Here is a 72,089-nt window from a genome sequence, read left to right as displayed (position 1 = left end):
AATAGCATGTTTTTAACTATTTTTTTAAAAATTTTTCGGTTTTAGATTTTATCGTCTTCTCAGTAGGGAAGAGTGGATTTATCCTTTTCTTTTACATGTGCTTTCCCTGTAACTGATCCCACCACACACAATATACTTCCCCTTTTTCCATCCCCCTATTTTCCATCTGCCTGCCTGCCTATTATCCATCTACTGCCCCTTTATCTATCTCCTTCCCTTCCTCCCCCGATCTGTATTTTGGTTCTCTTTGTCTTTCTATGTCTCCCCTCTCTGTGTCTCTGTCTCTCTCTCTTTCTCTCTGTATGTATGTGTGTACTTTTGAGTAACATTTGTATTTTCTCAATGATTACTGCTTATATTATTATAATTATGTACACTCTATTCAGAGCCAAGATATATAATATTCCATGATTACATTTCTTTCCTTACATAACTTGTATCCGTGGAATTAATAATTACCTTATTTAATTTATTTGTTTCACGTTAGATGTACTCACCACTAATTCAGACCCCTGTCTCTCCTGTCTGAACAAGAGACTAGCACCTTTCTGTAGAATGTGTGATTTCTCAGGCTTGGAACTTCCAGCAAAATACCTAGATAGTAAGAAAGTCTCATCTAACATATTGTTAACATTTACTGAGTAGTTTATTTTCTGTCTCTTGCACTAGGCTGTAAGATCCATGAGGGCAAGAACCGTATCTTGGTTGTTCAGCTCTGTATGCCTAGCGTGTGGTATGGCCCCTGGCCCAGAGGACTCACTCAACACATATTTATGGCATGGAATGTAATGGTTACATAATACTGTAGCCCCTTGAAGCTAAATTACCTTAAAAACCTCTATTTCAGAGAAAAATCTTTCATGTTTTATTTACATAGCTAAAAAGCCATTGGAGTGGCAGTCTTCATAATAACATCAATTTGTCCTAAAAATACATTTCAATTTCACCTTTTAAAAATACTTCCAACCTTCAAAGGGGAATTTTGCACTCTCCAAAAATCTCAGTTTGTGTAGACGGAAGACTTTGATCATATTGGTTTCAGGGCAAAAGATCCAACCAGTATCTAGATACCTCTGCTTTCCGTTATTCTAAATAGTTAAAAATGCATTTACTAGCTGGGTGGCCTTGGACAAATTACTTATTCATTTTGTGCCTTAGTTTATTCACATATAAAATGGGGATAATAATGGTACTTATCTCAAAAGATTGTTGTGAAGATTAAAAGAGCTAAAAGTGCTTAGAAATGTACTTGAAAAAAAATACTGCCAGATAACTACTTACCACAGAGATACACTGAGGTATGTGAAGTTTGGAGAACATTCATGTAACTATAGTAAACAAAATAACAAATTAAATTACATCATGTGGGGAAAGCGATCCTATGTATCTCAGATAATGAAATGTAGCGATACTCCTTAAGAAGAAAGTTTTCTACTATTGTGGGTATGCCAGGACTTTTTGTTGCCTACTGGGCAACCATTTTCTTTTCAATTTCCTCCTTCCTGGCAGAACCCAGTTTCATTCAGGTATCTGCTCTCCACTGCACCATGTGCATCACGAGAAGGTGATCCTATCCCCAGCTCTAGGGAATGGACTCTGATTTGACAAAGCCAATCGTGATAACCCCACTTCTTTTCTCTTGCCAGCTACTGGTTTAGAAATGGACATGTGAACCAAGTCTGGCCAATAGCACGTAAGAGGGAGGTCTTCTGGGGACCTTTAGGGAAGGTTTCTCACTCGTAAGAAAGAGCCAGAAAAACAGATGGTTTTTCCTTTTCCTCTTGATGATATTGTATCTCAATGTAATGCGTAGAACTGCTGAAGCCATCAGAGGCCATGAGGATTGACACCACAGCCAGCTTTTAGGATGGCAGTGTCGAAGGGTGGGAGGAAGTTGGGTCCCCAACAGCCTGCCTGCACAGTGAAGAACATTTTGCTTAGAGCCTGCCCAACCTGTGGACTTCTTGTTTTGTGAAATAATACGTTTATTTCTTAACTCAGTTTGAGTCTGCTATAGGCTAAATGTTTGTGCCCGCCCCTTTCAAATGCATATGTGGAAATTCTAATGCCCAATGTGATAATATTAGGAGATGGGACCTATGGGAGGTGATTAGGTCATGAAGGAGGAACCTTCATAAATGGGATTTGTGCTCTTCCAAAAGAAGCTCTAGAGAGATTCCCTCACCCCTCCCACCATGTGAGGTCACATCCAGAAGTCATCAGTCTGCAACCTGGAAGAGGATCTTCACCAGAACCTGACCTTGCTGGCATATTGATCTTGAACTTCAGTCTCCAGAACTGTGAGAAATAAATTCCTGTTGTTTATAAGCCACCCAGTCTGTGGTATTTTGTTATTACAGTCCTAATGGACTAAGACAGAGTCTGTGTTTTCTATTACATGCTGTTCCAAAGCATCCAAACTGATAAAATGTACTTTTAAAATAGACATTAAGGAGTTAGTTATTATTTAGTTAAACATATACTGTTCTCCTTTAAGAAAACCATATCACGGAGAAAGAGTGATACAATAACATTTTCCCTTTTCTTCTATAAGGTGACAAAATCCAAAGATTATTTTTTAATGTCATTCTTCAACCAATTATTTTTATTGCCAAGTCCTATACAATCTAAAAACATTCCTGTGGCACTTTTCCAAAGCCATGTTGTACAGCAAAAGTTTCCATTTAGAATATAAGTTTCTTCTCAAATGGAACACACTAAATTTAAGGAAGAGTGGCTGTTCAAAGTGCAGGCTACAAAAGTCTCAACACTATAATCGACCAAAATGAACCAAAAAATGCAAAAATAGCATTGCAAATGTTAGTCCTTAAAAGTAGGAAAAAGCCCAAGTTCATTTCACAAGCTAAGAAATATTAGCCAGGAAAAATATAATTTAGGTCAGAATCAAAACACACCAGAATCAACACCCAGCTCCTGTTTTTGACAGAGTAAAGCAGAGTGGCAGGAAGTAAGTTAAGGTAATTTTGGAAAGTCTTCTAACCTCTTCTGATTCAGATTTAGATTTCCTCTAAGGGAGAACAGATGTGCTACTAGAATGTAAGCTCCTTCAGGGCAGGAATTTCTGTCTGTGTGGTCACCCACCCTATCTTAACACTTAAAATAATATTCAATGAATGCACATTGAATTAATAAATATATATTTTGTAATCTTGGTAGAATTGGGCCCCTGTGAAAGACTATGTTGCTTGAAAAAAGACAAGTGAGGATATTTTCTTATGCCATGACTTCTCTGTGGTGTGAGGATGCACTGTTTGGTGCTCTGGCAGCCATTTTGTGACCACAGAATGACAAGTGTTGGGTAAAAAGGCCAATATGCTGGGGATGGCAGAGTGAACAGACAAAAAAGGCTGGGTCCTTAATGATAGTGTTGGAAGCTATACCAAATCTGAGAACACTTTTCCTCCAACTCTCTTCTGTGAGATTAGAAACTGTTTTTACCATTTAAGTCATAGTTTCTCAGGTTTTCTACAACCATATCACTCTGTCCTGACAACTTTCACTTTGAGTATGTTTCCTACAAGTGAGAAGCTATTTCATTATCATACCACTCTCTCCTTCAAGGTAAGAAATTTATGAAAGGTAAACATTCAATTGAGCAGGAAAGAAAAAAGCAAAAGCCTAAAATAAGGCTGTGCCAATGAATAATGGGGATTATAAAAGAAGGGGTCATAAGAAACAGGTCAGAGATGCACTCAGCAGAACCTGGGGGCTAGATTTAGGAGGATTAAGGGGAAGGGGAAATAAAAAATGATTCTATTATTCCTTGTTTGTGGGACTGGGAGGAAAGCTGCCTTCTTAGCTATAGTAAGATGAACATTAGGAATAGGAGAAGAATTAGGGGAAATGATGATCAAGTTATCTACCCTGGAGTTAGTGCTCATGGGATATCAACAATATCAGTGAGAAGATATCTAGCAAGTCATTGGAAAATTTGGTCCATATTCAAAAATAAGATTGGGTATTTCAGTTGTAAATATGTGAATCAGACACATAGATGGGAGTGTTTGACAATTTCCATGGTGTAAATATTCCCACCATGGCCATTTTCAAGCTACCAGTGGTTTAACAACCAATTTACAAAACTTCTGAAAATGTTACAATTGACAGTCAGTAAAATTGGTTCTAAAACAACTCAGGAGCAAAACAATCACTATTATTAGAATTGGAGGTGCATGTATAAACTCATTATATATATATATATATATATACACACACACATACATATATATGTATGTGTGTATTCTCTCTTTGTATATATATTCCATATATATTCTAAATTTTGTGTATATATGGATTCATACAATATAAATACATGGACATAATATAGGCTATATAGGGATAATATATAACAATATATATACATAATATAGAGTATACATAAATATACATATACATAAATAGAGTTGTAAATGTGTGCGTATGAATATTCACACATTTATCCCCAGTTTTTTCCACTGAGGGCCTGGGAACTGCAATACCCCAAAAGAATAAGTCTACCTAGTGCTTTATTGGAGAAATGATTGATTCAGGGATTGGGCAACAGAAGTACAAGATAAGCCTGATACATTTTTTTGAGATGTAAAATAATGCAATTTTCAAAGAATGAAAGGGACATGTGAAAATGACACCAAAGCCAACTCAAAGAGGTTCCAAATTGCCAATTCTGGGATAATGTCAGTACCAAAAGATATTTTATAACGTATTATTGTGACATATTACAACCCACTGAATAACAAATGAGGCCATGAGTTGATTCTGATATAAGTAAATAAACAAATTAAAACTTTCATGAAGAATTAGAACCATAAGAGACTCTTAATCAGGAAACAAACTGAGGGTTGCTGGAGGGGGTGGGGTGGGGGGTGGGGTAACTGGGGGATGGGCATTAAGGAGGGCATATGATATAATGAGCACTGGGTGTTATATAAGACTGATGAATCACTGACCTCTGCCTCTGAAACCAATAATACATTATATGTTAATTAATCGAATTTAAATTTAAAAAGTTGATGTATATTAACTTTATAAATAATGCTCACATTGTTCTTCAAAAAAATTAATTGATTAAAAAAAAGAATTAGATACTGCCACATTCTCCAAGAACCTCATCACAAAATACTATTAATTAATTGCAAAAAGGAAAAGGATAACTTTATAGTGAATAATCCTTTATAGTGAAGTCACGATATTGATAAAATTATCAAAGTGAATATTTTTAGTAATGAGATAAATTGAAACCATGACTCACTTGATAGGATACAATAAAAACTATATACTATCACTTCTATATTTCTGCATGAGAGGAATTAAATATAATCATAAGGAAATATCAGAAAAATCCAGTTTACAAAAATAACTGGCCTGAAACCTTCGAATGTTAAGGTAATACAAGTTAAAGAAAGACTGAAGAATTGCTCCAGACCAAAGGCAACTAAAGAAACATAACAACTTAATACAGTGTATGATCTGGCATGGACTTTTTTGCTATAAAGGATATAATCGAACATTTGGTGAGTTGAATGGAGGTCTAATCTAATGAGGATTAGATAGCAGTAATGCATTATTTTGAATTTCTTGATTATTGTGGTTGTACCATGGAACTTTAGAATGTTCCTGTTTGTAGGAAATACCAAAGTATCATAGGATGACGAGGCATTTTGTTGGCAATTTTTTTGCAAATAGTTCAGAAAAAAAAGTTCTTTGTACTATACTTAGAACTGTTTTTCATATACATTTGAAACTTTAAAAAATATACACCAGTATATCCTACCTTTCTAGTTCTTATAACTCAACTGTAAGATACTAAATTAGTTTTACAAGTTAACTACTTCATTGTACATAATATTTTAACTCAATGAAACTATTTTTTATTCATGATTTAAAACTTTCTCCTAGTTAATTCACATTCCTCGTTCCATTTATTCTTACGCCAACCATCAAAACTAGCTTGGAAATTACTTGCCTTATTGTTTGGGTAGAGAAAATGAGGCAAAAATAGCTCAGTAATCATCATTCACTAATAGACAATGAATTGCTGAATATTTACGTCATGGAAGACACCACATAAAGTGCCATCACATGTATCTCACAGCTGTCAGCAACAAAGCGGGACCAGAATTTCAGGTCATCTGATATCCACCCTGTGTTTTCTAATGACTTGTTATCCCAATGAGGTTCCGTATCAGCCACCAACTTCATTCAGTTAATTGTGGCTCTTGGAGTACTGTGTTCACAAGGAAGAATCTACCTGGCTTCTCAGGGAAGAATGCCATTGCTTGATGACCCATATCTGCTGGAGGCTGGGTGGTGAGCAGAATGCATACTGGTGGGTTTTGTTGTTTGCTGCTTTTTCACCACATTTTGGCTGCAAGATGTTGTCTTCTTAAACATGAAATCTAACCTCATGGGGAGTTAACATGGAAGACAGGACCACATCCCTGGAGGCTTATAAAATAAATTCTAAAGAATATCCAAAGAAATCTTAGTTAAGAAGTCAGCAGGAAATGATAATTATGTTATCTATTTATTACATGTCTATTTTGTACCAACCATAGTACTAGGTATTGAGGAGGAAAACAAATATATAGCCCTTGCCTTTGAGATCAAAATTTGGAATGGGTAGAGGACCAACATATAAAGAACCCATATAGAAACATGGAAACAGAGCAACTTCTTCTGCCAAAGATAACTGGATGAGGCATTGAGTTGCTCAAAACCTGGGTCTTAAACAGGTTTTAAATTTAGGAGTTTGTCAGTTGAGGGAGGAGAGACTTCCAAATGGAGGGAATGATATACTGAAGGCAAAGTCTTGTCTTCCCTTGGCATGTCAAGGGAATCTGGGTGTGGCAGAAGCCTTGGGAGGTGTGTGTGTGTGTGTGTGTGTGTGTGTGTGTGTGTGTGTGTCTATTCATGTGCACTGTGACATGAGAGAAAAGAGGGGCAAAAGATAAAGCTGAAATAAGAGGTAGGGACCAGACTGTGAAGGGATTTACTGCTTAGTTAGACAATTATAATTATAATTTTATTCTGAAGACACTGGGAAGCCAGCTGGATGCTGTTAGGTAATGGGACAGGCCCAAAACTCTGATGCCATGTTGGAGAATGAATAGATGGAAGAAATCAGAGGCAAGGAGACCCATCCAAAGGCATGATAAGACCAGAACTAAGACAGAGACTTTGAGGATGGTTTAAGGCCCAAATGGAAAGATGCTTCTTTGATCGAACATCAGAGCATTTGTTAATTGACATGATGCAAAGGTGAGAGGTGGGGAAGAGTGTAGTATAACCCAAAGACATTATTATGTAAAGGGAAGTCCTTTAAAAGAGATCACAACAGGAGAAGCAGCTCAGGAATGGACAGCAAAGCAATACTTCTCAACTGCTGTGTTGAGTTCTTCACATTTAATTTTATAACAACCCTGTTTTACAGCTGGGAGAACAAACTTGGAGAGATTAGGTTTCTTTTGTAACCCAAATCACACATTTGATCAATGTGAACATTTTGCATTGTTTTGAACATATTTAAGGTATAGCGGCTGCCTGAAAGCCAGGGGGGAGCTGGAGAGCTCCAGCAGGATGTTCAAAACATTGGTGTGGAGCTAGCAGGAGAACTAAAGGTAGAATGGCATAGGTATGGAGCTGGCAGTCTGAGGCTATAGAAGTAGAAGATCACCCAGAAAGAGAAAAAGGAAAAACAGAACCGAAAGAAGCCTCCACATTAAGGGACTCACAGTAAAGGAGCCATTGAGAGAGACAGAGAAATAGCCCTCAGACACTAGAAAAACCAAACTGGAAGGTTCGCGTTTCCAGAATCAGGGTTAATCAGAGTGTCAAGTCCTATGAAGATATCAAGTAAGATGAAGACTGAATCAGGCTATAGGAGTCAGAAATTAGAACTCTGATAAAAATGGTTACTAACCTGAAAAAAACTCTTAAATCTATAACATGACTTAAAAATTAGGTTGGGCTTGCTATTACATTGAGGCAGAGGGAGAGACCCCTGCATTCTTTCAGCAAAACAGGAGAAATGAAGCCAAAAGCAGCATGTGTATAAAATATCTACAAAGGAAAGGAAATGGGTCTGAATCTAAAACATTTGAAATTTGTGTGAATTTGTAGCTAACACCACCACTAGAGCATTGCAGCACTGTGGAAAGAGCATCAGAAAGACAAATCACGTTCGAGCCCTGCTTATTCAGGACTAGAAGTACGTGGCTTAACTGCTCCAGATCTCAGTTTCCATATATGTAAAATGATAATCTCTGAATTCCCTCCAGCAGTAAAAACTCTTTGATTCTATGGAAGAACTAAGACAATGTTCAGCAGCTGCCCTGACGCCCACTGCACATTTCACAGGATAATTAAGAAACCTAAAAAAAAAAAAAAATGCATTTCAGCTACTATTTGAAATCGATATATTTTTCATTTGCCGTTTTAAAATCAGGTTTTTAGACTTAACTAGAGATTTATTGCTGTTGAAGTGAAAATTTTAAAGGGAACCATTTATTTGCTTCTGCCAGTCGCATGCCATGAACTTTGGTTTTAACACTTCTCTCTTGTTATGTGATAGAGAAACTGGCTTAATACTTAATGCCCAGGGGAAAGACTTCCGTCTCTCATAGACACCCCCACCCAATTTTTCAATTTCAATAATTTCATTGGCAAAAGAAAGCATACCAGAAGTGGCCAAAATTAATATGTCAAGTAACTAATATGTCAAGTGTATCTCTAGTTACAATTGGACAAGCCAACAACTGACTAGAAAAAATTAGGGTGGGAAGAAAGAGGGAAATAGAAAATGAAAACAGAATGATTTTTAACTAATACTATGCCCGTAAGAGCAGGTAGTGAAACACCAAACCAAACCAAACAAAAACCCCAATTATTAATTTGTTACAATATGAAGTAACAAGCTATGTTGAAATCACACCTAAAATGAATTTAAAATGAATTTAAAATAAGATGCAAAGGCATCAAATTTGCTCATCACTTTTTAAGACGAAAGAAAGAAGAAAGAAAGAAAGAAAGAGAAAGAAGAAGGAAGGAAAGAAGGAAGGAAGGAAGGAAGGAAGGAAGGAAGGAAGGAAGGGAGAAAGGAAGGAAGGAAGGAAGGAAGGAAGGAAGGAAGGAAGGATGATCCCAGATGCTGTGAACCAAATTATTGGCAAAAACATAAGTCTCTTATGGACATTTTGCCCGAAATATTTCTTCAAAACAGGATGTGCACCATTTATCATAGAACCATTAATTCTATTCTCAATCTAAAAATTTTTTTTTTTAAAGATTTTATTTATTTACTTGACAGAGAGAGACAGAGTGAGAGAGGGAACACAAGCAGGGGGAGGGGAGAGGGAGAAGCAGGCTTCCCGCAGAGCAGGGAGCCCGATGCGGGGCTCGATCCCAGGACACTGGGATCATGACCTGAGCCGAAGGCGGACGCTTAACGACTGAGCCACCCAGGCGCCCCTCAATCTAAAAATTTTACATGGCTTTCACAACCAATCCAAAACAAAGGCCTATATAAGATCACAAAGGTAATGCACGTAATAACGTTAAGGGCAGCACAAAGAAAATATACTTTAAAATAAGATTTTACATTTTTTTAAAAGTCCACTCAATATTTCAAATGAAATTTCACTCATTTTCTGAAATACTGGAGTACTAAAAAGGAATGAAGGCTTTGCAGGGTGGTTAAACAGAACATGAAGTCAGACCATGGGAAACGGTTGCAAACATATCGACCAAATCCATATGGTCAATTAGGCAATAAATGGTCTTCCATCTTATTTCCTCTTAATGAGGAGAATTTAGGGAAGCCATTATAGGCTGAGGACCCAAATGGTGCCGTTTGTTGCTAATTCTCCTCCAAGTGGGAGGACTGCCTTGCGCCCACCCCTTCAGAATAACGAGTGCTAACAAGTGTGCTGAAGGGGCAGAAGGTTCTGTCCTCTTTCAGAAACAGTTGCAGTGTTGAGTGTGAAAGCAGGGAAATTCACAATCCCTACACGCAGAGACCAGGCAAATCTTTAGAACTCTCGCCGGTTGGCCTGGAAGATGGAGGATGGCGTGCAGGATGGTTGTTAAGGAGGGACAGAACAACTGGGACATCTTATGGCTCAGCCTGTCCTGCAGTCTATCATGCCAACCTAGATCCATTTGCAGATGGCGGTAAAAGGCCTCGGAGCTTTGTTTTCTTTTTCTGCAGTGGGCTCTACCTGCTTTAAGGAAGCTTTGGGCCTCTCAGAACATTTCCCTAAAATAATTTCCCATGGGAAACCACAGAGAGGGCATTGACTGGTATTAAAGCTCTTATTGTCCTAGATTTGGCTTACAATGCTGATGAGGTTGATTCCACGAAGGGTGAGAAACTGAAATCGAAATAAATTTTTGCAAACACCTGCCATGCCTCTCAAAACTGAGACATGATTTGCTTACTGTGTGGTGTCCTCTCCCTCTCTGCACCCCTGCGACCCAGCCCTTCTCCTTTCACTGACCTCAGCTGGTTTAAGGAGAAAGGAGGTTAGGGCCAGGGTGACATCTCCCTGTCCCCAAAAGGGATGAAAGGCCACAATCTATTGTGTGTGTTGGGGAATATTGGGAAGGAAAGGGATTCACACTGTTGTGGCTCTGGCGGATACCAACACCTGAATTACCATTTTACTGGGTCCCATGTGCTGATGGGATGCCCAAATTCAACTGATGGGATCGGGGCAGAGCTCACAGTTGGGGAAGGCAAGTTAGCATGAACTTGGGCATGGAGCCTCTGTGTTAATGCATTGCTGTTCTGGGTTCCAGGGCTGAATGCAGAATTGGTATTGGTGTTTTACATGCTTATATGCAAATACTCCCAAGTACCAAAAGGGCTTCTCCTGATTGGGAAGAGCTGGGTATAGAGAATACTAATACATCTGGGGCCCTCCGTCTTCAGGGATCCCTTTGAGCTACAAGTCTCCATGACTGACTGTTGCCAACTGGAACCTCTGGCAAAGGGAGGTGACCTCCACTCAGTGATGCCCCTTGGGGTTTGGACTCATTGCCTCCTCAACATAGCTACCAGTTTTGCCTCTTTCGAGAAGCAGCTCTTAGTTTCCTGGGGCTCTTATTGAAGCCGAGTGCCTGACTCCCGGGGGGGAACTGTGACTATAACCTGCTATTTCTATTTTGGGGTGGATGGACTCAGACTCAATGACTAACAGAGTGAAAAGGATCCAGTAATGGAAATGGTACATTCAAGAACGCAGCCAGCCTGGCCTCCACGGCATCTTGGCTCCACGTGAAAAAATTATAGCTGTCCCTCTCCACCCCCTGCAGCGAAGTCGCTGGCTCAGTGGGGCCCTCAGTTCCCAGAGTCTCCCTCAGTGCTGGGGCTTGCTTCCCTGATGGTCTGGCTAAGCTGAAATCGGATGGTGTCCACTGGGCAGCTGCAACTGTTCAGCCTCACGGCCAACTGCTCAGACCTGAAAATGGCCATGGTCATTCCACTCAGTGGGCAGAAAAGCCTGTTCTTACAGCTCTGACATGACAAACACTACCCTTGGTAAACTTCATATTTTTTACTGACTCTGGGGTTGTTGCCATGGCCTATTTGGACTGTCACTTGGAAAAGTATAGACTGGAAGATTAATGACACCCCTCTTTGGCACTGCTCACTATGGAAACAAAGAGTGACTGCTGATCGAACCCTCTGGATCACTCATGCAGATGGACCTATTTCCTGTTGAAACTGACTGGAGTCAAGCTGCTGGTTGAGTCTGCACTACCCAGACTGCCACCGTTGCTTACCTGAACCATCATCATACCAGACATGGTAACACATCAACCATTCCACTGGGTACAGAGTAAAAGATCCTGTTTGAAAATCAGAGGCTAGTAACATTTTTTCAGGTTATATGTTGCTCTTCCAGTCTGATAAGCTTATACCGGCCACACTGTTGTGGCTTGTGAAAGTCATCTGTGATATTTTTGGTTTATATTTCTGGACCACTTCCAACCTGACAATGGTGTGCCTTTTATCACAAAACAATTCAAAAATGGGCTGATGGTTAAGTATTTAATGGGCTTTTCACATTCCCTGCAATTCACTGGGATCTGGTATTATGGAGCTTTGGGGCATTCTCCTCCAGAACTGACTCAAAAATGTCTGGCTCTACTTCTGTCACTTTCTTCCAGTCCGTACACCCTAGTAAGGCAGTTTGGTTGATGAATGCAATCGTCTTCAGAAAGGGATCATCTCTTCTCAGCTGTTTTCTGAATTAGAGTCAGAATGAAAGTGTTGGGAGATTGTATAGAACGGTTTTGAAAATTCAGGATTCCTCCTGATCATTCTTTTTTTTTAAAAGATTTTATTTATTTATTTGCTAGAGAGAGAGAGAGCATAGACGAGAGAGAGTGAGAGAGAGTACAAGCAGGGGGAGCTGCAGGCAGAGGGAGAAGCAGGCTCCCCGCTGAGCAAGGAGCCCAATGCGGGACTTGATCCCAGGACCCTGGGATCATGACCTGAGGTGAAGGCAGCCACTTAACCGACTGAGCCACCCAGGTGTCCCCCTCCTGATCATTCCTGAGTATGATTCTTCTTTTTCCTAATGACAATGACAGGCTGGCTTGGTTGGTACACCTTCTGGGAGGCTGCTTAGCCAAAAGGAGGCAAGGGATTCAAATTTATTTTGGTTCACAGATAGGAATTTATTTTTTGCATTGATATGGCCTTAGATCAAAAAGATAATCACTAACTCTTTGAGTACAAGCACTTGCCAAGCCTTGCTACAGCAGTCCATGTGGGCCAAAGTTAAGGGGGGAATGGCACAATGGGTCTCTGTAAATTTTATAAAAATGCCCTTGTCTCTCTTGTACCCAACCCTTCCACATGAAAGGTCTGGGTATGAGTAAGGAACAAATGGCAAGTGGTGGAGTTACAGCCACTGGAAAGGGACATAGTTACATGTAAGTGGAGGGAAAACAGCAATTCTGGAAACTGAGAATACCTGACCCCAGATGCTTCTGAGGAAAAAAGAAATGAGCACTGTCTTTCAGAACCACCCCTGGAGCTTTCCTGAAGATGGAGAACACCTTGGTGTGGCTTTCCCAAACTGTTACGAGCACCTTAAATTTAATTGACTGCTGGGCCTGCCATGCCTCAACAGAGGACTCAAAATCTGATTGCCATTCTTCTTAACATTACTAAGAAGTCTATGGAAACAGGAAAGGATGGCCCCGGTTCCAAATCCTTCCCTTAGAAAAACGAAAAAACACCTATCAACACACCTTTCAGATATATTCCCCACACCCGTTCTCATAGCTGTCACTTATTCATTCTATGGCATGGAGAAATGCCACCAAGCTGATGATGTGCACAAACAGCACAGAGTGACTGCCCCTGGGCATTCTTTGCAAAAGCAAGAACTAGACTCAATTATTGAACAGCACTTGAAACTGTAAGGCTTATCAGCTAGACAGGAATTCACATTGGATACACTGTCACCTGTGCCCTTGACTGATACAGGTCCCATTTTAGGAGGGCTAACAATTGTAAAGTAGGTGCTGACTTATCTCTCTGGAAAACACAGTGACTTTCATCTATCGTAAGACATTTTCAAGTGTTTTTGGAAATAACACAAGTAGCTCATATAGATCTCACATGACTGTAAAGATTGCTCCAAAATGAAGTTACCCTTCTTATTCGTGAAAGCTTTCTAGAGAGGATAACTAATTTGTTATTTATGTATAGCCTAAGGGCTCTGATCTCTACAATGGGAATCATCCAATAAAAAAGGTTGGTAAGAAATTTGTGCCTGTCTTCAGCTAAAATGATCAAAGATCACTCCTCTTGTTTCTGGAAACACTCAGGCCAATTCAAATCATGGCTATGGTGTTGTGGAGGACACACTGTCCTAGATGATATCCTTGTAGACCAAGATGGAGTCTGTGTAATTCCTCATATATCCTGTGATACCTGGATTAATGCTAATGACCAAGTGGGAAGGGCAATATAGAAACTTGAGAAGGACAGCTGACCTCCTAAGGTGAATCTTTAATGGTGCATGGGATTTGTTCAGTTGGATGGGACCAGAACCTTGTGGACACAGCTGAGGTCAGTGCTACACGGTGGCCTCATTCAGGTTTGTAGAGTCCTGTTCATAGCAGTCTTAATTCAACGTTGTATGGGACAAATTTGGTTGCAGCTAAATGGCAGAATTTAACAAATATGATAGAGATATCACACACATCTTACCCTCACTGTAGGAATATGCTAAGGCTACTTCAGAAGAGTTTACATGTGTACACCCACAGAAACATATTTTTAAAGGGCAAACTGGGAAGTAAAATTAAAATACATACAACAGCATATTTCTCTGTAAATACAATTCTAACTTTTCATGTGTTAAAATTACTCCAAGTCAAAGTCTTATGAACCAACTGACTTTATGTATCATATAATCTGAATTTTCTTGAAATATCTGCATGCTTGTGGTATTGAAATGTTGCATGGCTTTGGTAATTCTGTCCTCATAAATCAAGAAATCCCTTTTATATGATAAAGAATTTTTGCTTAAATACATTCTGGCTAAATGATATATGGACATTCTCTTTTACATATCAAAGTACCACACATTATCAATACCCAAATTGTCATTCTGCTTTATATTTTGTTCTCAGCTCATTTTGTTATACATCAATTAAAATACTCAACTTCCTATAAAGAATACATTTAAGCTCCTTACTACTGATGATGATCTTTCTTATTCAGATTTCAGCTGAGAAAAAATACTAGCAATCAACATTTTGCTTCACTTCCAGATCATGAAAGTAATAAAGCACACCATAAAAATTCAAACAAAAGAGTAAAAAGTGCAAGTCTCCCTTCACTCGTATCCTAGATTTATCTCTCCTCCCTTGCAAAATTCCGGTCTCCCTAACATAAACATATAATAATTTATTGTGATACTGATGTGCATTTTCTTCTTCTTGCCACTTTTTTTCTCCCATGTAAGAAAGTACCACAGCTATTTCAATTCCCTTGCCTTCAGAAATGTTTCTGTGGGTAAAGCAACAGAAAGATTTGGGATGGGACATGAAAGGAATGACTGAGTGGTTTCTTTAGGAGGATACCTTAAGCCCTGCTGTTTCCAGCCTTGGCAGATATTTTCCAAAAACCTGGCTTTAAGAGACCACTTGCATATGGACAATAGGTACCTCAAGATTAGTGAGTGAGAACTGGAGCCTGGAGGATCTCCCCTGAACATGCTGCTCACAATAACACAACGGATATCCTACTAGCCCAATGGGGAGGCATGAGAATTGGATTGAACATTATAGCCACGTAAAATTTTAGATATATCCTCCATGCATGGATGTATTTGTGGAGATGGATTTAGAACCATACTAACAAATACTAGTAACACCTTAAATTTGTTTAACATATTTTATTACAGTCTTTTACACGTTATATAGCTTGATCTTCAGACAACAATTTCACAGAAGAGTATACCGTGGCAGGGCTGGGCTTATGCCAGAATACATGATTACTCAGTGACAGGACAAGTATTTAAAAAAAAAAATCTGGATTCCTTTCCTTACACTATATTTGGGATGTATACACTTGAAATGTATAGACCTGATACCCTTCTTTATGTCATATATATGTGGTACTCTTAGGGTAAATTGCAGCCATAAGGGTTTTATACATGAGTGATACTGTGTATATTCAAGCCAAGGCATTTAAAAGTTTAAGGAGTTGAAGGTCAATAAAAGCTTGGGATAATTAAAACCCTGCCCAGTCTTCTGCAAAGGGATTTTGGATTTTATTAAATTTTATCAGTCTTTCTCTCTCCTACCCTTCCTCTTCACATTTAGATCTGATAACTATAAACACAAGACAAATAAAGGGACTTCTGCTTATGACCAAGATGACCGAGATGGAGATACAAGGACCAGACTTACTCTTCAACCTGAAACAGCTCAAGAGCTGAAACATGTGTGCGCTTTCAGATACTTGACACCAGCAGTACAGGGCAGCTCCTTAAGAAGAACAAATGCTCAGCTTCTGTGTGAAAAGTTTCCGGGCTGCAGTGTGAGGAGGGAGACCCAGAGGGAGCCAGGAGAGCCAGGAGCTTAGAGTTCACGGAGCAGAGTATGAGAGAGCCACAGATCTGCAGAAATCCTCCCCCCACCCCAACTCCAGCACTAACCATCAGAGAGAGGTGTCTGAGGGGAGGGTGACACACGAGGAACAGAGGAAACAATCACTGGGGCACACAGAGGGCTGGGACGATTGTGTTACACTAGCCAGACTTTGAACCTCACAGTCCAGCAAGTGTCTGCTGGAGTACCCACAAGGCGCTGCTTGAGGAGTGGGGCAAGATCAGTCCTGGAGAAACAGGGCTCTGGAACCTCCTAAGAAAGCTTAAAAGGAAGGCTGAAAGGCTCAAACTGTTTCTAAGTACCTTCCAGGTAATTTAATTGCGTTCAGTGACAAAGCTCCTATTTATAGAAATGCAAATAGCCCAGTGCTTAATGAGGTAGAACTCACAGTGCTTGGGATCTAACAAAAAATCATGAGGCCTACCAAGGAGGCAAGAAAATATCATCCTTAGTAGAAAGAGAAATTAATCAATAGAAACTAACAAATGACAGAGATGACAGACCGAATAAAGAATATTATAGTTGCTATTTAACTATATCCCATATATTCAAGGAGGAGAATAAGCATATTAAATACAAAATGCAACAAATAAAAATAGAACTTCTAGAGATGTGCAGTATCTGAGATAAAAAATAAAGTGGGTAGGATTAATGACAAACAATGCAGAAGATCAATGAACTTGATAAGCAATAGAAACTATCCAAAATGAAATGCAGAGCGGAAGAATGAAAAAAAAAAAAAGGAAAAAAAAAAAGGAATAAGCACCAGTAAGCCTAAAGTCCCCCAAAAAAGAGAAGAGGAAGAGGCAAACAAATATTTGAAAATGCAGTGGCCAATTTGATGAAAACTATAAACCCACAATCTAAAAAGCAGAAACTCAACAAACACCTGGCACAAGAAAAATGGAGAAAACAACACCAAAGCACATCATAATATCAAACTGCTTAAAACTGAAGATAGAGAAAATTGTAAACGCAGTCAGAGGAAGAAAAAAAAGATTAGAAAAGCAGCAGAAAAAAATGCAAACTAGAATAGTGTAAGATCTTAAAAGTAATGAAAGGAAAAAAAATACCCTGTCAACCTAGAATTCTATGTATCTTTAAAAAATGAAGACAAAATAAGACTTTTTCAGACATACGAAAGTTGAAAGAATTTAATAGCGGCAGACCTGCACTATCATAAATGTTAAAGTATTTCAGGCAGAAGGAAAATGATATCATATGGAAATCTGAAACTACATTAAGGAATGAAGAGCACTGGAAAAACTGGATATAAAAGAATTAAAAGAATTAAACTTCAAAGGATAATTTAGTGTAGCTTCCAGCCATTGAGGTAATATAGGAAATGAATTTATTCTTCCATCTGAAACAACAAAAAAGGCAAAATCCTGGAAACTAAGTTTTTCAAAGTACTGGACATCAGGCAATAAAGGTCAGTGGTCTCTGACAGAAGGGGAAGGAAACAAGGTGAGCCTTATGACTGCCCCAGCTTATTGCCATTTCGAGAACTCCCAGGCCACAGAGCTGAGAGGAGCACTTCATGCAGAGCTTGGAGAACTCCCGTGTTGGGAAGCAGAGCTAAGAATCTGAGTAGATTGGGATGGTGAGAGTTTGTAGGATGGTGTACCAGAGAAGAGCGAGCTGCACAGAAAGAGAACTCCAGACACCTAGACACAGTCTGCCTGGATTATTCAGCAGAGTACTTATGCCACACATGTGCAAGCAGACTATCCGAAAACAGAGAAAGAACCACCCAAAAAGATGAGAAGGAACCACAAAGATAAGAAACATGAACCCCCAGACCAATATGTATCACAATCAAATTACTCAAAATCAGTGATAAACTCTTAAAAACATCAAGAGTAAAAAAAAACAAAACAAAACACAACGAAACATTAGATACAGAAAAACAAAGATAATAACAACAGATATACTGTGTGAAATAAAGTTAGCAAGAAGAGAGTGGAACACCATGTTTAAAATACTGAAGAAAAAAATGTTAATCCAGAATTTCATACTCAGTGAAAAGTACCTTTTCAAAACAAATGTAAAACACAGGCTTCCTCAGACATATAAGCTGAAAGAATTCATTAACAGCACATTTACAGTGGAATTATTTAGTTAAACGATGTCCCTCAGGCAGAATGAAAAGGATACCAGAAACACATATCAGCACAAAAATAACTGAAGAGCACAGGAGGTGGTAACTAGACAGGTAGATATATAAGATGTTTTCCTCATTATTTAAGTTGATTTAAAGGAAAACGGACTTTAAATAAGATAGTCATAATATGTTGTGAGATTTATGGTACATGCTATTTATAGCATATTTACAAGTGGGAAAAAAAGCATTAAGACCAGGAAGAGAAAAATGGAAGGTCCTTATACTAAGTGTGAGGTGGTATAATGAACTTGAAGGTAGAATGTGATGAGCTAAAAGGGTACAGTATACAGAAATCTCCAGGCCCACATGGTTTCACTAGAGAATTCCAACAAACATTTAAAGAAAAAATTAATACCAATTTTATACAATTTCTTCCAGGAAACAGAAGAGGAGAAAACACTTCCCAATTCATTTTATGGGGTCAAAAAAACTACAGACCAATATCCTTCATGAACATAGACAAAATAGTAACACAGAGTATGCTCTCTGACCACAATGGATTTAAATTAGAAATCGGTAACAAACGTATCTAAAATATTCCCAAATATTTGGGAACAAAATAGGACACTTTTAAATAAAATGCCATATTAAGCCTCTTCATGTCTTCTCACTGCCCTTACTTAAACCCACTTTACATTATTTTTTAAATTTAAATATTTACTCAAAAGATCTCCATTTACAAATGTATCTGAAAAACAATCCATAGATGTTTGTCTAAATATTTACCATTAGTAAGACGATGCTACTTCTGTGGTGTTAAGCATCTCAATAACTACTAAATAAATCAGTACACTTCATATTTATTAATATTTTAATTATCATTTATCAAATTGTAATTTGGCAGTAAAAACCACTTTTCGCAGAGGCATGACATGTAGATTAACAAATCAACCTTGATTCATTCACTTTGCCTTTCCATTTCTCCTGGAAGCTTTGTAAGAATCCATGACTTCAGTTTTTCTAGCTCAGCTTTGCTTAGCTCATGGTAAACACCCGGGAAACTATGAAACTTCGTGCTCACTCCCAGGGATTTTAACATTGAGTTTGTCTCTTCACCCCAAGAATGAAGAACTAACTCGTCTGCGGCACCATGGCACTGAAATAATTCAGGGAGCACACCATCACTTTCCCGAAGAGCCTAGAGAACAGGATATAGAAATGGGAATGTTTAAGGAATTCATTTAAGAACGTCATTCTGGGAAATCACACAGGGCAGAAAAATTGCAATTTTACCCAAGCTTCAATATTCCAAGGGAGAAAAGAAGCAGTCGTGGTACAGTCTAAGGTGCACCCTGGTGGTCCTGGCTGGGGGCTCAGCTGGTTGCCGCACCACGTGAGCTACAGTTAGTTGTATGCGACCAGCAGCGACTCCACAGAGGACCGTCTCAAACATGGTGAGAGGGCTTCCTGAGGAGACTGTGAGGCTCGGTCAGACCTCTTCACGCAGGGTGGAGGGACGGAGGAAGGCAGGGACAATCAAGGGAAAAATTACAGTCTAGTTTTCATTTCTGTATCTGCTGCTTCTACTTCAGGCATGAAGTTACAACGCTCTCAGGTACTGTATTCATATATTAGCATGTTGCTATGAGACAGGTATCGGGAATGTGAGTCTTTGTTTTGATTACATTCGGGACATAATAAACAAACCTTGCTATAATCACCCGTATTTTTATTATGTGTAAGGGATACATATGTATCTTACATAGATTCTTTTTATCCTTTCCCCTTTGACACTGTGCTTAACAATACTCTTTCTATGGCATTTCCTGAACATTAATGACCAGCTGGAATATTTAATATTAACTAATTGGGGATGGATTTCCAGCAGTGCTCTGTGCAGCAATTGTTATTGCTTAATTATCAATTTTTAGTTTCAATGTGTGAATATTTCATGCCTGCTTTTGTTTTGTTTTTAAAAACTTACCTGGTAAACAGCAGATGTTTTATTCAGAAAACTAGAAAGAGCAAATACTCCTGCCACATCTTGATGATTTCGATATGCTAAATGCATTGCCATGCACCCTCCCATAGAAAATCCTCCTAAAAGAAGCAAAAATTCACTTATCAGAAAAAGCAGAATATATGGGACAATAATTTAGAACAAGATACATCTTTGTCAGGCTTCCACGCATGTTTTAAAATATCTGGAGACCTTTAGAGAGACACAGTGCTAAAAAGCAACTTAGTCTACTTTCTAGCTCATTAAAAAAATACTTGCAATGAGTAAGTAACACTGGTTCATCTATGTCATCACTGGTAAAGAGACTTGTTATAAAAAGAGCTGGGAATTAAACAAAGAAATCATACTTATTGACTAAAATACTTATCATAATTCCAACATATGAGTCATAGCACAAGTGTTATTCAAACTTCTAATGTCTACTTACATTTTGCTTATACTTGTATTATAGGAGTCCTCACTCTGCCACCAGAATTAATAACATGCATCTTTTTGTCTTACTTGCCAAGCTCTGAGACCCATGAGGAGTTCTATTTCTAGGGCCTGCCATATAATAGATGTTTAGTGATCTTTTAGGGAAGATGATAAAAAATTTGGTGAGCTAGTTAAAATATCTCTGAATTACAATATCGTTTTGGAAACCGACTTACGATGGTGTAATTAAAACATAATTAAAACATATGTACCTATACAAACTTTTTCAGAGGAGCTAAAAACTAATTTACTTACTTAACAAATTTTTATTGTCTTTTATGTGTCTGAGCACCGTGCTAGCCACTGGAGATATGCAGACTAAAATGCACAGTCCCCGTGCTCCCTCCAGCAGGACATGTACTACATACATGGGCCCTTGTCCTCGAGGGGAGCACCAGAGACGTCACAGAATATGGAGATAGGTATAGGACGCGGTGGCCCAACTGCAGGCTAGAGACCTGGAATGCCATGCCCCCGCTGGAGTGAGAGTTAAAAGGTGTCCGATTTACATTTTGTGAGAAATAAGTATAGAAAGTAAATCACACAGCCACACACTTGTGGAAATATAAAAATATACATTGGTGTAGAATCCAGATCTCATTTCCAGATGCCTGCTTTATTTCACTTAACAAAGTGTAAAGCTGAGTCCTTAGAGACTATAAATTTGAATTTACTACAATCTCCTTTTACGGATGAAGTGAACCAGGCCCAAGATTAGGTGCTCTCCTTAAGGATGTGCCCCTAATTGTAGCTGTGAAGCTAGGACTTTTGGAATCCAGATTGCTTGCAACAGACCTTAAGGTACTCTCTACTATCCTCCAGTATTTATTAAAATAGAACTGCTTTTAAATTTTTTTTATTTTTATATTTTATTTATTTATTTAATAATGTCTAATAATATTACTGGGCAGACCGATATCATTTTGGACCCAGGATACAATGTATGAGTGAAGATTACTAGGCTTGCGAAGTTCAGATTTTTAAGAAGTACGTAAGATGTAAATAATGACAGTGCATGATAAATATTACATCTGTGGTTTTCAACATACCAGAAAGAAATAATAGGGTCTCATCAGTAGCAGAAGTTCACCATGGATGAGGACCACTTGAAAGTCTCTTTCAAAATAACCCCCCCCACCAGCCACAGACACAGATACATCTGATGAGAGATCATGAACGGGCTTGGCAGGGGAGGAGGCAGCACACACACCTTAAAATTGAGTGTGAAAGTCGCATATGTGCATCAGATTCCCAAAAAGTTTAAAAACCACTGGACTACATTACCTGTGAATGCGTACACTGATCAAAAGGACATGCCCCATTCGGATACGCAGAGCTTGCTGCAGACAAGATGAGTGTTTCTGGTAAACTCTCATTGTAAGTAAACAGAATGAGAAACTTACTGGGTTTTGTTACAGTTCTAGTTATAGACTGCTCTTTTTCTTCTCAAGTTTTTCTATGTGATACAGTATGTGGGTTATAAAGCAAACACTCTGAAATAGAATTCTTATCAAGTTTTAATTTAGCAACTCTAAGTTAGTTCTCTAGATTTTGAAATCCTTGAGGGTAAGAAACAGTTCTTTCTTCCATCAGCACACTGTGGTTGCAGGCTTATGAGGAGCTCAGCAAAGTGTCCCCACTCTCTGGTGCGCATGTGCCGAGGAGTTGGCTTCCTCATCTTCCGTGCCCAGTGGTGAGTACACGGTGGCAATTCAATAAAAGTCTGTTTAGCTGAATTCTTAGAAACCATATATTATAGGATGAAAGTAATAAAAAGTTTACGAACATCTCTTAAATTTATCATATTTAAAGGCACACGAAACATTTTCTAATTTAAAGTCTGGTGGAAAGAGGACCACAGTGAAATAAAGGGAAACTGAGTTTTAATCCTACCAGTGACACTCTAGCAGTTGCCTTGGGGTAAATTATTTAAAACCCAGGATCTCATTTCCAGTAAGATTAGATAGTTGGACTAGATGATCTTTAGGGTTTCCACCAAGTTGCTGTTGTTGTTTTAAGATTCTGAGAGAGAGAGAGAGGAAGAGGGAGAGGGAGCAGAAGCAGGGGGAGCGGCAGAGGGAGAGGGAGAAGAAGACTCCCCACTGAGCAGGGAGGTGGTGTGGGGCTTGATCCCAGGACCCTGGGATCGTGACCTGAGCCGAAGGCAGACACTTAACCAAATGAGCCACCCAGATGCCCCAGGGTTTCCACCAAGTTTTTAAATCTATTATATACAAATGCTTCAATAATCACTTGTAAAAGTCAAAGAGCAAGGACTTTCAAAGTTGACAGAGTTACTGTGAATACAGAAGCCTACTTTCCGTTTAAGAATAAGAATCCCTATCTCCCAGAATACAACTGCAGCCTTCCTTCAAGTTCAAAGAACCAATCTTAGCAAATGCTTACTTCCTTCATCGCTTTAGATCTCCCCTCTTTTTCCAATTTACTTACAAAATGAATTCTAGGTTGCTTATAACCAAACACACTGTTCACAATAAAACTACATCTCTAAAATGAGGGGAAAATGTGAGGGAGGGAGAGATGGGGTTGCTGGAAGAATGAGAGATCAGGAACGAAAGAGAGAGAGACACAGACCATAATATGGGGAGGCAGCAGAAATTAGGGGTGCGGCTGGTCTTCTAACTGCTTCCCTGTAGCAAGACAACATTCTTTAACACAAGGAATCATGCCAAATCCTACTAGAAGCTTCTACCAGCACTGAATTCCTGGGTGGAATTTATTAAGGAGATCTTTATTAAACACAAAATTCAAAACCAGACATTTTACATACAGCATCTTCTGTTCTTGACTCTTTTATGTGAGTCTGGGACAGAAAGACTTAACGTTCAGTAGTCTATAAGGTTCATGCAAACAGCAATTTTTGTCTGTTTTATTCACTGATGTACCGTCCCTACGCTTAGAACGGTGCCTGGTACATAGCAGGCACTCAGTTAAGTATTTTACTGAATAAACGAATAAACATTGGTTGTGGTTCTGTAAGAATATTTCTGCAAGGGGACAAATTTATATCATCAGGGGACGTGGCTCTTTGGTGATCTGACTGGATATAAAAGTAAAGTTTAGAAAAAGCAGGAGTGAATGGTTAGTGTGCCCCAGGCTAATGATTCCTAAATCTGGCTCCTTAAAAATAAAGATTCCTAAAGTCAGCCCCAGACCCTTTAACACAATCTCAAAGTATATGTCTAATTTTTAAAAGCTCTTCTACCTATAAATCAAATGTATGAGAATCATAGTCTTAGAAAAGTATCAATAGCTGCAAGGCAGACAATTCAGGATTAGGTAAAATGGGTAAGAACAGAAAGTGAAAATATGGTCATGATTTAAAAGAAATCCATATGTTATAGATACCAACGCTGTAGGAACAAAGTTTTTATTTTTTGGAGAAATTCAAGAGCTTGAATTATATTTTTGCCAAATGTACCTAAGGAATATATTAAATATGACCAGTGTGACTAAGGAACTAAATGTTTAATTTTATTTAATTTTAGCTAGTTTAAATTTAAGTTTAAATAGTCACATGTGCTAAGGACTATCACATTGGACAATGAAGTTCTAGGTAATCTAAGCTGCACCAATAATTGAAAAAAGCTTCACAATTCATAAATGGAGCAAAATGAAAACATTTCATAACGAGATGTTGAGGCTAGGATCATTAAATGTGATCTTTTAATATGATAGAGATTTAAAGATCATAAGATAAAAGGTGAATGAAACAGATTAGCAAGCAAAAATAACTTAAAAAATTATTTTAAAACCATCCATATTGAGAAAATTTTACAGATTAAATCTCCCCCTCCAACATTTCATTTTTATTGACCAGGGTAACCTAATCACTTAGTGTGGTTTCAGAGCTCCCTGAATGAAACCAGCCTATAACAAGAACAAAACCAAAAGTAAGAAAGAAAACATTTTCCCACATCTGAGATGTCATTACAAACAAACATAAATGCATCCTGCAGACATTGACCCTCATGTTCAATACTTATAATTTACAGTGAAAATAAATGTACTCATTGAAATCTTATTATTTGAAGATTTAATCTAAGTCCCTTACCCAATTATAATCTTGTGAGGTAATGCAACTTCTCACCAGTCATCTTTGATAATACAATCACCTTTAGCATCACAACTTACTATGAAAAGGGACTTTGTATATTTTTTTCTAATAGAAGGAAATTTAACACAAAAGACTAGTTATTTGAATTCAATTTCCATCTAAATGTCTAAAATGCAATATAAAATATACTGTTCAATAAGTAAATACCAAATAGTAAACTCATTGTAGGTAATGGTTATAATGTATATTTATAGTTGCTGGCAAAGTATTAAAACGTCAAGAGTTAACGTTTCAACATATATTTAAGATTAACAAGCTGAATAAAACATGTTAAAAAAATAATAAACCTAGCTTTTATGAACTCTTTAAATAAAATAAAACAGAAACAATGTATAAAAAAACTATACTGGGAAAACTAATCTATCTGAAAACAAAACCCAGAGGAAAAAAAATACTTACAAATTCAAGTCTACCATCAGGATTTTTAGAATGTAATAAAATCTACCCTCCCTTCAAATTTCAACAATTCTTCCATTTAACTTATGTTTTATAGTTATTCAGACTGAACTGTGATAAAGTCTCAAAAGGTTTGGGAATATATCTTTGTCTATTTTCTCTGATATTTACAGGGTAAACAAAATACTTATCATCTTCCAGAAAAAGCTGTTGGAACAGGAGTTCCAAGCCTTTAAAGTTCTCATTGTTGTTGAAGAAACACAAGTTGTTTAACGAAGGCATACATATGTGAAAAGAAAGTAGGAATCTGCTATCATTCTCAAGTTTTAGGCCAAGAAAGAGCTTCCAAAGAAACTTGTATAAGGTCAGGACAAAGGGAGCCTGGAAATTTTGGTGCTAATCTTCATCTTGGTCATTCCAATTATCCCTTCATTTTTATTTTAAATATTATAAAATTAATACACTGATATATATCCAGTGTATAAAGTGTTTTCACCATACAGACAGAAATAAAACGAGTCATCCAAAATTTCACTACTCATACATAATTCTGACAGGTTTTTAAAAGTTCATTTTAATAGTTAAACACTCAACATGTATAATTTTTGTACCTTTTTCTTCGATATCATACTGACTTAAGTCTTTCAACAGAATTACAAAATCCATAATTTTATTCATTGAACACACACTCATAAAGTTCCTTATATGTGTACATACAGTATTTGATCGTTACATAACATTCAATTGTATTAATAGACCATAATTCCCTTAACTATCTCTCTCACGATGGGTATTTAGAACATCCATGCAAATTACTCAGGTGTAATTCCAGGAGTACTTGATTCTCCCTGCTTCAAAATTCTGACAGAATGCTCATATAATCTGGTTATATCATTTGTCAGGTTCTATACGTCCTAGATCAAAGTTAAACCCTAAATTTTATCAGTTTTGTCTTAACAAATTGTCACCACCTAGTGGCCGAAAAAGGAATCCCATCCTGGTAGAAAGGTGACTAAGTCAAAGGATCTGGGTTCTAGTCCCAACTCGATTTTATGTTAGCTAGAATCTCTTTGAATTTTAGTTTTGCTTTTTTTTTTAATATCTGAAATGAGAATAATAATTTCTTGTTTTACCTATCACGAGGCTCAAAAGAGATACTGTGCATGAAAACAACCTTATAATTTAAACACTATCTGAAAATAAAACATTATGATGTATTAATAACGGCAATTTAAAAACTGTCAAGTGTAATATAAATGCCAACTATTTTAGTAGTATTACTACTATATGTACTTTTAAAGCACAACAGTACAAATGGGAAAAATTATATACCTTTCTCCATTTTGATTTCTCACATTATACAGAAACATACCAGAAGGAAATGAGTTTCAAGACTGACATTAACAGAGAGACAGAATGTAGTACTATGAATCTGCTTACATTCTGCACAATGGACACTCCCCACACGTTAATAAAACAAGAAGACAGGATAATCTAGCATTATTAATAATTTCTTCAGGATACAAGATTTGAACCAACGGTTTATTACAGTAACTATATTGTCAACAATCAGAAACTGATTTAAAGTTACTATTTTACTGCCCATGTTTCCCCTAACTCTTATCATACACTCTGTAGAATCATGTGTGGTATAAATACATAAAATTAAATAAATAAGCTTTCTTATGCCTGATAGTCTTAATGTACAGAGTGAGGATTCACAAATATCTCCAAGGAACACACTGGTGTTCCTTGACCATCTCCTCTGTATCTGACCCCGACACTAGGATAGGTAGTGAACTTTTTGTCTAGTTCTTCCTATCTAACCAAAGTTAATTTACTTTTTCCATTAAGAAGGCAATCTATTTCCACTGATGACTAGAAAACCAAGAATTTGTTTTCACAGCTAATGCTTGCAGTTGATTATCATGTCCTTCAGTATAAACCTTATTCATCTTTGTGTTCCCTAAATCTGGAAACAGTGTGTGTGTTAATCGCCATCATTCTCTTGGATCTATTTTGCCACCTTGTTATTCTCCTGGCCTTCAGATTGGCCTGCCCTCCACTGCATTATCAGCATAAGCTTTCTGAAATGCACATTCGATCATGTTATTCTCTGTATCTAATTCGATAATCCTCGGGAATTGGAGTGCATACTAAACTAGTATATCCTGAGAGATTCTGATGTGCCCTTCCTTTCTTCCATGAATGTGTTTATCAGTCATATTTTTACTCATTCTTTAAAACTCGGTTGGAGAGGGGTGCCTGGGTAGCTCAGTCGTTAAGCATCTGCCTTAGGCTCAGGTCATGATCTCAGGGTCCTGGGATCGAGCCCCACATCGGGCTCCCTGCTCCATGGGAAGCCTGCTTCTCCCTCTCCCTCTGCCCCTGCTTGTGTTCCTCTCTTGCTGTCTCTCTCTCTGTCAAATAAATAAATAAAAAATCTTTAAAAAAAACAAACAAACCAAAAACTCAGTTGGAGAGTCCTCTCTTCTAAGAAGCAGTCCCTAACTCCCCCAAAGATTTACTTGTCTTTCCTCACTGCTCACACTGTACCTTGTACACACTTCCGCAATACATTGTATTAGAGCACCTTACTTCTGTATCTCCCTCATTAGGCTGTAAAATTTTTGATAGTTTTCTTGATACTCCAAGATTTAACATTTTTATTAACAATTTGGAGATCAGATTTGGTATGAGAAGTACCATCTTTGACTTGGTACCCTATCCAAAAACAGTTTGGAAAACATATATTATTAAAACAATTGTTTTTAAAACTAAGTTTAATATAATAAAATACCACTCATCAAAATAAAACCAGACAATGAATAGCCTTCCACTTACCCAAATATAGAGAATAGTGTTGTTTTACAAAGCTACACTGGTTGCATATAACCTCAGAGATAAGGGTTCCATGAGCATGTATTGTATGATATTAAATCAGAAATTTTATCACATATTAAACAAAATCAATAAGGATTAACAATTTTTGTACCTATTATCTCCATGTTTTTCCTTTCTGATCCTAAAATTATCTAGTTTTTCCTTTTACAATTATTTTTTAAAAAATAACCCAACCTCACTGTGGTGCATATGTGTGTATGTAATAAAAATTGTTCAGAATCTTAAATGCATTTTTCTTTGACTTCCCACTGAATCCATCCTTCATTAAAATGTTATGAATAGCACTTAAATCTTACTTCACTTAAAATGTACCATATATATATATATATATATATGGAGAGAGAGAGAGAGAGAGACACACACACACACACACAAAAGTACAAAAACCAGTAGAAAAACATTAAGCAGTAACTTCTTTTTAAATAATCTATGAAAAAGAAAGAGGGAAACACAGCATGTCCACCACGGAGCAAAAAATGAAGATAGCTGGTAGGAAAGAAGCAGTGAGCTACCTGAGTCTCCCAGGGGCAGGCCTGGCCCAGTAGGGCCTTTCTGCTGTTTGGAGTGACCATGGCGTAAGGGGTATAAAGACTATTTAATAACAGCAAGAAACCTGTCTCATGCCAGACACACTTCTAAGTATTTCATATGAATTGACTAATTCAATCATCACAACTCTGTAAGACAGGTACTATTACTATCATCAGGCACAGAGTCTAAGGGGATTCTGTACCTACAAAGTAGTGAGTCTAGGGTCGGAAATCTGCAGGCCGAGTCCAGGGCCCTGGTTCTTGCCTGTGTTCTACTGTCATCAGCTGCATCCGCGCATTTGCAACTACGATATGCACAATGCAGGGAATGCACGCACACGTACTTGAACACAGCCATGACACTGCTTCTTGTGCCACAATTTTCAAATAAATGGGTGGTTCAGTTAGGTCAGTAAGATGAGCAAATAACAACCACAACAAAAAAATCCCCACAGGACTAGAATGGTACTTCCTCTCTGCATTAAGAGTTAACCCATGTAAAGAATCCCATACACAAAAAAGGAGGTAATATAACTAATGTTCTGTCATAGTATAAGAGGTCAAGGATTATGTGTAGTTTGGGGTCCATGTTTAATGCTACAGAACTGTTCCTGAAGATTTATGTTCACTGACTAGTTAAATAACTAACAATACAGGTAACAAGAACAAACTACCTTGCATCTGCACTTTTGCAGTCTCTTTCACATCTCAAACGAGGAAAGAGGCTTTCTTATAGAAGTTAATCAGCTCAACTCCCAAATTCTAAAAAAATAGCTTTTTTTCTTTCCTAGCTTTTTATATTCATAAAATAACATAATATGTAAATATTTTAATATTTTAACATGGCTTTGTCATAAATTTCAAGTTTTATCATTTTATAATGTAATCATCTACAAAGTTACCAAAAAGAAATTTTGTTGTTATAAATTCAATGGAGTTTTGATAAAATACTGAGTATATTACTGAATGCTTTATAAATAAGACTATGTTTTAACAAGGTTCTCTTGGTACTTCAGAAAATAATACTTCCATGACATGGTAAAAAGAAAGCAAAATAAATTCCAGATGAATCAAAGAATTACATGTAAAAAAAAAATAAATCACATTATAGAAAACCAGTAGAAAATCTATTTGAATATTTACCCAAGTTTTAAAGACTTTCTTAAACTGAGACCTTACTTGGAAAAGAAAAATCGTAAGAGGAAAGACCAACAGACAACTAAGAAAAGCTTTCCTGTGTTAAAATATAACAAAATTAGAAGGAAAATAACAAATTAAGTACAAATTATTTACCTTATTTTTAGCAAATTTTTTTTCAAGACAATATTATTCAGTGAGGATGTAATAAGATGGACAGTGTAATAGGGGTGGTAGAAGTATCAATAGGTACAATTTTTTCGTGAAAGGAATTTGACAATATGTATTAGAAGTCTTAAAATTGTTTGGTTAACTGAATGGGACAATCATGGGCTTTGAAACCCAGAATGAGCCAAGTATTTCACAAACATCACCTCCCAGTAAAACAGACTTTGTACTGTTATTCCTACTTTTTTTTTTTTTTTTTTTTGTTCTCTATTTAGATGTTAAAACAGAGGACCAGAAAGGGGATGTTGCTGGGCTGGAGCGCACACTGCTTTTAACTAACAAAAGTGGAAGTTGAAGGCAAGGCAGAAGAGAATGGATTTTATTCATCATATTATTACTCTGCCTCTCAACTGAATGACTAGTTCAGTACTTCAATAAACACAAAGGAAGTTTATTAATTTACCCAAATCTTGTCTATACAAGATCTCAATGTGTATTTTAATGTTATTTAGAATATGATAGAGATAGTTAATTTGCTTTATAATTTCATCATTAAATACAACTCATTATAAATTGAATAGTTGTATTTGAAAATAAAACTCCTTCACCAAAATATGTCCTTACCATCCACATCCTACCCAGCCAATCTCATTTTCCCATGTATTATAGAAATAGAGATTTTAATAGTTTATGTATTTAATGACTACAGAGAAAGAAAAGGGCATTAAGTAGAATAAACAGCTTATCTAAAGGTACTTTATATTCTCTTGGAAACAGAAATTGCTGAAGGTATGTTTAACAGGAGTTTATAAATGCCCTGCTCCTGTGATACTAAGTCTGAAGAGTTTACTTTTCATGGATTTTATATTACATTTTGACTGCATATACTACCTTAATCATGGCAATAGTTTAAACATATTTATAAAACTTAAGCTACCTAAAATAAAATATTTTAAAAACTGAAGTGAATGATCTCTTAATTGAAATTTGAGCATGGAATTCTCAAATTATGTTACTATCAGAAAGAAAATAAATTAAGGTTGTTAATTTATGACATGAGCTGTTGTTTAATATTTTTGAAACCCTTAATATGTAAACTCTATTTGACACTATGAAAAGGTCAAGTGATATACAAGTATTTCTAAATAATATTCCAAGTAAAGTTCAATGTATTGAAATAAACGAAATTGAAAGAAACTTAAATTACCAACATTTAAAAGTCTTACCTACTAATATTCTATTCTTCTTGATCCCACTCTTTATTTCATCATCAATCAAATCAGTAAGCACTTGACACATTATATTGATTGATTCAAGGTGTTCTGGGCAGTCATTAGATATTTTAAGTCTGTCAAACCATACACTGGAGATTCCTCCTTTCATAGGAGTATATGGCCTGTTTAAAACCAAAACAAACAAACAAAACCAAAAAGAAAACAAAGGAAAAGGGAATGTTATTAAAATGGATGTTTCAATTTCTAAAACACTACTGTGTTGAATAATTGCAATTTCCTCCAAGTTTTATAAATTAAAGAGTTCATATTGAAAACAGCCTCATGCATATTGCATTAACTTACTTGCCTATACTTACACTGATCCCATTAACATTTCTTAATGCCAACTCATCTTTTCCTATTCTCTCCATCTTTTCAGATTCATAAATTCTTCAGATAATTCCCATGAAAAATGAATTATATATATATATAAAACATATAATTATATAATTAATATAGTGTACACGTGTTTATTTTTTTCTGCTCAATTTAAATGACTGATCAGGTCTACCATTTTTTTTTTCAATTTCTGTTTTGATTTACTTTAGACCCTTCCCCCCCTTAATGTAGGATCAATATTTTAGTATTCATAACCAACTGAATAATGTGTGTCCCTGCAAAAAGTTTAATATCTCAAGAGTGGAAAAAAATGATTCACCAAAATGCTTTTAAAAGGTGGTTAATTTGTAGCACTTAAGTATGAAAAGATGAGTTAATATTTTAAGAGCTTTCTTAATCACATCCAGATGATCCTTAGAATGAGGGCTCAATTTTTTTTTTAATCAAGAGTTAGAACTTCTGTTTTTTTTTTTTTTGGTCTTCTCAGGGACCTTGAAATGAGAATTTAATGGGGTACAAATACTCTTTGGAAGCACTCATCAAACAGCTATCCATACTGTTTGCATCATTTGGGTCTCAAACTGGGTGCGTCGTTGGACTTATGTTTTATGTGATAAGATGCTCTGAACTGGGTGCTCTGTTGAACAAAACTGATCTTACAAGATGCTTTATATTTACATATAAGGGGAGATGGTTATAGTATTAGTGAATCTTCACCCATTCATTGTATATTCCTACTCTGGAATGCTCTGTTAAAGTGAGTGAGTGTGTGTTTATGGCAAGGTATTCCAAATGTTCTGTTTTAACCAATTACAACGGGGTCAATAGGTACATGTCCTATGTTGGTAAAGGTTAATGAAGGGGAATGAAAACAATCTTAGACATTCCTGTAAGCAAACATAGGGGTATAGCAGGATACAGAAGATAAACACGGAGAATGAAGGTTTTCCAAAGATGAGGCATAAGAGGGTTCCATCAAAAAAACTGTTTTCCACATGGCAAAGTATGCTTTCCCTTTACACGACAGTGAAAACAGGATTTATGTCCTATGCAAGAAAGCCTTGGAAAACACAACCAGTGCTAAAAGTACCCATCATTATTTCAAAGAAATCTAAACCAGTGCTGACCACAGATGCAGAATTCCTCCTATATTTACCCTTCGACCATCTCAGAGTTAGCTGTATACTCTCACCCTCCAAAATCAGTGAAATAAAAGTATGAAATGTACAGGTAGAAGAGAAAAAAAAGAGGGCTGAAAGCCACCAACTGAGACCTGACAGTGCCTTCCTGTATGTGCTCTAGTGAAAAACAAATGTTCTCCAAGTGGAACAACCAACTGGAACTTCAGCAAACCCAAAGAGCTAGAAATATTCAATTCTTATTCTCTCATCCACTGTTATCAAAAGACTCCACAATCTGTGCAGATCTGCCCTTGAGTAGCATCCACTCTATGGGACCAAATGAGTGATACTGGAGAGAGCAGAACTAATTTTTCTGCATTGATCATACCACTCCAACATAAATGGACATCCACTTTTGGTGCCTGGAAATCAAGAGGATTATATTTGGAAAGTTTCTCAGAGAAACTGAAAGCAATCTGAAAATAAGAGCTCATCTACAGAGGATCTTGTTTATTTACTAAAATAGAAGAATGTTATAAACATTACTTTGTGACATCTTTCTATAATTTGAATGTATATTTTGAATATCCCCTGTAAGACAGGGCATAAAAACCTAAATTTTCTTCTGGTTTATGAAGACATATGATATTTTGCAAAGATGGGAAATTATATGTGTTTTTTTGATGTTTTTCAGATAAATCTTATTCTGTGCACCACTCCTCCTCTCCATTGCTCCTCTCTTCTCCCACTCCCCCATCCTGCCTTTCACACTAGGTAAACTGTGTTTAGGATCTGGAATATATCCTTGAATTTTTTTTTTTTTTGCACATACATTAAAACATGCATCTTTATAGGATATTTTTTTAGAGCACTATTTCCTTTTAAAAAACGAAACAGCCTATTTGCTTTCCTTATATGCATCATGCTTTTCTCCCTTAACAGTAACTTACGGATATCCTTCCTGATATAGTTTGAACCCATCTTTTTAAATGGCTATAAAATACCATATGATAAATATGTCCCACAGTTTCATCAGCCATTCCCCTACTAATGGACATTTATTTGGTACACAGGTTTTAGCCACTAACAATGGTGCTGCATTAAACATATTTGCATACATGTTTTTATGTACTGGGACTTTTATTCCTATGGAACAGTCTAAGAAACAGGACTACTGGACAGAAAGACATTAATTTTTATCTTATTAGATGTTTCAAAGTTGCTACCATTAAGGCTATAAAAATTCACTTTTGTGCAAGAAAAGAGAACATCCTTTTGTCCACAGCCCTAACAGCAATAGGTGCTAACATCCTTTTAAAATATTAGCACTTAAGGGTATCAACTATAGTTTAAAATCAACTTTCTTGAAGCATAATTTACATACATAAAAGTACACATTTAAATATATAGGTCCAAGACCTGCCAATATAATCATCTCCACAATGACACAGAACATTCCCTTTACTTTGGAGAATTCCACCCTGCCCCTTTGCAGGCAATTCCCATTCACTATCCTAGGCAACCATGGAGTGATTTTTATCACTATAGAGAGTGTTTCCTGTTCTAGAACTCTACATAAACAGAATTACCTATTTGTATCATTTGATATTTTTTTCTATTGGGGTTTTGATTTTTTTCCCATTAGTTTAGAAGAGCACTTGGTCTATAATTGACACTTAAATAGTTGTCATTTGTATTTCAAGTATTTTTTAACATCTATTTTTACATATTGACATTACGTATTTATGGTGTCTTTTAAAAAAATCAGAGAAAAGACATTGCATTTGATATAATTTGTCCTTAAAAGAAAAAGCAACTAAAATTTCTAGGTCTCCTGATTTAAGAGGCTCTTCCTAATCCATACATTTTTACACGTGGAACTCAAAAATTTCTAAGATTTTTGCTTTCATTTTTAGATTTCAGTCATGAAATTTCCTGGAATTTATTTCATACATGAAGTGCCATAAGGGTTCAAGTTCATTTTCTCCCATATGGATAGTCAATTGTGTTCATACTATTATTACTAAAAGAAAAAAAAAATCTTTCACAAAGGTGAAATTCCATCTTCACCATATATTTAATTTTATAGTTCTGAGTTATCTAGTCTCTCTCAACCTAGATTCTGTGAAAGAATGAAGCCCTAATGCCTAACACATACACTATATACAATAAATGGACTTCTCTCCAATGCATGTAGAATGGTACTAGTTCTGTATTATCCTTGGGGGAATCAAGAAAACAACAAATCATTTCCTGAGCTCCCTGAGCTCTGTGATTCAGGTGAAGAACTCTGGTTGAGAAAGGTTCTATTTTGTTCTACTTACGTATTTATATATCCTTATGTTAGGATGATACTGATGACACTGAAGTGGCTTTAAAGTGTGTTCTAAAGTTGAGTAATGTTAGTTACTCTCTAACATCATCAAAACCAATCTATTTTTCAGACTCGTCCTCCCTATTCTCAGGCATCCATTCGTTTTTATCTAAGAAATTAATCGCATATTTAGTAATTTAAAAATAATTTCAAAGAATTCTCCTTAAAAGTCCTTGTGGAATTTTAACTAATATTGCATTATTGTCTGGGAATTAACACTTTATGACATAAAACTGAGAGGAGGGAAGATTTTTGCAGACTGAGCTCTTCCTAGGATCTGCCACATTCATATGGGGCCTCTCTTGGATTGTTTTCCAGGCTTTTAAAGGGTGCAGAGAAGATAAAATTCTGCATCAGATTTCTACTAGGACTCCAAAGAACCTACTTTCTCCCTCATTCCTGCAGGCCTTCTGACCTCAGAAGCTGCTTGGCTCAAGAGAGGTAAATAAATTGGAATCAGAAGGGGAGAGAACACAGAAAGCATTCAAGCCTCCCATCTCCCAGAATCCCTTTCTCAGGATTAACTTTCTTAAAGTACTCTGAAAATGAAAGCAGGTGCTTTCTACTAGTATTAATGTCAGTGTCAGGCAAAATGAAATCCCAAACTGCATTTAATTTGTCATCGAAATCTCAATGTTCTGAATGAAAACTGAATATACAGCATTCACTTTAAACCCTGAATTAGACTGTTACTCTTTTGAATTATTTCTACTTCCCTCTTGATTTTATTCTGCTATTTCTCTAAGTATTTATTTGCCTGTCTAAACACTTAAATAAGGATGATATCATAGGCTAAAATCTGAATCATTCTGGGAACTCAGCCATTAATAGAAAAAAATGACACGCACGTAATTTTTTGTCCTTTGACAGCGCCTTACTTCATCAGACCTAGATGCTCCACGGAGGTGGATTCCTGAGGTAAATTTCACGAAACAGGAGTTTTTTGTTCTCTCAATTCTCTAAGAGAATTACAATTTGTTCAAAAGAGATAACTGGGAAAATTTAATGAGAAAGAATAATTTAGAACATTTTTGTTAAGAAAACATAATCAAGAATGCATAATTCTCTTAATATGTTAGAATAACCTTTAAAGAAAGCATAAAAATAAGACTTTTTTAAAACAGCTAAACAAACTGGCACATATGTTATACTCATTCACCTTTTCCCTCAAATAAATCACTTTATTAGCTAGTATAAAACAGCTCAGACGTTACCACAATAAATAAATATGCTTGGTAAAGAACATCTGTGTGGCTCCTAAGTCAATCAATCAATCAAACACACTGGTAAAATATTAAACTGGAATAAAATGTCCAAGGCTAAAAAACAAAAGAGTTGACATTCAGCTTGATACCAAGTTCTGTTTTGATCTGTGTTCTCTAAAATCATAAAATCAAAAGGTCATTCATAACCTTTAAGATAACATCACGTGGCTCCAGTATTCTCTGTGTCATTTCATAGAACCTCCCCAGCAATCACCAGGTCCAGGCACATTTCCCTCTCGTTTTTCTTCAAACAGGACGGCCTCATTATTGATGTAGGGGCTTTGCATCTGATATTCTACCTGGAATGCCCTGTGTCACACTTCTGCATGGTGGGGCTCCCATCGATCATTTAGGTCTCAGCTCAAATGTTCCCCTCCTTAGGGAAGTCTTCCTTGACCCTACAATTTAAAGTGTATCTCCCCTCCACCCTAAAACACACACACACGCACACTCTATCTTTCTATTCCATTATTCTATTTACCTGTCTTAACAGAATATATCACTATTTGAAATGAATATATTTAGTTGCTCTTATATTTTCCATTGATTCTTTTCCACAGCAATACCCTGGGTGCCAAGAACAAGTATTTGTTGAATGATGAATGTCAATAATCATTTGTGTCACTGGGAATAATTTGGGTCAGCTGGAAATAAGAGAATTATCTAATATTGGTCTATTCTGCTCTGAATATCTTTTGACTTTAATTTGTGTAAAATCCATATTGCGATTTCTAGGAAAAGGTCAAATTTTTCTTTTGTTGCTTAAAAAAAAAAAACATGTTTCTAAGAAATGTTTTTACATACAAATAGGTATTTAAGTGTGCTATTTAAAATAATTACCAAGGAAGTAAAACTATTTCTTCAAAATAGCTGTTTTTAGTACGCTCCTTACCAGTGAAGTGTACTTGAAGTACAGATCTATTGGTATCAGGAGAGCGATCTCCCAATATTGTGCTTCAGATACGAATTGAATTTCAAGTGACAGAGTAAAAATGAATCCATTATTATCTACACCTAAATCTAAAGTACCTAACCCTGTTCTGGAATACATTTAATAAAAAATAGAAACATACACTTCCCTGGAAAAATAGTAATCAAAAAGTAGAGGCACTATGCAAATCTTATTACTGCTAGAATTTTTCAAAACAACGAGAGCAATTTATATCATCATATAAGTTATTAATTGGCTTGTTAAAAAATTGCTATTATTTTTAAAATGGAAATTCTAATAGTAAGCCCAAACCAAGAAAACCTCTAATTACAAATACAACTAAAGTTGCTTTAGAAACAAAAATCTTTATTGAGCACTTCAATTAAATAGAGTTCAAATTAATAATGAAAAAAATGAAGCAATATTTTCCATTTAAATCGACACAGCAAGTTAACTGCCGACTTTTACTTAATATACCCCTAACTTAGCTGATTAAAAACATCTATTAAATAGGGTTGAGGAAAAGGATACCTTATAGTCAAAATGGCAATTTACAATTTAATCAAAACATACTGACATGCTGTAATAGACCACAACTTGGTAAATATAACAGACTATTGTTCTCTTCTTAAGCTCTTCAAAATATGTATGACTATTGAAAACAAAAATTGTAACTGTGTTTTGATAGGGTTTTCAATATATGTAAATGAAATACATACGACAAGCATAACGACGGGGGGGGAGATAAAGGTAACTATATGGTTGTGTGCTTCTCACATTTCATGTCAAGTAAAAATCTAACTAGGTGAAAGGTTTGATATATATCTTGTAATCCCTAGAACAATTGGGAAAAAATAAAAATACATAGTCAAAATGGAATATTAACAAAATTCAAATTATCCATAAAGAAGATAGCACAGGGAGAAAGAGGAAGAAAAAGCTGTAGACTTAAAAGTCAAACATTATCACTGATTACATTAAATGTAAATGGTCTAAACAAATCATTTAAAAGAAACCATCACATTGGTTAAAGAGAAAAAACAAAGCTCAAATACATGATGTCTTTAAGAAACCCACTTTAAATATGATATAGATTGGCTAAAAGCAAAAAGATGAAAAAAACACATACTATACTATTATTTGTTTTAAGTACATAAAAATGCGTTTTAGTATCTTGTTCTTGCATCCTGCTGTCCTCCTAAATTCACTCATTTCTAGTAGTTACTTAGTAGATTCCTTATGATCTTTGTGTAAACAGTCATTATCATCTGGGAATAAAGGCACTGTTACTTTCTCCTCTTCAACCTTTATTCTTTTTATTTCATCAACTTGCCTTATTGTGCTTGTTTGAACTTCCATACATTGTCGAACAGAATCAAGGACCTCCTTCTGACCCAGCATCAGGGCTCCCTGGTCAGCAGGGAGTCTGCTTCTCCCTCTGCCCCTCACCCCACTCGCGCTTTCTCTCTCTCAAATAAATTAAAAAAATCTTTTAAAAAAAAAGGACCTCCTTCTCTGAAATCTTTGAGGGGAAGCATTCAGTATTTCACCATTTAAATATTATGTTAGTTACAAGTTTTTATCTATGCACCTTTTATTATGTTGAGAAAATTTCATTCTTTACCTAATTAGTGGAGAGTTTTCTTTATGAACTGGTTAAATGCTTTTTCTGTATCCTTTGAAATAAACATGTTTTTTTAATCTTTCGTTTTGTTAACACAGTGATTACATTGATGGATTTTCAAATGTTAAGCTAACTTTTCATTCCTGGGATAAACTCCATCTGGTCATAATGTATTATCCATTTTATATGTAGCTGAATTTGACTTGCTAGTGTTTTGTGAAGGAATTTTACACATGTTTATGAGAGTATTGATTTGTAGTTTTCTTGAATGTCTTTGTAAAGTTTTGTTATCAGGGTTATACTGGTCTCTTAATATGTGTTAGGAAATGCTCCTGTTTCCTGAGTTTGTGTTGTTTCTTACTTCAATGTTCAACAAAATTTACTAGTGGAATTAAGTGGACCTGAAGGTTGCTTGTGTGAAGGTTTTGATAATGAATTCAATTTCTTTCAAAATGAGGGTATTCTGATTTTTATTTTATTTTTATGTCAGTTTTGGTCATTTGTGTTTCTCATGGAATTTGTATCTTTTCTCTAATTGTTCAACTTTATTAATATAAAGTTTTCATGATAGTTCCCTTTACTGCCTTTAGGATTTGTGCTGATATTCTTTAATTTCATATTTAGAAATATGTTGTTAATTTCCAAATATTTGGGAGTATTCTAGATATCTTACTGCTATTGATTTCTAATTTCTTTCCATTCTTGTCACAGAAAATATTCTGTACAATCTCAGTCTTTTGGTACTCACTGTTACTTATAGTATGGTCTTCCTTCTATATAATCTCTTGGTGACTGTCCTACAAGACTTTTTTGTACAGAGTTTTATAAATATCAATGTTTAAGGTAGTTTTAGTACTAATACTAACCAAATTTTATATCTGCTTAGCCATTCTTTTTCTAAATTGTCCTATTAGATCCTGGAGAATGAGTATTAAAATCTTCAACTATGATTGTAGATCAGTCTACTTCTCCCTTTAGTTCTGTCAGTTTCCTCTGCATGTGCTTATAAGCAGTATTATTAAGTCTTCCTCTTTAAGATCTACTTTTAGCTTATAAATATTCATTTTTATCTCTGGTAATACCTTGACGTATACTTTATTTAATAATAATATACTATGTCAGCTTTCCTATGTTTACTGTTTATATAGCATATCTTTTCCCCTCCTTTTGCTTTTTGATTAGTGTCTTTTTCCAAACTTAAAATTAATACCTCTAATAATCTCAAGCATGTAAATAATAAAGACATTTAAAAAGTTATCTCCCATAATACATTATGTTAACTGAATTTAAAAAATTAAAAAAAAAATAGAAAGTTATCTCCTGCAAAAATGTTTTTAAAACTCCATTTCAAATTAACCTATAGTTTCCAAAGTAAGAGCTCTCAAATTTTGATGCAGAAAATGCAGGGAGCCAGATCACATCCAAAATCTGCTTCCATTTTCAGAGGTGGGAAGGAAGATTCTGTAATTTTTTATATAAATATGCTGGTATACTTGAGTACAAATGGTTGATAGATACTTTAATCTACCTACAAGAGAAGTGGTGCTCCTTAAATTGCAAATTATGACCTCTATCTCATACTTACTCAATCAGAATCTAAGAGACTGTAACCTAAAAATCCACATTTTAATAATATCCCAGATGATTCTTATCGGGAACAGTATATTTTAAAAACAATTATCTTCCAGTTTAAAATTCCAATTTTCCAATTAACTGTAAAGCTAAAAAAAAAAAAAAAAAAAAATCCTTCCAATTGGGTGCTGACTCATGAACATTGGGCCAGTATATTAAATTTAAAATGCCCCAAACAAAACACATTGCATGTTCAATCACTGCATGTATAATATTGTCATAGATTCCCTACCTTAACATCACCACCTTCTCCTTTCCCCTAATTTTCAATTTTTCCCAGTCTCTGCTGTGTGAATCTCTCTTGAATTGAATGCTTGTATTACATCCACCACAGTGACCTAGTTCAGACTTTTATGATTGCTAGACCAGTGGATCTCACCTCTGGCTGCCTACGAGAATCAGAAATGAAGCTTTTAAAAATCTTTCTGCCTTGGCCACATCCCAAGCCAATTAAATCAAACTCTCTGGGGGTAACAACCAGATGGAGTTGCAGATAAAATACAGGACACCAGTTAAATTTTAATTTCAGATAAACAATAAATACTTTTTTTTAGTATAAGTATGTTCCAGATATAGTTTCTTTACTTGCTAAATAAAGCTGGCAACCCTATACTCTAGCATTGGTAATATGTCAATCACTGAAACGTAGGTACAGGATCAGCAAGTAAAATATATAGCCCATTGTGAGCTGGAGTTTAAAAATTCTGAAAGCTACTGCATTAGACCAGGGGTCAGCAAGCCTTTTCTGTAAAAGCCATAGAGTAAATATTTTAGGCTCTGTGGACCATATATAGTCTCTTTGGCAACTACTGAACTCTGTTTTGTAGCACAAAAGCAACCATAGATAATATGTAAATGACAGAGTGTGGTTGTATTCCAATAAAACTTTATTTATAAGAATAGGTGGTAGGCCATATTTAACTCACAGGCTGTAGTTTGCTGACCCTACTCTAGATGATCAGATCATTTCAGACTTCCATTTTGTTATTCAATATATTCATTATTTTTCTCAGCTTTACATCATCTGGAAATTTGAACAGTGTGAAAATAAAACTCATGTATATGAAAATAAAACTGCTAGCCCAAATACTTCTTGAAAATACAACCCACACACATAGGTCTGGAAAATTTCTTCAAGGATTATCAGCAATTAATTCTTTGGATAATATTTCTACATCCTGCCCACAAGGATATCACAGATTACTATTAATAACTAACATTTATTCAGTGCTTATTTTATGTCAGACATCACGCTGAGGAATTTACATATATATTCAATAACACCATATATTCTCATGACAACTCTCTGAGGTAGATATAATTATTACTTCCAGTTTGCACTTCAGGAAATTGGGACACCAATAGAGAGGTGAAATACCTTGCTCAAGATCTTACAGCACTTAAGTAGAGAAATCTAGATTCAAACCCAGGCCTGCCTAATCCAAAGATCATATTCTTAACCACTGTACCACAATAATTCTATCTTCAATAGCCTACTGAACAATATGATATCTTGGATATTTCCCTGACCTATTGGTCCAACACTGTGGCAAAAAAAGAAGAGTATTACATTACTGGTTCTTATTTATACTCCATAAAATCTGAAGGGACCTAAAATTCAAAAAGTTAATGACTAAAGGATTTTGGAAATCTAGTCCCATCAGTTCATTTTAGATATGTGAAAATTAAGACCCAGAACTGATAAATTCTTCATTAATGGCCTTCACCATTTTATTTTAAATAAGAATTAGTTGAATCACAGACCTGTACCTCTGAAACAAATAATACATTATATGTTAAAAAAAAAAAAAAAAAAAGGAAGAAGATAGCAGGAGGGGAAGAATGAAGGGGGGAAATTGGAGGGGGAGATGAACCATGAGAGACTATGGACTCTGAGAAACAAACTGAGGGTTCTGGGGGGGGGATGGGTTAGCCTGGTGATGGGTATTAAAGAGGGCACGTTCTGCATGGAGCACTGGGTGTTATACGCAAACAATGAATCATGGAACACTACAACAAAAACTAATGATGTAATGTATGGTGATTAACATAACATAAAAAAAAAAAGAATTAGATGACATATTTCTAAAAGTCTTCACTTTTCCTCCTTAACTGAAGTACTGGTTTCTCAAAGATTGCACATTGTATAGCACATATCAGATTGCTGATTCAAAGTAATCAGAAGGAATAACAAGTGAATTTATTGCTTATATATTACTATATTTGTCAGTCTGGATAGGTATCACATAACTTTTATTAACATATAATACACTTAAATATAAATGGCACGAAAATGAATAAAACATAAATGTAACTATACATATTTCCAAAGCTTATATCCATTAACTAAGCTTAGAAATAATCAACATATTAGTACTCTATTCCTGTTTTGATACTTCTATGTATTTTTCTTTTCAGTCTGTTATTTTTTAGAGGCTGTTAAATTATAAAGTAGATCTCATTGTAAAGGCAACAATTTTGTGACCAAGAAAAAAATATTTAAAGAATTTTGAGTGTACAAGGAAAAAAATCATCTATCTATCTATCTTTACCTAAACACATTAAATTAGTAAACTGCTAGGCTGATTTAGTGATACTGAAAGCATTGTTTATTTGATAACTGATAGATAACCCTTAGAGAGCCTCAGGAATAAAAATAGAAACTGTTTTTAAAATAAATTAATGCTAGTAAGTGTTCGGTGAAATGGGTATCCTAATACACTGCTGGTAATAATGCAAACTGTCCATTCTTGGAAAACAATTTAGAAGAGCTAATCCCCTAAACAAAAAGGAACTGACTATAAGGTCTCTGAGTACTTTCTAGGAATTTTTCCTGAAGGAAAATCAGAAATAGGATAAATAGATATATATAGTGATAAACTGAGGATAAAAACTAAAACAGTCTACAAAAGAATAAATTTTAGAAGAATATTCTATAGCTATTAAAACAGTTTTCTATATTTCAGTGAGAAATTGTTATAGGAAGAAATCATCAAATACAGTATTAAGTGAAAAAAAGGCAGAATTTATAATTGTATGTTTAGTATGAACTCACATTTGCAAAACTAAATAAACAAATAAGACATTAAAGATATTAAAGATAGGATGATAGTCTTAACAGTGGTCGTCTACTTTTTATGATATTTGTGGTTTACTCAAGTTTTTACTTTTAGTTAGAAAAATGCAAAAGGTTTCCAAAATGTTGTTCCTCTAGGACAAATTTTTATTAACTATATTTATATAAAATCACCACTAATAGTTCTAAAATCTGAGGGCATTAGGGCTGGACTGATTGAATAGTCTGGAAAAGGCATACTGAAGAGGCCAGATGGTGAACAGGAGTCATAATACATAACTACCAAACATAATTTAATGGGAAAAAACTAAGAAATGATCATTTGTGGGACAGAAAATTAGGTCTAAAAATATGAAAACCCTTAAAATGTATTACATTTAATTCACCACGAAATTAAGGAAGCATCATCACCAATTTCAATAGGACAAGAGAATAAAATATTATTGAATTGTAAACACTATCTAGTGTCTTCAATTCAATGCCTTTAATGCCCATGTACTTAAGTAAAAATAATCTGGAAATACATTAAAACAGAAAGGAAAGAGCATATGCCAAAACTACAATGAGATGTAAGATGAACTAAGATTGAAAAAATCCTCAGTCAATAGAGATATGGTTCATATTTGAATGAAAACAGTTCAGATCTTGTAATTTTAAACTGCATATTAAATACAGTTTCTAATTGTTCTGAAGAGCCCGAGACATCTGGAAGTAAGACTTGCTGATTTCTGCACTGTTCATGGAACAAAAGAAAAATGATTTCACAGTAATGTTGAAACAGATTTTCTAATATAATAAAACACTGAACCAGTTCTTGCTTGTTATACTTGCCTGTTATAAGATCCCTTCTGACATTTAGAAGATCATAAAATCCAAAGGTCTGGAGCCACTGGTAATCCTTGGTCAGTGACATTTGATTTCCAATGTGCGAAAGGACCAATGAAACACAGCAGAGCTACGGAATGTACAACTTGCTGAATATGTGACACAAAATAACTCTGCTAGGTCAGTTGAGGGTTCTGGTACTTATGTTTGAAAGCAATAAACATTTTACAAACTTACTTGAATTGTATGTTGACAGCAAATTAACTGGCACTATTATCCTTAATTACATGCATTTCATTTCACTCTCTTATTTGATGCCTCCAATCAAAGATAGAGGTCTGAGATGTAATACCCCATGACGCAGATCTGTAGATCTTATAGAAAAAACACATATATACACTATCTCTGAAAATTTTTGAAAAGCCCTTGAGTTCTTAAACGGGAAACTGCAAAGTTTATTCAATTGTGAGGTTTTTATTTCTTCATTTTAGGAATCTTAGAACCAGTGAAAACAGGGAAGCAAAGCTTCACAATCCCATGCTCTCAAGAGTAAATTCTGAAGGAAAGTGGACTTTTGTATTTAATGTTTCTGACCTAGAGTAATTAAATCTAAAAATAAAGAAAGCCTAGTACATAAAGACCTGTTCTTAGGTGCAATCTCAACTTCTTTTTGTATTGATTCAAAGACAATGATGCCATTCATACTTTAATTACCTCAGATATTTGTTTTTCTAAAATATAAACAGCTGACCACACTGCAACATTTTTTTTTTTTCCTAACAGAGAACCAAGATACTAATCATCTGGTATGTGTGGGAATAGAGGTGTAATTTTAAAGCAGGGTTTCTCAGCCTAGGCACCACTGTGATTTGGGGCTGGATAACGGTCTGTTGTGGGGGCCGTCCCGAGCAGTGCAGGATGCTGAGCAGCATCCCAGGCTTCTACCCACTCGCTGCCCGGAGCCTCTTATGCTGCTTCCCCAGCCCGCTGTGACAAACAAAAATGTCTCCCAACACTGCAAATGTTCTCGGAGGAAGAATCATCCTTGCTTGAGAACTAACCATTTAAATCGTCTCATCATTTAAAAAAAAAATCTTACAAGTTCAAGCACTAAAACCCATGAGAAATCTAAGTAAAAATGATTTGATCTAGGATAGTTGTCCCTAACATACTATAAATGTATGGGACCTCCTCTTAAAAGTCTAAAATTGCACTGCCCAAAATGGTAACTCCCAGCCACGCGGAGCTATAGAGCATCTAAAAATGTACCTAGTTTAACCAGGTACTTAACTTTCACTTTTATTTAATGTAATTTTTTTACTGAAGTATAAGTAACATACAGTGTTATATTAGTTTCAGGTATACAACATGCTTCAACAATTCTATACATTACTCAGTGCTCACCACTGATAAATGTAGTCACCACCCGTCAAATGTCGTTAACATTATTGACTATATTCCTTATGCTGTACTCTTCATCTCTGTGACTTATTTATTACTGTAAATTTGTACCTCTTAATCCCATTTATCTGCTTCACCTATCCCCCACCCACCTCCCCTCTGACAACCATCAGTTTGTTCTTTGTATTTAAGACTCTGTTTTTTGGTTTCTTTCTTTGTTCGTTGGTTTTTTTACATTCCACATAGAAGTGAGATCACGTGGTATTTGTCTTTCTCTGACTTACTTCACTTAGCATAATACATCTAGGTCCATCCATCTTGCTGCAAATGGCAAGATCTTCATTTTTTTTTATGGCTGAGTAATACTCCTGTGTGTGTGTGTACACACACGCACCACATCTTTATCTGTTCATTTATTGATGGCACTTCGGTTGCTTCCATATCTTGGTTACTGTAAATAATGCTGCAATAATAAACACAGGAGTGCATCTATCTTTTCAAATTAGTGTTTTTGTTTTCTTTGAGGAAATAATTATTTATTTAATATAAATTTAATTGATCGATCAGCATCCAAATGGAGATATGCTGCACATATGAAATATATACCAGATTTCAAAGATTTAGAAAGAATAAAAGAATGTAAATTACCACTTTAATAACTTTATATTGATTTATATTGATTTTATACTGATTCAACATTACATGTTGAAATGATAATATTTTGGATATAATGGGTTAAATAAAATATATTATTAAAATTAATTTACTTGTTTGTTTTTCCTTTTTTTAATGTGGTGTCAAGAACATTTAACTTTACATATGTGGCTCATATTATATTTCATTGGTTAGCATGGTCTAAAATGTTTGATGATCTGTTCAAATAGGTATTGACGATGAAAATATATAATACCAAAAAGTTACCATGAATTCAGTGAAATATTTCAGTGATTTTATATTTTACTTAAACACAACAGCACCCACAAATAATACTGAGTGCACATGGAGATTTTTGGATGCTCAGGGCCTAAAGTTTGAGATCCACTGGTCTGCAACACGTATCAAAACTGGCGACGTACTGAATGGAGCACTGGGTGTTATACGCAAACAATCATGGAATACTACATCAAAAACTAATGATGTAATGTATGGTGATTAACATAACATAATTAAAAAAAAACTGGCGATGATATAAAATTCATAAGCTGAAAGCATTAATTCTAGAATCTGTTTCCAATGATCTTCCATTCAATTTAGTCAGACAATTACGATTATATTTAGGCTGAAATGAACTTATCTTTCCCATCTCCATAGGAATACCACTGTCTTTCTCCTTCCAAACTTCACTTACCCTAAAAACCAATAGCAAATGACAAGCTCTTTGGACATTTCAAAGACATTCAACTTACAACACAAAATTAACCCCTTGATCAGTAGGTCTTTTATTTGCACTACCAAACTACTAAACTCCTCTAAAATTATATAAAAAAAACTTTTTTTGAATCTTAAATTTTACAACAAAATTATCATTTTATTGTTCTACCTCTTTCAGTTCTATCAATTGCGGTAAGTAAAATCTTAATTGTACATAAAAAGGTCCTTGAAGTTCTGGTTCTGATTCTCCTTAACACTAAGTTAATAGAAAAATAAAAACAAAATGCCTTTGCATAAGCACACAGTATAATTAATAAGAATAAATCAAGAACAGATTAATGGGAAATCAGAGTAGGATGCATAGCTCAGCACATAATCTTGGTTACCCAAAAAAGTATTTGCAAACCCCAGTTTAAAGCATGTACTCAGGATAAAAGCCTATGCAGATGCTAACTAAATAATTATAAAAAGCAGTATGACTTCAAAACTATACCAATCTCATGACTGTGCATTTTGTTAAACACATCTACCGGTTGTATAATCTAAATATTTATTAAGTAGTCAATTCCATATTCCTATTATGGTTTACTGATTCAAAAAGCTTAACATTGTTTCTAAAACTTTTTAAGTGTAGAAAGCATGCCACAAAACCCTTTGCCAGAGATTATGAACTCTGGCATAACTAAATTAGAAAGCTTATACTTGTTGGGAGCTATTAGTTTCTTTTTGGGGTAAATAAAGGGAAAAGAGAGTTTGAAAGATGAGCAATCTGCAGGGCCAGAGGAAGCAGAGTTCTGTAGGTGTGCTTAGGACAAAGTTTAAGTTAAGAGCTTCAGGGAATGCTTTACAAAGAGGGAAGAAATTACCTGCCTCGCAGAACTTGGCCCAATCGTGGAATTGGGGGAAAAAAAAAAGTTCTAGAAGAAAAGGTACCCCAATTCAAAACACTTTAAGTACAGAATTAAGTTTAAAGAACATTTAGCTAGTACATCTACTTATATACATTTTATGCCACAGTTATACTGAGCAGTGAGATAAATTACTGCATACCTGGGAGGAGCTGTTGGATAAATAATTTTTATGTGTTGGAATGTTAACTCTTGATTTAAAACCTGCTTGATCCATGTTCTCAATCCTTGTCCAGAATCACCTGATGGATCACAAAATGTAGATTAAGATAAAACATTTTGACAACACAGTGTATTTAAAAGCAAGTCTGTAACTTTCATATCATACAGAGGCTGGAACAAGGAATACAAAAAAATCTCCATATATAAAAAAAACTGCATAGAAACCAATTTATCAACATGAATTAATAACTAAAAACAATTTAGATAGTTTTACTCCTAACTTCACCACTGATCACTTTAAAGACCTTGTTTGAGTTTTAAGTTTCCTTGTTTGTTTAAAGGGTATAACAGGCACAAATACATGAAGTAAATTATTTTTTCGAAAAAAAACATTCTTTCCATATCTGATTTTAAACACTGTCATTTCTTATCTTACTCTTAAAAATATTAAATTTCTGGGGCGCCTGGGTGGCTCAGTCATTAAGCGTCTGCCTTCAGCTCAGGTCATGATCCCAAAGTCCTGGGATCGAGCCCCGCATCGGGCTCCCTGCTCCGCGGGAAGCCTGCTTCTCCCTCTCCCACTCCCCCTGCTTGGGTTCCCTCTCTCGCTGTGTCTCTCTCTGTCAGATAAATAAATAAAATCTTAAAAAAAAAAAAAAATTAAATTTCTGAAGTGAATATAAACTTTTATAGTTGGACCAACCTAAAACAATTTTTTTGGTTAAAATAACAAGATCTTTCAAAAGGGGTATTTAGCAAACCTTATTTTTAACTTGAAGAAATCTAAATTTAATTTTGATAACAGGTTTACGTGATGTAAAGTAATGATTATACATCCCAAGGCTGAAAAATAATCAAAATCCATGCAAGAATTAATGTATGGATATTTCCATTAAAAAAAAATGGAAGGAAATATAGGTCCATGTTATGTAGTCATGAAGAGGAAATTTTAAAGGTAACAACTTTTAATTGTTTAAATCAGCTCATTAAGACATCAACTCAAAGTATATCTACTGAATACCTATTACTGCATCAGGCACTGTGCTCCGCAAGATGAGGAAGAAGGGTCCCTACTCTCACTGAGGGTACAGTTTATTTTGAGAAACACACATAAGTCAAACAATCATACATCAAGATGAAAGACAAATGTAACCACTGCAAAGATGAGACACTTGGTGCTGCCAGGGTTTATTATATTCAGAAGCGACCCAGCTAAGGAGGTCAGGGGTAACATTACTAGAATATAAGCTCTGCAAAGTGAAGTTCATTTTGTATTTTATCCAGTGTTATTTTTTTATTTAATGCCTAGATTACAAATGACACAAACTGACAGTTTTCAGATCTACAGGATGGTGAAAAGTGAAGCAAGCGCACAAGGAAAGAGCAACTCGGAGAGAATATGGCAAATGCTGAGATCCTTTACAGGAAGGAGGAGGAGGACATTTAGGAATGAGGGAAAGAGCAGTGAGTGCAAGATGAGGCCAGAGAAACTATAGGGATGTGACAAATCCTAAGAGCACGGAGCTACTTTTTGGCAGAAAGGTGGCCATCTTCTAAGGGTCACTCTGGCAGCTGTGTGAAGACAGGAGGGGAGAACAAAAGTAGGTGTGGGGAGATCAATTAGGAGGCTACTGTCCAGGTGACAGATGCTTAAATTAGGGGTCTAGCAATGGCATGTACGGGAATAGGTACAAGGATACTTAGGAGATAAAATAGATAGGGATTGGTAATAGATTAGTTATTGGGGGGGTCAATGGTGAAGGTTTCAAAGATGACGGTGAGGTTTCTGGCCAGGATAACTGAGTGAACAACGGAACTACACACTAAGACAGGAAACACCTGAATCAGCGGGTCTATACTCCCTATACTGCCTACAAGGTCCTCTACCTCAACAATCAGCTGCAAGACAAACGCTGTAAGCTATGAATGGTTTTTACATTTTTTAAGAGTTGCTAAAAAAAAATAAAGGAGAAAAGGGAAGAGAGACAGAAAAGAAAAATGTCCAAGAAACCATATCTGGCCCACAAAACCTGAAATGGTTGCTGAATGCTGTTCCCATGAATGTCGGGGAACCTACCTCAGGGCCTCTGTCCCAGGTTCTCCCTTGTCTGCAACATTCTAACCCAACATCCACATGATTCACTCACTTAAGTCCAGCTGCCTAAGTACCACATTCATAGTGAGGCCTACTCTGACCACCTTATCTAAAACTATCACCCCCGACACCTTCCATCCTCCTTGTCTTGCTCTCTCTTTTTTCCATAGAACTTACTACTATCCACTATATAATATTTCCTCCACTGGAATGTAAGTTCCACAAGAAAAGGGATTTTTGGGGTGCCTGGGTGGCTCAGTCGTTAAGCATCTGCCTTCAGCTCAGGTCATGATCCCAAGGTAGTGGGATCGAGCCCCGCGTCGGGCTCCCTGCTCCGTGGGAAGCCTGCTTCTCTCTCTCCCACTCCCCCTGCTTGTGTTCCCTCTCTCGCTGTCTCTCTCTCTGTCATATAAATAAATAAATACAAGAACAGGGATTTTTGTTTCGTTCATTAATATATGCCTGGAGCCTAGAACAGTGCCTTGCACAGTGGCCATATAATAGATATTTCTTGAATGAATGGATTAATAAATGAATGATTATTAGGCAGTGGGATAAACTTGTCCAGAACTTGAAGGAAAATTAAAATAGAGACACAAATTTATGTCACCCTATAGAGGAAAAGACAGAATACTCAGGCATATATGCACATTAGCCTGGAGGGAAAAATGCAAAATGAAAAAAGAGGTCATAGGACCAAATTCTGAGGAGCCCCAACATTAATGGAGAGAGAGAACAGGATGAGTGCGCAAAATCAATTAAAAGGAATAAACAGGTAGAAAAAAACAAGAAAGTGTTTCGAGAACACTGAATGTTGAGGATAGTTCAAATAAGATGACTGAAAAATGTTCCCCACATTTAGCAACACAGAAATTACTAGTAACTTTAATAAGAGCCAACTCAGTTTGCTGAGACTTACCGCATGAGGAGAAAGCAAGATATGCACGATTCGGATCTGTGTGAACCTTACAGCGCAGTGTGGACTATAGACATTAAATTTGGTAATTACAAATATGAATACCATTAAAAGAAGTACCATAGTGTTCTAAAGGAGCATACAAGAGAGTGAATTAATCTAAGCTGGGAAGCTGAACAAAGCTAATTAAACTATTGTTTGTTTTTATCATCCTGAAAAAAGGTACTTCTTTGGTATTTTAGTAGTAGGAAAGGCTCAAATTAAGTTGGCTATATCTTACTCACATTCCCGTATGTTCTTCTATGGCTGCCATATTCTAGAAGAGAACTTCAGCCCTTTAAGATAAAAAAAAAAAAAAAAAAAAAAAAATCTGCCTCTAAATACACTTTTCCAACTTTGAAAAGCAAAACTTAATGCTACAAAGTAACATCCATTCATCCATTCACAAGGCCCACTTTTTAAAAAGCCAGCACTTTATTCTAAGAGCGTGGTAAAACTATTAAAATTGGTTTGGCCGTATTTGGATTAACCAGAACCCAAACACCTATAACATAACCACATATAGTAAAGTCTAATGTAAAATCATACTTCCAGTAAGGGTTTTAATTTACTACAATGGAGCTCTAACTATACGGGAATTGCATTTCATTTGCATAATTAGCAGAATTCTTTGGATAAATTCTTTTTTCCGAAGTTCAAAGGGAAAAATATGTATTTTGGGTTTACAATTTATAAAAATACCAGTAATTTGGAATTGAAAAGAGTAAGGATGGTACTTTAAGCAAAGTGGTCCAAGGAAAAAAGAAAAGTCTAGGAGTATTTCCTAAAGATATTACAAAACAATTATTTATTACAAAGACTATGGTATCCGGGAATTTCTGGATGCTTATAAATGAACATCCTTGGAGCCCCAAATAGTACCAGGAATAGTCTCTTGATTGTAAAGCTTTGGTGTCCTCTTCGACACCTCACTTCACCATTCTAAATATATTTCATTAGCCAAGTCTTTCCCTTTAAACATCTCTGGCCCATTTCTTCTCTATTTCCAAAATGATACAGCCTAGTTCAGAGTTTTTCCACCTTACCCCTTCTGGAGTCGGAGAGATCTGGGTGCGAATCCTAATTCCACTACCACTCATGGCAACAGCCAAGTGACCTTGGGCAAGCTGTTCAGCTTATCAGGGCTCATTTTTAAAATGAGAATACTTCCCACAAGTGCCCATTTCCAGGCCTCCACCTCTTACCTTTCCAATCCCCTCCATTATCCAACCACCATCCTCTTTAAGCCTACAAAAGTCTCAGCTCAAAGCCCACGTCTCGGTCAAATTGGTAAAATCTGACAAGCTCTTCATCTTACAAATGCCTTACTTAGTATGCCTAACCACAGTTTTTTCCTTACAATTCTCTTGGCAGTAAATCATTTACCATCTTGTGATCTCCCATCCACTGCTGACTCAAACTAATTGAACTGTTTTTGTTTTTAACTTTAGGTAGGCGCCCTGAGGACACTGGCTGCATCTCATTTCTTTAAAAAATATTTCCCAAGAACTTACCCTAGGCCAAGCACTAGGGATGCAAAGAATAAAACAAGGGTCCTTACTCTTGAGGAAGGGAAAGTGAAGTGGGAAAGACAGGCTTAAGTAATTACAGATGAGTGTAAGGAATGCTATACAGAATTAAGCACACGCGCCACTAAGGGCGAGCAGTGGAAGGAGAGTATCTGCCCTTGGGACTGAGAGCGGACTCTGTGCTGTACCTAGGGGGCTTAAGGAAAAGAAGGGGAAAGAGGACAAAGAAGGAAGTAGCAGGAAAGAAAGGAAAGGGAGAAAGTACTCCAGCCCTGGCACAGTGCCTCCTTTTACAAATATTAACTGTCTCAACTGTCTACAGCAGTACGAGAGACTGGAAAAAGAAAATGGCAAATGATCCAAGGCGGTTGAAAGCCCCAATCACTAACAGCTGACCCTGGAAAGTACTAAATAATTTGTCTCTAGCAGAAAACTTACCTTACTAACTTGCTGTGTTTAAACTTGAGGGAGAACAATGAGGGGGTCGGGGTGGTAGCAAGGGTTGCAATGGATGGAGAGAATGGTGTGGATGGAGGAATGGCCCAGTGGTGGGACACAAGGGCCATCACCGAGGACGATGGGCCAATGATCGAAAAACCGAATACACGGTGGGGAAGCCCGTGTGTCCACAGCCGCGGGGTTAGCGAGGGGAGGGTCGTCCTCTCCGAGACCACTGAGCCCTATCGAGGCCCAGCGACTCCTCCACTAGGGCAACACTAGGGGACCCGAGGGGAGGACGATTCCCAAGCAGAAAACTAGGACGTGAAACTGTAATCCACCTGAGCCGTGCAGGAAGATCAGAGAGGCGCTGTGCCTCCCAGCCGGCGACACTATGCAACGCTGCAACCGAATCGAACCCGACGTAGCCGCCATCGCTGCCGCCCGAGGAGCTCCGTGGGCCCCGCCCCTCCACCGCGCGGGCCCGCGCACGTAGGCACGCAGGGGAGGGGGCGCGCGCCTGGAGACGCGCATGCGCGGTGGCGCCGGTGCGGTCCTGACTCGGTCAAGTCTGAGTCAGTTCTTGTTGCCTTGAGAGTTTGGTTTTGCAGAGGGTGGTTTTGTGCAGGTGACAGCTTCGGTAAGCCTCATGGGTATATTTATTTGCTGTATGATTTTTAACTGCAACCCTGAAATTCAGGATTGCCTTTTTATTTCGAGAAATATTGTTGTTATTATGTTCAAAATTTAACAAATATAATCATATTTTACCTTCCACTTTGGGCCTTGAACCGGATGTTTGTAGCTTTTTATATACAAAATAAGACAACTATATAATAACTCTGTAGTTTTAAAAAATAGTTTACACAGCAGATCTAAGGAGGTGCCATTTCACACCCATTAAGATGGTTATTATTAGAAAAACAAAATAAATGTTGGTGATGACGTGGAGAAATTGGAACCCTTGTACATTGCCGATGGGAATGTAGAATGGTGTAGCAGCTGTGGACGCAGTTTAGTTGTTCCTCAAAAAGTTAAATGGTTACCATATGATCTAGCAATTCTACCTTTAGTTATATATGAAGAAATGAAAGCAGGAACTCAAACAGGTATTTGTACACCAGTGTTCATTATTCACAATAGCCAAAAGGTAGAGGCAGCCCAACTGGCCATCAGTGGATGAATGGAAAACAAAATGTGTGTGCGTACAATGGAGTGTTATTCAGCCTTAAAAAGGAATGAAATTCTGATACATGCTACAACATACATGAACCTTGAAAACAGTATGGCAAGTGGAATAAGCCAGACACAGAAGGATAAATATTGTATGATTCCACTTAGATGAGGTACCTAGGATAGGCAAATTCCTAAAGACAGAACGTGAAGTAGCAATTACCAAAAGCAAAGGGGAAGGGGGGATGAGGAGATGGTGTTTAATGGGCATAGGGTTTCTGTTTGGGATGATGAAATACTTCTGGAAATAGTGATGATGATGGTCATACAGCATTGCAAATGTACTTATTGTTACTGAACTCTACACTTAAAACTGGTTAAAATGGCACATTTTATGTTATGTACATTTTATCACAATTTTTAAATTACTAAAAGCAAATGGAATTACCTTCTATATAAAGACCTAGCCATAGACATCTTTTAATGCTGAGGGCTGGAGACCCAAAAAATGGCTCTTTCCTCATGTAAAATTCATCAAACAACTGAGTAGAACTTTAAGTGCCGTTAAACACCAGTCTTCCATTCATTGTAGTTTGCATCATGTTTAAGCAATTCCAACTTATCTTTTATTTGTTCATGGTACTCACCCTACTCCCAAGTGACTAAGTTGCTTAACATCATGGGTCAGTTGCCAAGATAAGCTCTATGCTATCACAGTGTTGGACCAATGCTGTCCATGGGAATGGGCCTACATGCCTTTAGTTCACCAGATCCAAAAGGAACTCTGAGTCATTTCACTAAAGCCTCTAGATCTTCAGCTGAGAGTACTGAGAATGAAGTCATTCGAGAGGACAGACTGGGGTGGACTGACCTCTGATAACCAATTCTTAAAAAATACTTCTATCTTTAGGCCCACCTTCCACACATGAATTCTTGATAACTTTCCAGAGCCAGGTGAAAAGAGGCCAGTGTTATACTAGGCGAAACCACTTGGAGATATGCCAGGTAAGTCTTCAAGTTCTGCTCTTAGAACTCCATTACTGCCAGAGAACCTGGCTGCACATCATCCCATGCTTTGAGGCAGCACAAAATCAGAAACATAATTATTTGCTAATGTATTATAGCTAATATATATTACTAATGGGGATACTACACAGCTGAAATTCATTGGGACTTAGTAAGTGCCAAGTGTTGTCATAAGTAAATTCCCATAAAACTCTGTACTATTGCTTTCTGTTTTTGCCAGTGAAGCTCAAAGAGGTAAGGAACTTGGCCGAAGAGCATCCTGCCAGTCATTTGTAGAGCCCGGGCTCACATATTGGGCCTGACTCTAAAGTCCAGGTCCTTAACTGTTACACATTTACACACGAGCTCACAAAAATAAGACAGGACAAGCCCCAACTATTTCATTTCAAAAGCAAAACAAAACAAAAACCCCCAAACCCCCAAATACTTCTGGGATTTGGACTGTAGCCCTTTAGAGTCTCTACTGATTAGGAGTTCTTACTAATCAGTTACTTCAGATTTCCCCAAGTCTCCTGGTATTAGCTCCTCATTTGTTTCTCTACCTGAATGAAAACCATTTTGAGCAGACAGAAGAGCAGTCCCAGAAGGTTGGGATTCTGAGTTTTCACCTAGAACTTGAGTCTTCCCAGATTCAGGATCCTTATTAGAATAAACCAGATTTTCCCGAACCTAATCAAAGTGCTCTTTTATTTCCAGTGATTTAAATGCTTAGCAATTATTGCTATTCCTTTCATCTTATTTATAGAACACACAGAAGGTTTTAGATTACTATATTTAGAAGTGCCATCTGGTAGGCAAACTATTGAACAAAAATGTTTTGTTCCTTTCATGTAACTACATTACTTTGAAATGTAATTAAGTCTCAGAATGGTTATTTGCTTCTTTTATGGTGGATCTTTTGCCCTATTGAACTGGGGGAAAAATTCTTCCTGGTAGATTTTTATTCATGCATTCTTTTACTCTTTGTGTATCTCTTAATTTTTTTGTTGTTACTCATTTGCTTTTAGACACTCTGTTTGCCCATTATTGATGTACTCCACTTTTGGTAACTTCAGTGTCTAAACTAAGAAAAGCTAGTAGACAAAATAAAAGTAAAAAAAAAAAATCTCCATTTTTGTAGGGTTTTGATATCTACTGAAATCTAAAGATATAAAGGCAAGGTCATTATCTAGTTTGCTGTTCCACTGTGTGTTTAGAAACTCTTGTTGGCTTAAAAAAAAAAATGATTGAAAGACTAGTCATTGACAGTAGTATGTTTGGTACTTTCAGATGATTTCAGTTAAGTGAAGTTTCATTCATCATACAGACAATGTGCAGTTATGCATCTTGTTTTCCTGGTTCTTGAGCATCAAATTGTATCCTCTCCATTGGTTCGTTTTTATCTGTTGAATTACTTAAAAGAACAGAGAAACACATGAATGTAAATAATACATACACTTCAGACACAATGTCTCAGCATTAGGTAATTTTAAAAATTTTATAAATTAACAAAGTAAGGTCCTTTATATCTTCCCCTTTTCCATTTATGAAAGAAAAACTAGAAAACACTTTAAGGTCCTGAATTCTTAGGAAACAGTAAAACTGAACTCTTTAGAAAGGAACAGTCGTTTGAGTTTATAAACTTTAATACAGCCATTGCTTCAGTTCTAGGGAGCTTAAACTTGTGTTTGTTATTCTAGACACACTCTTTCTAGGTACAGATGAGAGGAGTCCCCCTACTTCTACTAGATCTGCAAGGCATAGTTGGGGCCTTTTTAGAGCAGATAGGTTGGTTACCTGGGGCATTGTGAGCTGGGCTAAGGCAGCACTGGGGAGGTGGGCACATGAGACTTTCAGATAATGATTAAATACAGTTTTGGAACATGGGCACTTATCACTTCTGCTGCGCTGTTAACAAAGTGATTCCCACCAATACAGTGTGCAGGCCCTGAATGAAGACTGCAGAAGTTCCTCCTTTGAACGTAGGCTGGGTGGTCAGCATCCATACCTGGACGCCTACCTGTGTTCTCTGCATTGTCACACCTCCCATGACCAGTTCTCATATTACCAAGCTACTCTCTTATTCCATTTTCTCTAAGTCCTCGTAGTAGTCTTGGGGTCCCTCCATTGATCTTCATATTGCCTACGTACTTTAGAATCCATTCTTTGCTCTCCTACCACAGACCTTGATAGGTCTTCAAATTCAGAGCAATAACTATTGGCAACTCCTAACGAGATCTTGTTTCCTTGAGGGAAGTGAAGGTTAAATCTTCAAACCCTCCCATTTGCTGAGGGGACTCTGTTGCATTCCATACATCTATTACAAAGAAAAGGAAGAAAAGGAAAAAGGGTATTTCCCTATCAATATAGTCTGAACATCTATATCCTGCTACATTCAGTTAGGTGGAGATGAAATATGTATGTAATTGTAGTAGTATGCAGTAAGAAGAATTTTGAAATGATAATAGGGAGTTCCTGTTCCAGCTTCAGGAATTACAAGGTGACATTAGACGGGCCACTTGTCTCTTGAGCGTGTTTCTCCAACTGTGAAATAAGGGAGTAGGGCTTGATAAGCTTACAAGTTCTATGATTCTAGGATCATGAAAGTCTAAATATGGAACACTTGGTATTTTTATAAATGCACCTCTGATATTTAATTCTCCTCATAAAATTATGGCTTAACACTCTTAATTATTCTGCACAAACTCCTATTTGGTAGTATCAGAAAGATCAGCCATTATGATTGTCCTCCTTTCTTGTGTGACTGACTTTAGCGCCCTCACTCTCTCTTCTTACTCTTACGCTGTTGGTTAGTAAAAGCCAGTGGGCACAAAGAGTTGAAAAGGATATTTTAAAAAAATGACTAGATAATACAAATCAATCTTTGCAATTTAAAAAGTAAGTGTAATTTATTCCAAAGTGGATTCTTTTAGAATATATATGTGTAAACCCAAGTGTGTATATCTGTCTCTTTATCTATATCATTGACCAATAGAAAATATTTTATGTAAAGTATGACAGCAGATTTCCTATTGTCATATCTGTATTTTATTAAGAAAATAAAAGTTTTGTAAAATTCTCCTTAATTTACATTCTAAAAGCAAATAGCATTCCTTTGTATTATTATACTTTCAGAAAATTTACTTTCTTATAAAATGCTGGCAAAATGTCAGTCTTTAAGAGCAAACTTTCTTTATATAGGTTAAAAATGGATGCAAGTGTATATATACAAAATAATTGAAAGCAGAGTCTTGAAGAGATATTTGCACATCCATGTTTATAGTAGTGTTACTTATAATAGCCAAGTGATAGAAGCAACCCAAATTCCATCAAAAGTTGAGTGGACAGGTAGACAAAGTGTGGTATATACATACAATGGAATATATCCAGCTTTAAAAAGCAAGGAAATTTTGCCATGTGCTAAAACATGAAGGAACCTTGAGAACATTATGCTAAGTAAAATAAGCTACTCATAAAACGACAGATATTGTATGATTCTGCTTGTATGACATACCTAGAGTAGTCAAGTTTATAGAAAGAGAAAGTAGAAGGGTGGTTACCAGGGGAAAGGGAAGGAGTTATTTAATGGGTACAGAGTTTCAGATAGAGTTTCATATTTAAGAGATGAAAATATTCTGTTTTACATCAATGTGACTATACTTAACACTGCCGAATGGTACACTCACAAATGGTTAAGATGGAAAATTTTGTTGTTAAATGCTTTCTATCCCAATAGGTAAATGGATGCAAGTGACAAAATAGGAGTTTCAAAGAGTGGATTATTCAGAATGTTAATTTAGCATTTTTTATACATTTTCATTTGTATACATTAGTTTCATTTGCCTTTACAGAGGTTAACAGAGTTAAAGAATGTAAGTGAAGATAAAGATCTTTATTAAACCGTGTTGAAAATCTGATATCCCACAAACAATACCAATCTAATTATAGACAAAATTGTCAGTCTTCTGGGGTGACAGGTGCAGTGGATAGGAGGTAGGGAACCTAAGTGTGAATACTTATTCTGCTGGCCCTGTGATCTCATAAGCTGCACTTTCTTAAGGGCAAGAACTATTTTATTTATCTTTGTATTCTCTTGAAATACCTACCAGAATTATAAATATTACTTGTTGGAATTAAAGTATGCTTTTAATTGAGTTATATTTTGAAGAAAAGGAGTGAATGAAGAGTGAAACTCTACACTCCTTCAGGCACCTGCTTGTCATTGGCCGTGTTGGCAGTAGCTAGAGGTGGACAGGCCAAGACTGGAGTAAACCAGACAGGGCCAGGGTCAGGATCACAATATTAGGACTGGTTTCCACCTTCACTTGCGAGGCAGAATTCTTTGAAAAACACAAAGCCCATTGTCAAGAAATCTTGTGGTGGGAATCAGACAAAACTAGGACATGATACTGAGTGAAAAGAAGAAGTAGGTAATAAAGGACAAGGAAAAGAAAGAGCCTTAATCCAGGAAGGCCAGTTCTTTAAAATGTGGCATGTGTGATTGGAGGACTGAAATCAGCCAGCCCATGAAGAGAGGATGTTGTCCTATGGCCAGTCTATTGATTTGATGGTAGTGAGGGTGGTGAGGGCATGTTCATGGTGTCCTTTAAGATTCAGCTTAAAGTTATGGACCATCTTAAAAGAAAGGGACAGACACCAACACACACACACACACACACACACACACACACACACACACCATTTTGAACGCACTTTAGAGGTATTGTGAACCCACCAAAGGACTCCCTAGAAATGTGTGGATCTCAGGCATGACCCTGCTTCAGGCTTCTATATTTTTGAAAGCAACAACACATAAAATTACTGGCCACAGGTTCACTCCAGTTCCCAACAAGCAAGACTTTTAGAGGACCCTTTGCCTTAAACCCTCAGCCAAACCAAAGCAATGCTATTTACCTGGTCTATCTACCATGTCATCCAGTTCGGTTGGTAGGAGAGAAATAATTAACTTCTATAGTGATTGTCTCCAAAATTTTTCCGCTATATGCCCCATCAGTAAAATGTTTTTTATCAAATTTCTTATATGTGCATATTTATTTATTTGTAAGTTTTATGAATGCACTATTTAGTGGTATATTCTGTACATACAAAACAAACAAATTTAAAGTAGAAATTTAAAAGCATGGGATAAAAATAAGATATCAAGAAGTTTCAATATTTTCTTTCCACATTCCAAAGGATTGTCTTGTCCTGTACACTCTTGAGGTAAAATTAACCTGTTTAGAAAATCTGTTCTTTAGGATGATTCTTGCAAATCCACACATGGAAACAACACGCAAATGGGGTTATTTTTATAGTATGTCTCATTTTAAGAAAGTATGATATTCATGTCAAAGTCTAAATTTACAAGATAAATATCATATAATTTATATTTCAGTGAGTGTCTATTTCTTTGACCTTCTTGAAGGCAAATTGGATTTTTTCATCTTTATATTCCCCATACCTAGACTATATAAAAGGATTCTTCACAGAGTTATTTTTTTAAAGATTTTTTTTTTAATATCTAATAATAAGGTTTGATTTTACAAAACCAGCTTTCAAAAAACTCTTCAGTTCCCTGTTTATTTCCAGAGACAGCTAGTCTCCTATTCTATTCTTTTTTTTGGGGGGGGTGCTTTTTAAAAATGTTTTTCTTTTTTTATTGAAGTATAATAAACATACAGTGTTAGTTTCAGGTATACGATATAATGATTCAACAATTCTATATATTTTTCAGTGCTCATCAAGACAAGTGCATTCTCAATCTATCTATTTCCCCCATCGCCCCTGGCAACCACCAGCCTGTTCTCTTTATTTAAGAGTCTGTTTTTTTGTTGGTCTCTGTGTTTGTTTGTTCGTAAGTCCTATTCTATTCTTTCATCATGTTGAACTCTAAGAATTCTTCGTATGTGCTGTGCTGCCCCTGTGGCTTCGGCCATTCTGATCTCTTGGCCAGGAGTAGCTCTCCGCTACGCCATCCTTTACTTGCCTACTTGTCCTTCAAAACTGAAGTCTATCTTCTCTTCCTCTGATTGTCTTCATTGAGCCCAAATGCCTTTTACACCTGCTTCTACAGTAAGCTCAGCCACCACTAACCTAGCATTTGCACATCTGACCCTTTACTTTTCTATCTTTCCCACTTCCCATTCCTAAACTGTGGCCCTAAAAAATAGTATTAACAAAAATAAAGAGCTTCCATTTAATGTTGCCACTAGGCTATGTTCTTTGCAATTATTCTCTCACTTGAAGGCAGGCTGTAGGGGTGTGTGTGTGTGTGTTTGTAGAAAGAATTTTCACTTAATTTTTTCCCCATATTCTCCACTAGTTTATATTTACATGGTCATTACAGAATGCATAATAGACAAAGGAGGTTCAAAAATCTCATTAATTACAGCTGTGTCAATAGGGAATGTAGGAGATGAATAAGCAATCTACTTGATACTTTACATTTAAAAAAACACATTAAATATCAGCGTTTGAAACTTTTTAACTGACAATCTCAACTTCTTGCTTCAATTTGCACCAATGATGGTCTTTGAAAAACTGTTTATCAGGGTAGTTTACTTCTCTCTTCTAACAATTTGTGTATTCTTCTTACTAACATTGAAGTCTAAATGGAAAAATATTAATAATATTTTGTTTATGAAGACAAGCAGGTTGACTCTAATAAAAATATTGATTCATGTCTTGCTTCTCAGTGAGAAATGCCACCCATGAAGCCTGCTGGTACTTGCTTCTAATAATAATATAATTTCAAGAAAGCCAGAAAAAGTGCATACTTAAGTTGCAAAAGTGCGAATTATTTATTTTTCTTCACACAAAAGAAATGTGAAGTGCATCAGTGTTCAACGTTAGCTGAAAACAATTTAGCAGCAAATTTTTACTTAGACGATGTAAAACATTAAAAGAGCTTTCTGTATCTTAACAGACTGTAAGAATGTATATCCCTCTCTATAAAGCATGAAAAGCTAAAAAAAAAAAAGTAAAGCATTAAAAAATAAATAATAATCAGCTTTCATTTAGTCAGCTAGTTCTTCTTTTAGAAAAATGAGTAGATTACGTATGCTATACACATTTAAATCCTCTTCCCCACAAAAAAAGTATCCTATTTATGTAGGTTTTTTACTTCATGCAGGTGGAGCTTATAGACAAAAAAGTGTGTTTCATTGTTAGTAAAATCATTGCATAGACTAAGTTTCCCTCTCTTGCCAGTCTCATCAGAGAGGAGCTCTGTTTAGTCACATGGTTAACATCTGGAAGCCACTCGGGGTAATAGCTACCACCAATTTGTTGCCTATTCAGAGAAGGCATACCAGGAATGGAGGTAGAGAAGGCAAATCCTATGTTTCCTTTGACACACACACATAGACTCCAATCTCATTATTGTCTGAAGCCATTCAGTAGACCAATATGAAGAATCAAGTACCAATAAATACGTTCTTTGTCTGAAAACAAACTTCCAGAAAACGTAAAAATGCACAGCAAATGAAATCTCTTGATTATTTCAGTTCATGCAGGACATGATTTTGATTTTGACCTGGGACCCAGCCATAAACACAAGGTGCATGCATTTTTTTCCAAGTTGTGCTTTTTGGAAAGCACCAAGTTTCTCTCATTAAGGGGATTTGTTCAGGGACACCTGGGTGGCTCAGTCAGTTAGGCATCTGCCTTCAGCTCACTCTCTCTCTTCCTTTTGTTCGCTCTCTCTCAAATAAATAAATAAAATATTTAAAAAGGGGAGACTTGTACATTTTTGAGTAAGGAGAAAAGAAGGAGAAGAAAAATACAGAGTGTAATATTAAAAGTTCAGCCGTACTCTTTGTACTCAACAACAACCATTTCTTAACTGTGTTCTGCAGATCTCTGAGATATTTCCCATAAGGTCAACCGAAGAAACTTCTCTAAGGACTTTATTTAAAAGATTCATATGAGCTCCAAAACAAACAAACAAACAAACAAAAAAACCCAAGAACAAAACCCAAAAAACAGCACAGAAATACTGTTAAGAATCAAATACTTTTTTCTTTTAATTATATCACAAGTTAGAAAAAAAGAGCATTCTTTACATTCAAAGGTTTTGCTAATCATGGCAATTATTTTGGGATCTGAAGCTTAAAATGAAGCCCTTTGAAGAGAGAACTTTAATTTGTGGCTCTGGCAGTTGTTCTCAGAGGTTGTCATTGTTTATAATTATTGTCTTGTTTGACCTGTGGTTGACTAAATCCTTTCCTCGAAAGATGTCCCCACATTCCACATTACTACATTCCAAGTTGTTCTGCTGAAGTTTCTTTCCCACCTCCCATGTTGTTTGAAGAAGTGCTTTCTTGCCTCTCTGAGAGTTTCTGTCAGGCCCTGCTGTTTGTGGTTGACTCACTTTAAGCTCACGTAAGCCTTTTGGGTATTTTGTGCCTAGCCCGGTGACGTTGTATCATGATGACCATCATTTGAATTCAAGTGGATGAAAAAAATCTCATTGTGAGTGACACAAAATCGGCGATTTCTCACATATCCAGACGTCTCGTGTTAATATAACATTGTCCAAAATTCACCACTTTTCAAATTTGAACAGTCGAATCTTAAAAAAACAAAACAAAACCAAACAAAACTATAATAATCCTCTCTTCCAGAGTGAAATCAGGAATCAGTGCCCTTCCTAGATATGTGATGTGGAGATATGGTGAACTGCCTTCACATTTTTAGTCATCCTGAGAGTTCAACCGGATACCAAAACTTTACTATTACCCGAGTATTGGTAGTAGAAACTTTCCTTAAACTTAACCAAATTAGGTAAAATGTTAATGGCACCAATAGATTGACAAATCTGTATTCTTAAAGACTTTATGTTTTCCTTTTTGTAGCTCAGAGTATATAGCAGCAAGATGATGAGAAAAAAGATACATATTATGGTCATCTGCTTAATTGTTAGAAGCTATTACAATTAACCAAAATCCTTCTTGTTCTTACCATTTTGATGTATGTAATTGTAAACTGAGTAGTAACTCAGTAGCAATAGTGACAGGGGAATAGATTCATTCTTGAAAACCATCTGCCGTTTGCAGAATTTGCCTTTGTTTGCAAGGAAAATACTTCAGTGATGCCTTTTATTAAATTATGGAACATAAAAATGGCAAAATGACTCAGCTCATGTAATTGTAGCCTTCAATTTATCCTATAAAATATACTCAAATACTTTCAGGAATTTGAAGGTCACTTTTCAGTGGCTTCTTCATGTAATTACACATTTTAAAAGCTATAATCAGAATTCTCTCATTTCATCCTATTATTTATTAATCAGCATATGATTTAGACTACTCAAATGGTACTTTTCCCAAATGTTAGGCATGCTTTTAAGTTTTCTCAGTTAGTACTTTTTGTCTTTACTTACGACTACAATAAGTATCATTTGATGCTATAGTATTTAATTATATAGAATATAATGACAGATACATAAGACGTTACGACAGATACATAAGACGTCCTACCCTTAAGAAGTTTACATTTAGTAGAGAGACAGAAGGTGGTGTACATATTTATAAGGTAAATACTAATAACTGCAATAAAAAGTTGTAGGTAAAATTTTAGCAAGCTCAGAGGAGAAAGAATATGTTTCTAGGTGTGGAAAATCAGGAAAGCATAGGTAGAATAGAAAACCACAGTTCTCTAAATATAATCAGAAATTCCCAGCCACTGGACTCTTAACAACACGTAGAAGCCTGAGGATAGGGCCTTGAGGTGCCCTCTCCTCCCTTTTTCACTGAAGTTCAATATATGTCTCTACAGGGAAGGAATGTTCCTGACAGGGTACCCTCTTGCTTCTCTTTTTTTGCTTACCTTGTTGTTTTGGCTCTACTAGGTTGATTTCTAGTCCTTGAATAAAGGGATTTCTTCTCAGGATGAGAAGGATGTCTGTTGTAATGGCAGAGTTCTCATGATTTAGTAGGCCTATATGACTTGGAAATGGTAAATCTACAATAGATGTTTGCTGACTGAGTGCCGAATGAATGGCTAGTGAGGGACGAGTGAGTAAGTGAATGGCCATCAGCTAGCAAACAAACCACCCAAGAAAAACAGCTCGATCCTGATTATATTATTTAATGTAAATTACACAAGTGCACTTAGCCTCACTCTCTGAACTTTATTATAGTTACTCAATAAATATTTGTTGAATGCGATGTTCCTCAGAATGCTCATTTTGTGCATTCGTATTACAGTATTTATACTGTTGGGGAAAGCTCCTTGTAGGAGGGATAATCCTGTTTCACTAATGGATAAATAGATCATTATGCAGTGTTTCCAACAGCTTTCCTAGAAATGACCCCTTTGAGGTTCAAAAAGGAACAAAAAGTGATTAGATTTTATAAATGTTATGCCACTTCTTATTACATATAGTATTCAATAAAAAGAAAATCCCACAAGACAACTCTGTTTGCCCCATGGGTCTAATACCATAAAGTCTCATTCTTATAGCATCTACATTTTGGCATTTGTTTGTCGAAAATGGGGTGGAGGGAAAAGCAATCTTTTTGCCAGTTTATGTGATGCCATAAAGCAGCATTTTTCATTTTTCAACACTTATTAGCTCAGCTCCCCAGCTGTGTAGCACCACGCCCTGGTGTGAAATTGAGAGGGAGAACTCTGACAAGTTTATATTGGCCTAAATTTATAGCTTTTCTTTAGCATGGGGGAAGGGTGTCTTTTTTTTTTTTTAAGAGGACATCACAGTTGTATGATTTTGTATCCCAAAACTTCTATAACGTGGAATAATGGCTTATGAAAATGATTATCAGTATATCATGTTTGGCTCTCTTAAATGTTGACAGCTGTGTCATTAGAGGACAAGTGAAGCAGAAAGCTAATTAAAAGTTAATTAATCAATTAGTTAATGAATTGATAGAGCGTTTTTATATCCTGCAAAATATAGCTAGTTCAGGGCCTTGCATGACAAATATGCTCAAAATTGAGTCAATAGAGAAAAATACAAGCTCAAACTCTACTTAAATAGTGGGATTTTGATGTAATTATTCATACGATCACTTCAAATCTTTACTTCTCTTGTTTTCTGGGGAGCAGTTTCAAAAAGACAAAGTAAGTTGATTTCACAGAAAGTTTGGTATGACTGGCACAAATGGGTTAAAACAATTTCTGGGGTATGATGTAGCACATTAAAACAAAATGATTGACTGCAAGCTAAAAATTTTAAGATAAACAACCTTAATCCTTGGCTGCTTCTTTCCTGCTCTCACACACACCCTAACACATGACAAACCAGAGGGAGATCCTTAAGGCATTTTTTAAGATCCATCTTGACTAAGACAGTGCAAGTAAACTCAGATAAAGCTCATGGTATTTATGTTGTGTGAAAGGCTTAAAAGTCAACACAAAATCAGGCTTTCAGTCTTCTGCTAAGTAGGGCTTTACCTTGGAAGGTTGAGTGGAAGGACAGCCTTTACACATCTTAAACAAGGTTTGAAAAAAATCCTCAAATTCTCCCAGCCATGGTGGGAGGGGAGATCCATGTGTTAAGACTTGCACGATGCCCAGGCTGGCACGGACAGTGAATAAGCACCTTCGTGTGCTGTCAGAGTAGACTGAAAGCAGGTTTAATTGGCTTGCTGATTTTGTTTGCACATGTAAAATGCAAAGTAACAATTGTAAATCTTCGAAAATAAGCCTGAAAATCCAGGACCGTCTTCAGTTAGGTGAGTTCCTTTAATCCTGATCATCTTATTCCAGTTGGAAAGCCAGGACACTAGACATTGTAGCAGGCATTTTAAAAGTGACATTAATTTTATGACCAAGTGAAAATACTTTTCCTGTAGAAATAAATATAACATCTTTAAGAGAGCTCACTGAAGCCCAAATGCCAACTTTTAACCATGGCCGTGAGATACAACTGTACTGCCTCAGCAGGCAAATGAGGCAGGTATGTAACCACTGATGAGGAGAGACCCTTTTTGGAGTAGAGGGAATTGCATCTGGAAAGAGGAAGAAATGGTTTCACAGATGGCACCTGCTACTTGGAACAACAAGAAAATAGGAACCATCTCTCAAATAAAAACCACGTGGGCAAACGTTATACACTGGTCTTCTCAACCAGCCTTGAGAAGACTGAAGAGAAATATTTTACCTTGGGAAGATAAAAGACAGGCTAGCTTTTAGAAACATAATTCAGATCAAAGTTGATTTTCTTAAATAAAAAAGTGACATGATCATGTATGTAACAAGGTAGCTCTAGCAGCACAAAAACTTTAGGGCTGGCATATTGAGTAGATGGAAAGAGGGAGGCACTCTTTTGAAGGAGGGACTCATTAGATGTCCTTTTCAATAGACTAGAGAGATTCAGGAATTACCTGAATTTAGGTTTTCAGGATGGGGGTGAGGGTGGATTGGAAAGGTAGAATGCGTTAAGACTTGGTTTCCCACTGGACTTGGAGGTATGGAATAGGAAATAGTCTCAAATGACTATCTCCAAGTATTCTGGTGAAGCTATTAACAAAGATAAAGAATACAGAGAAAGGAGCAAGTGTCAAGTGCAAACAATGAGTTCAACTTTCTGTAGGCTATTTGAGATGTCAGGAGAAATTTGGTGACTGCTAGAAATATGGGTCTAAAGTTTAGATTGGGGATGGAAGTAAATCTTGAGAGCAGTCAGCACATAAGAATCAGATAAAACCATAGGAATCAAAGAAATCATTTTGAGAGAAAATTAGTCATAGGAAGAAAGAGAACCTAGGAATAATTTTTTCAAAGACCCACATTTAAAGGCTAGGCCAAGGAAGAGAAATCAGTGAAAAACTCTCAGGAGGAATCATGAAGGTAGAAGGAAATATGGAAGTATGTCATGAAAGCAAAGATGTAGGCAAACAACTGTGGAGTGCTATATGAGGATGGAATGAGGCCATTGGATTTGGCAGGTTAGGAGGGGCGTGCCTAGCAACGTTTTAAGTGTTTTTTTCTTTTAGTGTTATTGAGATATAATTGACATACAAATCTGTGTAAGTTTAAGGTGTACAGCGTAATGACTTGACTTAACATATATTGTAAAATGATTGCCCCAGTAAGTTTAGTTCATCCATCATCTCATATAGGTACAACCCCCCCACCTTTTTTTGTGATGAGAACTTTAAGGATTTAGTCTCTTAGCAGCTTTTAAATATACCATATAGTCATCATGTTGTACATTCCATCCCCAGTCTTACTTATCTTACAACTGGAAGTTTGTACCTTTTGATCACTTCATCGAATTCCCCCATCCTCCTCCTCTGGTAATCACAAATCTAATCTCCTTTTCTATGAGTTTGTTGTTTTTAGATTCCACATGTAAGTGAGATCATGCAGTATTTGTCTTTCTCTGGCTGACTTCTTTCACTTAGCATAATGCCCTCAGGGTCAACCCATGTTGTTGCAAATAGCAGGATTTCTTTCCTTTTTTATGGCTTAATAGCATTCCGTTGTGTATATATGTATGTTTTTGAGAGTCGTTTCAGTGGAACAGTGGGGTAGGAGTCAGATTGCAGTGGCTCAGGTTGGGAATCAAGAGTAAAAAAGTGAACATGGCCATTCCTTTATCAAGTTTACTTGTAAAACCAAGAAGGAGATGGGGACATTTTAAAATATGAGGATGCTGGGGTACCTGGGTGGCTCAGTTGGTTAAGTGTCCGATTTTTGATTTCAGCTCAGGTCATGATCTAATGGGTCATGAGACTGAGCTCCATGTGAGACGCCACGCTCAGCGCAGAATCTGCTTGAGTTCCTCTCTCTCCCTCTGCCCCTCCCCCATTCATGCTCTCTGTCTCTCTAAAATAAATAAATAAATGAATAAATAAATAAATAAATAAATCTATCTTTAAAATACATAAAATATGGGGATGCTTCGAGCATGTTATAAATTGACAAAAGAAGCCAAGGGAGAGGGTGGACCAAAATAGTGGAACCCAAAGAAGATGGAAAGGGAAGGGAGTGGCAGCTGTGGAGAGCAGGGGCACTCTTCCTCGAAGACTAGGAAGAAATATAGGCAAATCTGAATGTGACAATAGTGACACTGAACAAGATTATACATTCTGATGGTCATTTGCTAAGAATGAAAGGAAAAAGGAATAGGTTAGGCACTTAAGAAACCCTATAAAGGCTTAAAAGAAAAGGAAGCTGAATAAGAGTGGGAAAGATTTGTTAAATAGACAGAAATGCATACAGAAAATTTAAAGGAACTAATCTATATTGTCCTCAAATTTGTAATAGTAGCTACTGAAAAGAAACAGAAGAAATAAATAATTTATTAATCAGTATTGGAGATAGCAAGGCTGAAGGTCAACGTGAGGTGGGACTATGGATCAGATTGATGAGAATGGGATACCGTATAGGCTGAACAAGGAAAGAATTAAGCCAAGAAAGGGCAGATAAACTGGAAAAATAATGAGAGGATCAAGCCTACAGGTCTCCAACCAGGTGTCTGAGCTAATTTAGTTGAGCATGAGGGAATGTGAGAGATGGAAGGACAGGAAGACACATATAAAAAAAAGACAGGGGTTAATTATTTCAGAGGTGGAAAATTATTATTTAGAGTAGTGTGAGAAGACTCCCTGAGGAAGTAGGACTGAGCAGGGTCTTAAAGAGTTGGTAGTTTTGATGGTGGGTAAGAGGAAGGACATTCTCTGCCCAAAGTCAAAGAGGAACCTGGGACAGGATGAAAGAGTAATCATGAGACCTGGAGAAGGAGGAGGTGCAGCTGGAAAGGAAGCAGTGTGGACACTGACCTGTCTGGAACAGAAGCTATGTTAGAGTTTACAAGAAAAAGAAAGATGGACACATAAATTGAGCAACATTGTAGAGGGACCTGAAAACCCATTGTGGGATTAGTGCTTTTATCTGGTGGACAATTGGGAACCAGAACAAAATATTAAGCAGGGGAATGCCATGAAGAAGGTAATGTTTTAGGCATATTTGCCTAGAGGAGATTGTGGGAGGGATTCCAGCAGGGAGGAGTCTGCCTGCCCAAGGGTGTCATGGAGAAGACTCAGTGACAGGAAATAGGAGATCTGAGAGCTGGAGCCGTGACACACATGGGCACAGCTTCAGTAAAGGGATGTTTTGACGACAGATTAGATGCAGGGGACACACAGAAGGAAGCACATAAGTAGTTCTGAAGTTCTCAGGCCAGGCCACCAGAGCACAGTCCTACTACTGAGGGACATGGGGAAATGGGAAAGGAGGGACAGAATGGGGATGGGAGAGAGAGGTGTGTACAGAGGAGAGAAGATCTACCCCAGGGCTTCCTGTTTGTGCTGTGAAAATGAAATTTCTTATGGAGCCACAGGATGTCAAAAGCTTATAAACAGAGTTATTTTTATGTTATTTCTTTTATTAAAACTGACATGGGTACACTGTTGAGAGATGCCAGTAGCAGGCATCAGCCTGGCAAGAAGGCAGAAGTTGGGTGGCTCCTTTCGTCACTTGGAGCAAAGACTTCTGGTGAACAGGCTCTGTTAATGATGGCTGTGTTCCAATTAAAAAACCTTTAAGGGAGGATAATATGAAAAAGACTCTTTAATCACACCTTGATTTTTTTCATTCACAGCTGCACATGGGTAGCAGGCACCATGCTGGGAGCACTACCTTTGATTGCAAAGCATAAAATTTTTACAGGCTTTTTTTCCCCTAATAAGTGAAAATTTGGGGTCTCGTCTATGTTTCATTTGGGTAATAATCCAGGACAAAATAGTCCAAAATGCATAAATGGACCCAGTTAAAATATGTTTAAAAAATCATCTTTGATGGTTCTTAGTTATTTAGGTTGTGGAAAAATGTGGATTAGTGAATATTTTAAATGAACTTTACTGTGTAATAGATTTAAAACTGGGCTAAATAGATCAATTGTAACCAAAAGTAATGAAAATATGTCTTGAAATGGTTGTTTGATTGCAGAAATATGACAATATTTTATTGTATTCTTGGAATTAAGTTTTTTCTAAATTATTTCCTTTAAGTTTATTTTTCTAGGACATGTTTTTTAAGAGCATGCTATGTGATAATTATGTAAAAGTATGCTACACAAGGGAAAAAAGTCTCTCGACTGTAAATAGATTTTGTTCTCATTATTGGACCATCAAAAGTGAAAATAAATGTTGCCAGTAATGGCTTGTGTTTTCTGTATGTGAAATATGATTAACATAATTTTTTCCCCAGGCATAGTATGATTTACAGAATTTTCAACTGAGTCCTGTATTTAGAATCTCTGATTCTTTGGTGAACTCTAAAGTCATTGAAATACCTTGTGTAATTCTTTATAGAATAAGTAGTAGGAGTGGTGCATTAATTCCTTAGGGCTGCTGTAACAAATTACCACAAACTGGGTTGCTTAAAAAGACAGTTTATTCTTCAAAGATTTGAAGGCCAGAAGTCTGAAACCAAAGTGGGAGCCATCCTCCCTCCCAAGGCCCTAGGGAAGAATTCTTCCAAGATTCTTCCAGCTTCTGGTGGCTCCTGGTGACTCCTGGCAATCCTCAGTGTTTCTTGGTTTGTTCTGCATCACTCCAATCTCTGCCTCCATCTTCCCATGGCATTCTTTC

At 36.4% G+C, this 72,089-nt stretch overlaps 1 protein-coding gene across 1 annotated transcript; it reads right to left on the bottom strand.

Annotated features, from left to right (window-relative positions):
- Positions 1–15,425: 15,425 nt before the first annotated feature.
- LYPLAL1 (lysophospholipase like 1) lies at positions 15,426–53,846 on the bottom strand. The gene is made up of 5 exons (XM_036096182.2): positions 53,691–53,846; positions 48,313–48,412; positions 31,256–31,425; positions 20,247–20,362; positions 15,426–19,460 (listed from the first exon to the last, which is right to left on the bottom strand). Exons 1-5 carry the CDS (start codon positions 53,782–53,784, stop codon positions 19,221–19,223), a joined length of 720 nt encoding a protein of 239 aa, XP_035952075.1. The 5' UTR covers positions 53,785–53,846; the 3' UTR covers positions 15,426–19,220.
- Positions 53,847–72,089: the final 18,243 nt, after the last annotated feature.

Source organism: Halichoerus grypus, chromosome 7, assembly GCF_964656455.1.
Source record: "Halichoerus grypus chromosome 7, mHalGry1.hap1.1, whole genome shotgun sequence".
Classification (NCBI taxonomy): domain Eukaryota; kingdom Metazoa; phylum Chordata; class Mammalia; order Carnivora; family Phocidae; genus Halichoerus; species Halichoerus grypus.
This window is presented reverse-complemented; position numbering and strand designations above follow the sequence as displayed.

Bases quoted from the DNA above. Each gene is read 5' to 3' on its own strand.
- LYPLAL1 (XM_036096182.2), bottom strand. From the start codon at position 53,784: ATGGCGGCTACGTCGGGTTCGATTCGGTTGCAGCGTTGCATAGTGTCG. The intron at 48,413-53,690 runs GTGGATTACAGT...GTGATCCATCAG, and splicing joins GATCTTCCTGCACGGCTCAG to GTGATTCTGGACAAGGATTG. The intron at 31,426-48,312 runs GTATGCAGTAAT...GGTTTTAAACAG, and splicing joins TATCCAACAGCTCCTCCCAG to GCCATATACTCCTATGAAAG.